General features: G+C 40.4%; 5 protein-coding genes and 1 long non-coding RNA gene across 15 annotated transcripts in view; 4 read left to right on the top strand and 2 right to left on the bottom strand.

Annotated features, from left to right (window-relative positions):
* Window positions 1-7528, top strand: part of LOC111269329 (endoribonuclease Dicer) — a 10313-nt gene extending 2785 nt beyond the window's left edge. The window contains exons 4-8 of the mRNA XM_022848823.2: window positions 7-872; window positions 1141-4527; window positions 4645-4900; window positions 5517-5802; window positions 6235-7528. Coding sequence (XP_022704558.1) covers window positions 7-872; window positions 1141-4527; window positions 4645-4900; window positions 5517-5802; window positions 6235-6859 — 5420 coding nt within the window. The 3' untranslated portion in view covers window positions 6860-7528. The remainder of the gene's footprint in view (window positions 1-6; window positions 873-1140; window positions 4528-4644; window positions 4901-5516; window positions 5803-6234) is intronic.
* Window positions 7529-16375: 8847 nt separating this feature from the next.
* On the top strand, window positions 16376-19813 carry LOC111269333 (elongation factor 1-alpha 1). Its single transcript, XM_022848833.2, has 3 exons — window positions 16376-16512; window positions 17257-18276; window positions 18541-19813. Exons 1-3 carry the CDS (start codon window positions 16504-16506, stop codon window positions 18898-18900), a joined length of 1389 nt encoding a protein of 462 aa, XP_022704568.1. The 5' UTR covers window positions 16376-16503; the 3' UTR covers window positions 18901-19813.
* A 3766-nt stretch (window positions 19814-23579) lies between these two features.
* LOC111269334 (developmentally-regulated GTP-binding protein 2) lies at window positions 23580-28256 on the bottom strand. The gene is made up of 10 exons (XM_022848834.1): window positions 28002-28256; window positions 27139-27294; window positions 26768-26862; window positions 26385-26465; window positions 25659-25802; window positions 25193-25300; window positions 24933-25034; window positions 24505-24560; window positions 24156-24357; window positions 23580-23889 (listed from the first exon to the last, which is right to left on the bottom strand). The coding sequence occupies exons 1-10, from the start codon at window positions 28063-28065 to the stop codon at window positions 23803-23805; spliced, it is 1095 nt and encodes a 364-aa protein (XP_022704569.1). The 5' UTR covers window positions 28066-28256; the 3' UTR covers window positions 23580-23802.
* A 232-nt stretch (window positions 28257-28488) lies between these two features.
* On the top strand, window positions 28489-60201 carry LOC111269318 (carboxyl-terminal PDZ ligand of neuronal nitric oxide synthase protein). 7 transcript variants are annotated; one of them, XM_022848802.2, is made up of 12 exons: window positions 28489-28577; window positions 28857-28958; window positions 31734-31904; window positions 36893-37252; window positions 37597-37668; window positions 38204-38302; window positions 38509-38676; window positions 54704-54988; window positions 56392-56586; window positions 56811-56894; window positions 57369-57816; window positions 58008-60201. In XM_022848802.2, the coding sequence occupies exons 4-12, from the start codon at window positions 37145-37147 to the stop codon at window positions 58184-58186; spliced, it is 1638 nt and encodes a 545-aa protein (XP_022704537.1). In that variant the 5' UTR covers window positions 28489-28577; window positions 28857-28958; window positions 31734-31904; window positions 36893-37144; the 3' UTR covers window positions 58187-60201. The 7 variants fall into 7 exon arrangements, with proteins under 7 accessions (XP_022704537.1, XP_022704538.1, XP_022704534.1 ...); XM_022848799.2 differs by lacking the exons at window positions 28489-28577; window positions 28857-28958 and adding exons at window positions 30613-31149; window positions 31468-31591; XM_022848803.2 differs by lacking the exons at window positions 28489-28577; window positions 28857-28958 and adding an exon at window positions 30321-30602.
* A 1078-nt stretch (window positions 60202-61279) lies between these two features.
* Window positions 61280-66056, bottom strand: LOC111269321 (uncharacterized). Of its 2 annotated transcripts, none has more exons than XR_002685719.2 (3): window positions 65977-66056; window positions 62531-62694; window positions 61280-61640 (listed from the first exon to the last, which is right to left on the bottom strand). It is a non-coding gene; the product is annotated as an uncharacterized LOC111269321 (long non-coding RNA). The 2 variants fall into 2 exon arrangements; XR_015314548.1 differs by lacking the exon at window positions 65977-66056 and adding an exon at window positions 63016-63092.
* A 694-nt stretch (window positions 66057-66750) lies between these two features.
* LOC111269319 (uncharacterized) overlaps window positions 66751-71778 on the top strand; it is a 32798-nt gene continuing 27770 nt past the window's right edge. For 2 of the 3 annotated variants that reach the window (XM_022848805.2, XM_022848807.2), the window contains exon 1: window positions 66751-69415. In XM_022848805.2, the coding sequence (XP_022704540.1) occupies window positions 68692-69415 (724 nt within the window). In that variant the 5' untranslated portion in view covers window positions 66751-68691. The remainder of the gene's footprint in view (window positions 69416-71778) is intronic. The other variant, XM_022848806.2, reaches the window with a different exon arrangement.

The following is a 71778-nucleotide window of genomic DNA, read 5'->3' on the forward strand; positions in this document are numbered from 1 at the left end:
TTTCAGCAAAGAAGGTCCTAATTGTTTGTAAGAACTCTGAAGAATTGGGAACTACGCGCTTGTGGATTGAGGATTACACTGATCTGCCATGCTGTTTCTTAGAAAAAGAAAAAGACGTTAATACGATGACTACATCTTTACAAAGCTGTGGTGTTATTCTCACACTTGCCGCAGCAATTTGCTATTTACCAGCGTTTGTACAAATTTTAACTGTTGTACTAGACAAATGCGACGTTCTGTTGCAAGACGATACTGCAGAAGACCCGACGACAAAACAGACAAGATTTCCAGTTCAGAACCTTGACCCAATGAAGACGCTGGTCGATTTCGTTACCGATCGTAGGTTGCACGTTGTAGGGTTGACCAGCGCGTTGAGCGGTGTAGGAAGTGCCGATACGGCACGAGCTCGAATTCAACGTCTCGAAAAGACTTGGCAGGCTACAGCTACGGTTTGTAATGAACTAACTGTCCTATCGAAGTATGGACCAAAACCTATAGAAAAAGTATTAGAATATGGGATATACTATGAGAGTCATCCAGAGTATGATTTGGCATTGAAGTTAATTGAAGATAGCTTGGATTTCCTCGAACTGTTCATGAAAGCCAAAGGAAACCACTCGGAGGTCATCCAAGAGGCGATGCGTTACCCTATGGAACTAGCGTATATTTTCATCACGTTGGGACCCTGGTGTGCTGCTGAAGCAGCACAGGAATTTTTAGTTGAGGTGTCCCGCTCTATTGACAACATCGAATGGCTACAAGATATCCAGATATCGATGACCACCTTACAAATTGTGCACACGTTTCTACAGCAACTTCATGCACTGTGCCGGAACCTTGTTACGAAGACGAAATTCGATCCTTTGAATCCGGTATCGTACTGATCCTTTATTTATTCTAGAGTTTACTGATAAGCTACGCATAGAATGATTTAATGAAGTCATCTGTATTTTGCATGACGAATACTTTGAACAAATTCTTATCTTTCGTATTGAGGTGTTTAAATATCATACCTTTAATCGCATAACTCCTCTAACGTTCCTTTAGACCAGTATCAAATACAATGATCACGTTTAGGTATATTTTTTTGTCGTATACATTAATCAATAATTAGTTTCTGTTGTTCTTTTACTGTTTCAGGGTGCTAGGCACCCTGACAAATTGGTGACGTTCCTTGAAGCGGTTGGGCTGTATACGGAGCCGAAAATGCTGCCGACGCAGCCCTCAGAAGACCGTGAAGGAAAGAAGACACGTCCTCACTATGTGCCCTGGCACGAGGACCCTACCGCCCTTTGTGGACTGGTCATAGTACGGCACCGAATCACTGCGCTTGTGGTCAACAAATGGTTACAAGCTATAGCTAAAACAATGCCCAAACTTGCTTTCGTCAAGTCCAACTTCATCATCGGCCAAACAACGCTTGACGGCGACGATCCAAAACTTGTCGCCGCTGGCCTCACTCGACAGGAAGAAGTGTTGCAAAAGTTCCGTTTTCGGGAGTACAACCTGTTGATCACGACGACGGCTACTGAAGACACCCTCGAGCTGCCTCACTGTAACCTCGTAGTTCGATTTGATCCGCCGGAAAGTTACAAAAGTTACATTGTGTGCAAAGCGAAAGCTAAAGCGTCGTCGAAATGCGCTCGATATTTTATCATGTTATCACAGTATGAAACGGCCAAATTCACTCATTTGTTTAGTGACTATAGAAAAATGGAGCAACTCATGCTGGAACGAAGTCATCGTGATGACATCACGATCGAGGGAGACGAAGGCGCGTCGCCAGCCGATAAGGAGCGGTTCTATCAACCGTCGAAGAAGGGCGAGTGTCTTATGGCAACTCTGTCGAATGCAATCCCTATAGTGAATCGCTACTGTGCGCGCCTGCCGTCGGATTCGTTAACAAAGTTGGCCCCCATATTTAGTATCAGTCAATTGGACGGTAATAGATTCCAGTGTACTTTGCGATTGCCGGTCAACTGTCCGCTGAAAGAGCTGATCGTTGGGGAAGCAATGTCATCACCCGTTCTGGCGAAACAGGCAGTGGCCTTAAAAGCCGTCGAGATGCTTCACAAAGCAAAAGACATCGACGATCACCTGGCACCGTTAGGCAAAGACTCGCTCAAGGCACAATTAGAGGATCAAGTGGCGCCACTTAACGAAATCGTCCCACAGGGTGCGCCGAGACCAGGCACAACTAAACGTAGGCAATATTACTATAAAGAGGTGGCTGACACATTTAAAGGTGATGTGACAACGAACCGATTTTATTTGTATAAGATGTCGATGAAACTAGTATGCGCAATTCCCGATGAGCAGAATGCCAGAGCCAGAGAAATATATGATCCGGCAGAAACTCCTCGCGGGTTTGGCTTAGTATCCAGCACGAGATTACCGGCCTTATGCCCCTTTCCGATCTATACACGCTCAGGTGAGGTGCTGGTAGAAATTGAGGAAATCTGTGATACTGTTAAAACATCAAACGAGCAGCGGAAAATGGCTGAGTTTTTTCATCTGTATGTATTCCGTGATGTTCTTCGGCTGGAAAAGTTCCCCATGAAGTTCGACCTTAAAAATGCAGAGTGTGGCTTCCTTGTCGTACCTATAACTGGTCAATCGGTTGAATGGGACTTTGTAAAAGAAATTTACTTGCAAAGGGATTTTAAACCTCAAAAAATTGAAGAGGAATTGAGAAAAAAATTCGTATTTAACAGGGAGCTGTTTGCTGATGCAGTGGTGATGCCATGGTACCGAAACATTGACAAACCACAGTTTTTTTACGTGGCTCAAATTTGCGATGATTTAAGTCCGATGAGTGGTTTTCCGGACAGCACAATTGCAACATTTGACGAATATTATCGTTACAAGTATAACATCAATGTCTGTAACAAAACACAGCCGCTTCTCGACGTTGACCACACATCTGCTAGACTAAATCTTCTCACTCCGCGGTACGTCAACAGAAAAGGAATAACTTTACCCGCCAGTAGCGAAGAAACCCGAAAAGCAAAAAGGGAAAATCTTCAACAAAAGCAGATACTTATTCCGGAGCTGTGTCTGGTACACCCATTCCCTGCATCACTCTGGAAAAAGGTGGTATGTCTGCCATGTATTCTGTACAGAATGAACTATCTCCTTTTGTCGAACGAGATACGGCTACGAATTGTTCGAGAGGTTAATATTGGAACGGCAGAGTTACCCGCTGGTTTTAAATGGGAAGCTCTCAATTTTGGTTGGACTTTATCCGAAGTATTGGAAGACGCAGCGAACAAAGAAATCGCAGCTGCTGCTCAAAAACCAGCCCGAGAGCCAGTTAGCGAAGAAAAGATTGCTGAGATTCGAAAACCATTCATCGGAGGGCTTCGTAAAGAAGGCGTTGAACTAACTCCCGCAGGAGAGCTTGTAATAGATACTTTCGACCCGTCAAAAGTCAATATCCCCAATGACGAAGAACTTCTTGAGGCCGAACTGCGGGACGTTGAGTTTACTCGACCAAATTTTGATTGGAAACCGATTCCAGGTGTAGATGAAACTAGAGTTAGGGTGGGGTCACCATCCCAATTCGAGACCGAACAAGAATGGCACATGGACTATGAAACCGAGTTTGTTAGCATAGACGGTTTGCCTGGTCTGGGTTACATTTCGGCACCTGGAATGTTCAACATTAATGGACTTTCCGAGGCGCTTGTTCGTCAACGGGATGAGGATATTTACGATAGTGCGGACGAAGAGAGTTTGCTTGAAGATATGCAAAATCCTGATGATGTACCATTACCAGATAAACAGGGAGGCGGCAAAGAGGATGTCGAGTACAACTCGTTATGGCTTTCACCGTGCAGCAACCTCCAGCAGACAAAGCCCCTTGAAGGTATGCACACAGATGCTGCTGACGTTTGCGAGGACCTACTAGGACTGCAGATTCAGGTCTGCAAGGGAGGAAAAATGGGGATAAATTTTTCAACATTGCCGCTTATTAAACGCGCCCTAAACTATATGGAGGCGCCGTCTGAATTCGATATAAACGATGACTCGAACGGCCTTATCGAAGATCACTATGTGAGCAATGAAGTCGTTTTTGGAGAATTACTTCAAGGTCGTGATGAAATGGAGGAAGCTCCATCTGAACTACGCCCAATCCATTTTGACGAAGATGTCGAAACCGTCGGTCCAAGCCCTGCTATTATCTTGCAAGCTCTAACAATGTCTAATGCCAATGATGGGGTAAATCTTGAGCGGCTCGAGACCGTGGGAGACTCGTTTCTAAAGTATGCCGTTACTAATTATATGTACTGTGCGTATCCAGGGGTACACGAAGGCAAGCTAAGCTTCCTTCGCTCTAAACAGATCTCTAATGTAAACCTATACAGATTAGGACGTGACAAAGGTTTTGCCGGACGGATGGTCGCTACCAAATTTGACCCATCCGATAATTGGCTACCGCCTGGATTCTGCATTCCGGAAGGACTTGAGAAGGCTGTTCTGGACGCAGGCATGCCGAACAACCACTGCAACTTGGGACAGTTTAAGGCAAGTAAAACTCACGTTTTTTGGTTTCCAAAAAAAGGAGTTATGTCACATTCGAATAACCGTCATCATATAGCAAAGAACAGTTCCTAAGTGTACTATAAATCTAACTCGTTTTAGGAGGGAGCAAACGCTGATGGGAACGGAGTTACTACAGACGAGTTCGTTCCGTACTCACTGTTGACCCACCATTCGATTCCCGACAAAAGCATAGCTGACTGCGTTGAAGCCTTAATTGGGGCCTACCTGGTGTCTTGCGGAAGGCGACGCACCCTTGAGTTCATGACCTGGATGGGCCTTAGGGTGCTACCCGTATCCAAAACACCGAATTCTAACGAAAGTGGAAATGAGGCAAACAGAGCACAAAATGGCCCCGGTAAGTGTCATATATTGGTGGAATACACAAGCCTTATGTATCAGTAGTACCGCCAATCCGCGGATATGTGAACGCTTTTCCATACTGCGGATGTGACCGGATTTCCTGTACTACAAATTACATGTAAATATGAAATGAGAAAAAGTTGTACCAGATAGAAAAAATAACTTCTTCGATTTTCCAATACTTTTTTTCGATTTTCTATCGATTTTCCAGATAAAAGAAACCTAACAATGGGATTCATGAAGCATACACATAACGTGGGGCTTATTTGCTAATATCGCCATTCTTCTAATGAACTATACTTGCTACAGTGACCAACGATTTATAAAATATTCTCCAACTTATATAAATTGAATTTTTTATAGTCTTATGGAGATCCTTTCAGCTACGTTGGTATACTTATAGGCAAACAAAGCCGTGCACATCGCTATGGATCGGTTTTACCTCCAGTTAAGAGAATTTACTTTTTGTTTATTACTATACCCTTGTTGAATCTAAACAATATAAATATGTTGGGTTATACGGAATTGATTAGGGAGTTTTAAAACCTGAATGGCATAGGATAGTAGTATATATTATGATAATAACGTTCTTTCTATATTTGACTATGCAGGGAATACACTGGAACACACTCTTCCAACTATGAGGCCATGCGATGAGATCCGTTCACAATTTGCTGAAGTCCCGTCACCGTTACCGTCTTCGTACGACGAACGTCTTCTTGATCGACTTCTGAATGGGCATCAATCATTCGAGGAGAAGATCGGTTACCGTTTTCGCAACAAGGGATTTCTCCTACAGGCTTTTACTCATGCCTCTTACCACTATAATACACTAACAGACTGCTATCAGCGGCTCGAGTTCCTAGGAGATGCAGTTCTAGACTACCTAATAACAAGGTAGATTTAGATTTACCCACATTTTTTAACTGTTACTTGTCTGGTATTTGAATGACAGTTAAAAAAAAAAATAGAAGCTATAGTATTTATACTATTCTCATTGGACTCAACACATCAGCGGAATTAATGCTTATTTCACTAGTTATCAAATTGAAGACTCAGCCGCCGTTTTTGATAGTGAGGCTTGACTTCCATGTTCGAGCCCACCTTATTCTGAGATGCTTTTCAAGTTCGATATTTTTGCAGAGGCGATTATTTCAGACAATTCAATAGCAGTTTTTAAATCGAATTAGCGCTACGTGTTTCTCCTCGTGTCTCGAAGACTGCATGTCAACTATCCACTCCATAAACGAAAAATGCGAAAATCAAGTCTGTAAAATCTCGTAGGATATTATTAGTAATAACAACAAATACATGTTTTGGCCGTTTCAGGTACTTATATGAGGATCCTTGTGCGCAACACAGCCCAGGTGCATTGACCGACCTGCGTTCAGCTCTAGTTAATAATACTTTCTTTGCGGCGCTGGCAGTCAAATACGAATTTCATAAATACTTTCTCAATCTTTCGCCCCGTCTTTTTAATCTTATTCATCGCTTTGTGAACACAAAGAAACATCTCAGCGGTGCTCAGTATTTTGAAAAGTATTACCTCGGTGAGGACGAATGTGAAGAAGCCGAAGAGATTGAGGTGCCGAAGGCTTTGGGAGACATTTTTGAGTCCGTTGCCGGAGCCATCTATCTTGATTCTGGCTTATCTCTTGACGCCGTCTGGAATGTCTACCTGAAAATGATGGCACCAGAGATCGCCTATTTCTCAAAGCACGTGCCTAAATCGCCGATCCGTGAACTTCTTGAACGCGAACCACAAACAGCGAAGTTCGAAAGGGCTGAACTAACTTTAAATGGAAAGATACGAGTTCGAGTTGAGGTATTCGGCAGGGGAAGTTTTATAGGCATTGGTCGTAATAAGCGGATTGCTAAGTGTACAGCAGCAAAGCGGGCTCTTAGAGTGCTTAAAGGTCCAGACGAAAGCAGTAGCTACACCAAAAACATATAGAAGTGAAGAAGGCAGGGGGTACAGATCGCTTGTGATACAGTTAATTTAAGTCAACTTTATGTTATTGTATGATTCTGCTGACGCCCTTATAAAGGAATCACTGAAGATAACAAAATCAATTGATCGATACGTTTTGTCGAGATCGAAAACCGGTTTGGTAGAGTTCAGATAGCTTAACTCCAGAGGTTTTCATGAGAAGAGATCTTGCCGCAGAGATTGAGCAGTATTGATCACACCTAAAGACATCGTTTTTGGGGATTATAGATGTTTAACAATGATGGGTGATAATAGCATGTCCATGTAAGGTTTTGTATACCGCGAGTTTTACGTGACGGATATATAGTGGAATGATGAATCGCTAACCAGTCATGCATGACCAGATATAGAGAAATGTGGTAGCATGCCATTTGGGTACGTAAAACACTGGACCGCGTTTGAGCGTAATAATGTATCATCATCAGTAGAATTAAATATAATCCAAGGCAACTCGCAGCTTGAAAAAGGATTCCTGTGAACAAATGATTATGCTGTAAATATTGACGATATCGGATATAGGTGAAGGATGTATTGACCTCTATGCAGAATAGACCGGTTAAACATGAGTTCACAGGGACTTACTGATGAAACAATAATTGACTCTAATAATAAAGAGACACAATTTACATCATAGTCATTGGCATGTTCGTTATTTATTGTGCAGGGATGGGTTCCCACAAATATGACTTACAGAGTTCAGTAGAGACATACCTAAGGCCCAGTAATTTCTAAAAGGTGTAAACTTCTTATATTGCCACAGCGTGCAGTTTGCCCACCATAAATATAGTTACGGTCTCCACGTACAGCTTTACGAATGTTTGAACACGAAATTGCCGTGAAAACAGATCATCAATTACTGAATAGTGATGGTACTTATAAAAATACGCCCGGTGCTCAGTATAATACGTAGTATTTATCGAACAGAATAGTATAACTAAAAGCTTATTGAAAATAATAACATAGGAGAAGGGAGCAAAAGTGTTTCACAACCGACTTTCATTTTCTTTGGAAACCATATATGTATATATATATTATACGGTCCGATTTCCCTATTTAAACGAAGCAAATGTTCGAAAGAGTCGACAGTGAAACATATATATATATATATATAGTAATGTAACTCTGGGATGCAAAGCCAATTTTGTCCGTAGGGACTAAAAATTGAATTAGGAATGGACGCTTAATGCTGCGCGGTAAGGACTTTGGATTTCCTCAAAGCTGTACGCTGCGACCTGCCAGTACGTTTACTTGGAAACCCAGTTTGCTTGAACTGTTAAAATCTTTCACATAATGATCAATTTATAACAACACGCATAATCCTTCCTGTATATAATTCGCTATTGTTTTCTTATGTAAATAAGAAATATATATATATATTTTATATAAATATATAAAGCATGCACTCATAAATGAGTCAATTAAATATAACACTACACGTGTTAGTACATAGTGCTTATGTAAATAGTTCAACTAATAGAGCTGTGCTCTGCGTATGTGCCGGGGGGGGGGGGGGATATGAGAAGAAACGATAGAAGAAACCGCTTCGACATGAAGCTTGTAAGACCTGCCGTGGCTGCGCCCGAAACCTTTAAAACAAAGGAAAACCAGTCGACGGATTCGATTGCCGACGAGTTACAGATATGGATTCCGTGATATTATTATCATCGAATAATTGCACCTTCTGTTATTGAGTTTGAAATTACTGGATTAAGCTTAGCTATGTGTTACCTACAGTTTAAGAGTCCTGCTTGTAATGACAATGTTGGGCTGGGCTGACATGACATCGGCCGTGTTTGGGCAGAACGAGCATGAGTTAAGGATCCCAACCAACATTCTTTTTACGCATTGATCACAAGTCGAATTCCTTGGTTATTCTACTGGTAAAACAATTCCCAAGAAACAGAATTATTATTGTTATTATTATTATTATATGTACTTTGCAAGTGAGTATCGTGTAGCTAATACTACATAACTTTAAGAAAATACTCATGTATTACTTTTGGGAGAAGCATAAAACCTTTACGCCCATATTTATTCAAAATGCCGGATCCAGGCTAGTGTGGCCATGTACAGTTTTGTGGAGAACACGGAGTTTCTGGTTCATGTATGAAAACCTTCTTCAAAATGCGCGTCTTTCTTGTTCAGATACATGCCGTGGCTTTCGAATATAGGGCCAGCGACCTGAAGGCTTGTTTAAAATGAGAATAATTTTTTTTTAATAAATAATGTTATGTACGAGATTTACTGCCCAAATTTAACCTTACGACAAGGAACAATAATAAATTCTATTTTAAATATTCCATTCAAATGCTTAAGCAACATCTGACTTTTTCGCATGATGTTTTGCCATTACGTTCATTAAATATGAATGCTGAAATTTCACAAATTGTGGTATAGGGTTGAACCCAGACATAGGCACACGTGGTTTCGTGCTAGAAGCGAGGCGTCTAATAAAATGCTTAGCGGCGATACCGGACTTAAAAGTCGAAACATAGAGAATGAATTACGGCTTGTACATCTTAGGAACGCCCTAAAAAAAGTCTGCTTTATGTTTCTTGGCAATTAAATTGCGATAAAAATTAAGTGGATGGACTCCAAGACGGCTGAGCAAATGGCCATGTCAGTTTAAGTCTATAGGTGGCTAACGAAAGCCGATAATAGAGTTGAACATTGGTTGGCGCTTTTTTGTGAACGAATCTATCACAACTGAATCGGTTTTTCTCGTCAAAGTAAAAACTAAATTAATGAACCTTTTGTTATGAAGTTATAGGCTATGCACCATAAAGCTTCCTCTACCGATTAAGAAATTCGTTGACTATAGCTTTAACATACTGCAAAGGTTTCATTCGCCAACAGTCAATTTCTATTTTATTTACACTTTAATTAAAGTTAAAAATATAGATATTTGCGAAATTAGTGCGAATAAGCATACGTATATTTCACTATCATGATATTCTTTTTTCGTTTATTAGAAAATGTAACACTTTTGACTCGTTTTGTCTTCGGTACAAAAAGAACTATCTAGTGACCAACAAAGTGTTATACTGGTTATAATTTTCGGGCATCCTGGGCAGCAACTGATCAACGTTAAGGCGATGACCATTGCAGACAATTCACAGGCAGTTGTTTTAGGTAGATCACTGGTAATTGGACTTTGGTGGTAGTGCCAATAATTATATGTTGGGTGTTTGAATGACTTCGATAGATCTACTTCGCGGTCTCCACAATTAATTTTGATAGAACTCACATCTAACTGCGACGTGCCTGTTCTTAGCGAACTGACTGAATTTGGTGAAAAGTAACTACGCATTGGGCTTCTATTGATCTTAAGCCTGGCAAGGAATTTTCATGTAACCAATGGGTTTTGCTCAAACAAAGTTAAATGAACCTTGAAACGTATTCACCATTCATACATATGAGGTGCTCGGAAATACAAAAATTACGATCTTTTTTGTTTGTGCATCGTAAAGAGTACATTGTGTTGTATATGTGTTACCTATTTCTTTGGAATATATTGTCAGTTGCAAAATCAAGGCCTTTGAACATTATAGTTTCCTTATGGATATCATTCCCGAACAGTTTAGTTTCAGTTAGTAACTGACGTTGTCTAAGCCAGACACTGCCATAAAATCCGGACTACTATTTCACGTACATAGTGAGATACATTTTTGAATTTTGAAAACTGATTGCGAGATCTTCACGCAAAAATCTGGTAGCACAGTTACGACATTGTGCGAACAACTCCGACTTTCACCAGGTATAATTAAGGTCATTGTCTGTTTCGTCGTTAGAATTGTAACTTCGCTATGTTATGCAAAAATACGAAGATGCCAAGATAGAAATTTGAAGTTACTAGAATCGGCTCAAATGATAACTAGCACACATTCACGTTGATGCTGAACTTTAATTGCGGTGCATTATCCGGAAAAAAGGTTAGGGTTTTAATCATGCTGAGCTCTTTAATAGAACATTTGCAAGACATGCTTCTGAAGAACTATATAATTAATTGCTATTTTTAATGCTTAATTGAATGCTTACTCATTGAGAAAACACATTAGCGAACTACCATATCCATTCTCTTCACGAATGCAATGGGCCTCTCACCAAAAGCCTTTCGTTTTATAACAACTACAATTTCAACTAATTAACTATAAGATACGTTTTAATAGTTTTAGTACTTTAAGCTGTTGGAACAGTTGTGGTGACAGAAATAACGGCAAAGGTAGTGTTCTTTACAATTCTTTAAAAGCGTTCCAATGAGGGCAAAGAACGGCGCCTGCAGTTAACGGTATATTTGCTGATAGACTCCATCGAATTGCAGGAAAATAAGCAGAACCATCCCAATGAGAGAACAACAAATCTGGTTGTACGTCCGCTATACATTGTGTATGCGATACATAGCTACACAGCATTGCTCGTTGCCCTCTGACCTTATTCTGACTGGGATGCGTTAATGTTACGAAGTTAGTGACCAACCGCTCACTGACGGCCAGCGGATGGTAAAGGTTAGTATGGATGCTGTACCTGCTTCATAAATCGTGCTTATTGGCGAGTTATTCGTCCGGGAGATGGATAACCAAGTACATGTCATGTAAACACGCCCGAATATAGTAGATTCAGTCGTTCCTAAATATTGAGTTAAGATCAATGTATCAGATAGAACTTATATGTATTGCTATCTGACGCTATCGCTAGAGTATCGCTACTCTCGCGAGATGGTGCGCGAAACCTACACGAGTCTTTTGGTAGCGCCATTAGTACCATGTATAGTGCATTTTTACGCATTGTCGTTTCTAACAGAAATTACTAAAGCGTGGTACCTTTAGACCACATCGCTACGAATCTTTCTGCTTAACATCGTGTAGCAGTTTACTACATATGGTGTTATTGGAAGTCACGTGGTCATGTCCAACATCCAAGCATCGGCAAAGCTTTAAAGTTGTAATGAAGTTGTAATTTCTTTCTCAGTATGGTTTCAAAAATGCAAGATGGTAACGAAAGCAAGCGCGCTACAATTGATAAACTGAAAAAATTATACACTCAATAAAATGTTTTTTTTTTACAATTTTTAAGGTTATACTTCTGGACTAGACTTATGGAATGCTTCCGAACACGGAAGCTGTAGCATGAAAAAAGCGTACTGATAGTCATACTGGTCGGGCCGCAGTGTGGTGTGATATAGATTTTGAAAAGATTTGACATTTTGATTCAGTGGTACTGGGAAATTGAAGGTAGCTTCCATCATATAAGTCAAAGGCAAAATAGGCACAATACATGTAATACTTATTTCGTTTGCCAACGACTTACAGTCTTGAGGGCGAAGTGAGCCACAGATTTAAAAAGTGCTTCGGCCGAAACCTCATCTTAGAAGACGACTTGGAAAACCTAACTGCGTTAAAGAAATTGATGTGAAAATGTCTTGGTACACATTGTCTTTTGGTAGACGAGACTAAGGACAACGTAGAATATAAGTGAGAGAATAGCAAATGCCTAACAAAATGCGGAAAATTTAACTTTTGTTTGTTATTGAAATATATGACTTTTTACGTACTTAAACGTCGCTTTAAATCGCTTTAAACGTATTTACTTTTTTTTTTTTTGGCTCGTAGGTGATTTTTCATTAATGCGAATGTTGAGTGTTTTTACTGATCGGTAATTCTCACTAAACGATTATTACCGATCTCTTAGATGTATTTATAACAGAAATGAGCCATTTGTCCAGCAAAGCCCAACGAATTCACTTTATGGTTGTCATTTGTGGGTAGCGGTGACCCAACCTGTCGAGGTAACAAGAGGCATATAGAAAATTGCTTTGCAAATCACCAGCAGCTTATTAATTAATACAGATAAAAGTTTGATGAAAGTTTTGCTGAAAGCACACGGCTTCTAATAGCAGCGAAATTAAAGATCAAAAGTTGAAAGATATTAAGCACATAGCTGAAAAAATTGTAAACTACAAAAACAATACACATATCTCAAACACTTTTGGATGCGGCGAGCAGCCATTCGGCTTACGTGTTAGCAACAACCCTAATATAATCTAGCGTAGTTGCGCCCTTAGGCCAATCCACAATAGTAACAAAGTCTTATCGAAATTTACTTTTTAGAACGACAATAATCAACTCATCATTCATTAGAATCTCAATGAAGCATCTAGGACGTCTACACTATGACAATCAATAGTCGACCAATAGAGTTTTAGGATGGATTTTATTGTCGGAATAGTTAATGATGATTAGTCTTAAGCTCCAACGACATCTCAATCTAGCAGCCAATATCACACACTTCGCTCTCTAATACGAATTCAGTCAACTACAAAAAGTCAAATCTCTCAGAATGAAGTGCTTGGTATTCGGCAAAGACCTGCCTCAAGAACTTGGACACAACAGTTACATAAATCGCGATTTAATGCAGTTCAATAACTTTTAGTTCCTTTGTTTATTACCCCACACAAGGATAATGGATTAACTAAGCGTTTTTCTTTATTTTTGACAACGTTATCGCTGGGCTGAAAAACCGTATTACACGTTTTGTTGCCTAGCCAGAGACTGCCAAATAATAACCTTTTTGTTCTACTGCCCACACAAAGCGTTTTCACATACGTTGTCCAGGACGGCGTTCTTCAGTGACTCATCCATGCAGTAGGTGAACCGCTAGCGAAACCGTACACAATTACCGTAAGCCGCTAAAAGCCACAATGTGTTCTCTACAGTGTGATCCCATCCCCACAAACGCCGAAGGATCATTATAGTTCAATAGTAAGCCGTTTTTCTGAAAATAACACGTTAAGTGTAGCATTCACAGAAACATACAAAACATGGATTCCTTATACATATTATCAAATATTTTGAAGTATATTTTTCTAATAAATGTTACAAGCTTTCACGTTTTTTTTATAATAAGTTAACTGGAAAATACCCTTTCCTGGGTTACATTATCAATTTTCTTTGATATCTGTTGCGACTATAATATTTTCAGAGGTCGTTATTAATCTGTACCGCTCTACAACTCACTTGACCATATTAATAGTATTCTAGGTAGGCAGTGGTAGTGCTATTGACCACTTGTGATCACGAAACTACGAAAACTAACACTGACGTGCGATGTTATAGAGCATACACATATTTAATCTCAAAATAATCGTTATCCATCCTAGTTTACTACGAATATATATGATCGTTTGTGTCCAGATTAGTCGATAATTTGTTGTTCTAAAATGTGTACTCAGCGAAAAAAGAAATTCTGCAAACAGGATTTTAGAGTAGATCATGAACCTTGCGTTGGTTGTCTCCAATGACGCGAGCAGGGTATTAAAAAAGCCAGGTTCTCTAGTGTATCCGTGGAACGTCCCAAATCGGGATAGCATACTTGCTAAATATTTATAATAGGGTTATAGGAAAGGATCACGAAACATGCGTTCGACAAACCTTTACCACTATGTCTAATATAGTTCACATTTAGAATGAAGGGACTAATTCTCAACCGCTTGTATTTCATGCTGTATGCGCACGTTTGTTTTTAGTATAAACACGTTCCATGGCAAATTTAAAAGCCCTATTTTTAGGCACAACACTTTAACCGATGATGATAATAAGTTGAAAGAATATATTACCCGGTAAGACTGTTCAAGCTATCTTTACTTAGAATTGAATATAAATAAATAAAAAAAAAGTCCAGTGTCTCCACCGGATCATCGACTTGGACCTGAATTAATTAATTGGCGACAAAACAGCGATCCCCAATTTAGGGAACTGATGCCTTGTTAGCAGTTGACCGTTGGAGAATTTGAGTATTGGCTAAAAGCCAGCATACTGAAACATATCTGCAAAATCCATTTTTTGTATGAATGGGACGGTCTTTCGGAAATACATGCGATGTAGGTTGAAATCTAGTCGTTACGCATCATATCCTCTTATTACCTCAGTCTATAAAACGTTATAGGCAAACGTCCTTAGACCTCTTATACTTGAAACTCAATGAAAAACAGCGAATTCCTCAATTGGAAATTCATCCTACCAGTAAAAAAACGAAACTGAACTTTAATCTGGATAATACATAAGACACTGCACATGACATAAGATGGTAATATTATTTTACTCATCCTCAATGGATTTGATACGAAATTATATTTTTTCTGTATGTTTTACTGTAGTCAACAAACAAAGCACTTTTTCAGCACGATTGAAACCGAATGACTGCTTTAATATCTAATATTCATTGAACGAACTCCTTTATAGGAATTTAATTATTTTTGTATAACCAATAATGGTGTAGGGATTTATAACTATACTTAGATAGGAGTAAAATCAAACTAACCATAACATTTTAACATGGCATATACACAACAGCTTGTTGCTCAATATTAAAAAGTAGAAAAATGTGCCGAGAATATAAGAAGCCCTGCGACCCTGTGTTTCAGTTGTTTTTTTTAAATATTTTTTCGTTTAAAAGGTCATTAGAGCAATCCACAGAACAGACAACCTAAAAACAGAAACAATGTGAGTTTAGCTCTAATTACCGGAGACAATATACGTCCCTAATGAACAAAAGTCTGTCTTGACAGTCCGACTCGCTGTTTCGCCAAAAATATATCAAGAACGTTGAGTCTTAGAGGTAAAGATACATGCATGTCACGCTCCGATAAAGAGAATCATCAACAAGTTTCATTCAGCAGTGACAGTGTTCTACATAAATTGTGTACAGCTGGATGGCCCACACGTGCCCGAACTGGGGCCTTCAAGAATTCAAACACTCATCGACGCTCCCTATAATATCCTTCATCCATAAGTGCCTCGCTGCCCTGCATTTATCTGTCTCTAGTGTCTGAGTCTGAACCCTTAGCCAGGCCGCTCGGTGTACGCGACAACCAGCACATTAGGTAGGTAGGTCTAGCCATGCCGAGCCAGCATGCAATAAATCAAGGAAGGTTTTGAGCCTCTCTGTATGCGTGAACCGGCTTGACCCGAGCTGTTGGTGACTGTAGTTTCCTGGATGACATCACCCAAAAACCCGCTCGGTCGGCCGGCTGTTCCTGTAAGATGTCATTGTTGCCCAAGCTCAGGCAGGAGTCGGAGACGAAGGGAGGTTCAACGCAGAGCGGCCCAAAAGGCGGCCGCACTGCTGCTATCATAGGCGTAGCCAGCGCCGTTCTCCTCTGAACATCGCGCATCGACTCTTTCAGTCCTCACTAAGCAATGAAAAGGGTGTACGCCGTGTTACTGCAGGTTGCAATCAGAAGTCTAACTAAAATAACCAGATCTGAGCTGTGTGAGATGTAGTCGGGACTAAAACCAGTCTCTCTACTACCCTGCTAGTCGTGGTTTATGTGGTTTGGGTTCGAGAATTTTAGGGAGAAGTTGTTGGTTCTTGGCGAACACCGACTAGCGAGGGAGGGAGTGCCAACACAAAGGGGAGCACAGAATGTTCGAGCGAGAGGGCAGCGCGCTGGGGGGCGCTACTGTCGCCGAGCTAGACCTCGACGGAGGGCCAGTGGGACGACCTTTTTCTCATAGGCTTCGTTTGCGTGCACCAGCTACTCGGCTTCGTCGCCTCAATCAGCCAACCTTTATTAACCTGCGACAGAGGATCCCCGGCTTGAAGCCAGCAAGATGGGCAAGGCAAGTCAACACACAGTGCTTTACAATTGTAATAAAACGCCCGTTCACATGAAATTTGCGACAAAATGATATCCTTCTCTTATTAGCTTTGAAGATGGCGATATTTTTCGTCGGCGCGGCTGTAGCCGGCAAATACAATGGGACTTCAGGATGGTCATTGGCTTCAAGATGGCGGGGTAGTCAGGACACAAATTGATGTCAGATCTTGTTTATACATGAATACAGTCTATAGAATTGCTTTGTTACAGAAATGCTAGTGAATCGGTTTATGTTCCTCGAAAAGCCTTCATTTTGATTTATCGAATTGTGGGTACAATTAGCTGTAAAATGTGCCGGCCACGTGGAGGACGTGACGTAAATCAAAATTCCCTACCATATCTTTTAATAGCTCTAATATAACAATATTATTATGGCCAGTGGTGTAATTCGCAAAGATTTATGTTGAAAAGCATGCTAACTACCCGAAAAATTTTAAGTGAATCGCCGTAATACCATTATAGACCGATGACCCTACTGCAGCCCTCCACGATCTCACAATGGCGGCGTCGTCTTCGTAATAAGGTTTCAACCGGCCAACGGACCAATACATTAAGCCGATTTAGCTAACCCTCGTTAGTAATAACACGCCAATTAGAATCTGGTTATCTTAAAAAAAATCGCTATAGGGAGTACGGCCTTACGGTATACGATGTGTGCGAGTGTTAGAATAAATTTTTCATTGATGTGACTGGCTGTGATCAACAGGAAAAGGTTCACATTAACATCGTGGTGATCGGCCATGTCGACTCTGGGAAGTCGACAACAACTGGACATCTTATCTACAAGTGCGGTGGCATCGATAAGCGTACAATAGAGAAGTTCGAAAAAGAAGCCCAGGAGATGGGTAAAGGATCTTTCAAGTATGCCTGGGTATTGGATAAGCTGAAAGCCGAACGGGAGCGTGGTATTACCATTGACATCACACTGTGGAAATTTGAAACACCTAAATACTACGTGACTGTAATTGACGCCCCTGGCCATCGTGATTTCATTAAGAACATGATCACGGGTACTTCGCAGGCAGACTGCGCTATCCTCATATGTCCGGCTGGCACCGGTGAATTCGAGGCCGGAATCTCAAAGAACGGCCAAACTCGTGAGCATGCCCTACTTGCTTACACGCTCGGAGTCAAGCAATTGATTGTCGGCGTGAACAAGATGGACACATCTGAACCCCCCTACTCAGAAGCTCGCTTCGAGGAGATCAAGAAAGAGGTGTCCCTGTACATTAAGAAGATTGGCTACAACCCTGCTACTGTGCCGTTTGTCCCCATCTCAGGTTGGTGTGGTGACAATATGCTTGAAAGCTCGCCCAATATGCCCTGGTACAAAGGGTGGTCGATTGAGCGCAAGGGTGCCACGTTTGAGGGCAAAACCCTTCTTCAGGCGCTCGACGTCATGGAGCCACCCACTAGGCCCACAGATAAACCCCTGCGTCTTCCCTTGCAGGATGTCTATAAGATTGGAGGTATTGGTACAGTGCCTGTAGGCAGAGTCGAGACCGGCATAATCAAGCCTGGGATGGTGGTCACCTTTGCCCCGGCCAACATAACCACTGAAGTGAAGTCCGTCGAGATGCACCATGAATCGTTACCCGAGGCTGTGCCCGGTGATAACGTAGGCTTCAACGTGAAGAACGTCTCCGTTAAGGAACTGAAAAGAGGCTATGTATGCGGTGACTCCAAGGACCACCCCCCCAAGGAAACAGAGGAGTTTGCTGCTCAGGTAACTTCTCTACGTATGAATCTGCCTCAATACTTTACGCAAGCTGATATTCTCAGCTGCTGGCAAGATGTTCACGTTCAGTTTAGTTCCAAAGCATTTATGTTATACAATATGCCCACTTATGAACTACACTCGTAGAACTCGTAGAACACTACATGTGCATAGGTGTATACATGTGCATAGAAAATCCTAACAGCAACATCGCTGCTCTTTCGTACGCAAGTAATTTGTTTCTGTTCTATGTATGTCTTATTTCTTATCTAGGTTATCGTCCTGAATCACCCCGGTCAGATCCAAAACGGTTACTCGCCTGTTCTCGACTGCCACACTGCCCATATCGCCTGTCGCTTCAAGGAGATTAAAGAGAAGATTGACCGTCGTTCTGGCAAAAAGCTTGAGGATAATCCTAAGTTCGTCAAGTCGGGTGATGCCGCCATTGTCGATCTTGTTCCTCAGAAGCCAATGTGCGTTGAGACTTTCACGGAGTTCCCACCTTTGGGTCGCTTTGCCGTTCGTGATATGCGACAGACCGTGGCAGTCGGTGTAATCAAATCCGTGAAGACCAAAGAGGTAACCCACGGTAAAGTGACTAAGGCTGCTGAGAAAGCCGCCAAGAAGAAGTAACTAGCACGTCGGGTCACCGCCGCTAAACGCCGTCACAATGAAACGACGACGAAAAAGCGGATTTCAAAGGGGTGGGGTCGGCTGCAGCAAAAGTTTGGTCTGCGCCGAAGCCGTCCGGGCTTTGCGCCCGTCATAAACAACAGCGTGCACATCAACAATAGTAGATCGACCATTAACAAGACGACGCACATCATCGGCCGTCCTACGAAATTCATCAATCCAGCAAAAGATGTTTTTATTATCGTTTGCGACGACAGTGCGCTGAGATGCGCCCGGTGGCCAAGTCAGAGATTGCAATGTCTGTATTTGTATCTGTATCATGTTTTAACTACTCGTCAGGTATCCACTGGTTCGACGGCAGCTGCTCGGTGTGAAGTCGAGCAGCAGCAAGGGGCCGGGGAGTCGGGAGGCAAGCTCATCGGGCTGTGGCTGAGGGCACGATTCGTGCGACGCTCCCGTTCTAGTCACCGAAAGGAACACCAGCGGATAGGACAGCAAAAGCAGCGGACAAGGCCCAAAGCAACAGAGCTAGCATCATAACTACAACAGAGAATATCGTTATCATTCATTAAGAACAATAATCCTTCGCTTTGGAGGCAAAAGCAGACGTTAATTAAAAAAGGCCGGGTAAACAGCGGCTGGCGGATGAATGCTTTCCCTGGTAGCGAGAATCCCAAGAGTGGCCTGCTACGGCGCGTAGGCATGTCGGCCCGACTCCGATCTGCCCACCAAAATATTCCAACCTATTTGTTTGTAAGAAACCATGACAACATTAATAATTATGATTAAAAAACGTAATGATGAAATGACATATACATAAACAGCAGTAAGTAATATATGGCAGAGCAAACAACAAAACTATAGTCGATCAATAAATCATCAACAAATTGTAACACTACCGATACCCAACGTATATCGGGTTCTCTTTATTATTATGGTAATCTATTACAGCCACATCGACCATAATCGTGCTCGAAATAACATGTGCAAGTGGACATTTATATTCATATATATTTAGCGTATCCTTTAAATAAAGTTGCAGGTAAGATACTAGTTCTACTACAGTTATTCAACTACATACGTATATTGACATATATGGGTGATAGATAATATATATATATATATTGTCGCGCTCATTCATTAGTTAAAAAAATAGCATTTTGTTAATGCGAAATTTTTTTGCGTAAGGAAATTGTTGTACACAAAATCAAACCGTAACTACATAAATTTCCAAAAATCTAATCTATTTTAAGAAATTGTCTTAGAAACAGTTTTTGCACCTTTTACCAATCCAGTCATACGTAACTGAATAAGGTCCACTTAATTTTTATTTCTAAATATTATATCAAACCGGGTGTCATGCACGAGCAGCTAGAATGCTGATTGACATGGCGTATAATTCCACTTAAACGTCGATGAAGGAATGTCAAAACTAAAATGAATTGGTAGTTCTCTGAAAACAGATAAAGATGCAAAATAAAGTGAGGTCTCGATCGCTGCTGCAAAGCCACAACACGCACATAGAGGCTTTCGAAACGCTGCGGGCATATACTACATATTTACACACTTTTCCCGTAAACAAAACTACGGTTTACTATATCTTAGTTTGATAGATATGGCTAAGTCTGATAGTTAATTGGTCGATACGAGTCAGTGATGCCGGACATGCTTGTTGATTCCGGGCAGATGGGTACTCAACTGGCTTCAGCAAGAAGATGCCAACGGAGACGATCGGGCTGTACGCAGTAGTTAGGTAACCAGAAAAAAGCTGAGCTTTAAACAGAATCCACTGACCGCTTAAACATACTCAAAATCATACATGACGCTTGCGTGACCGATAGAAAAGCATTCGTAGTTTGTTGATACTGGTGTTTGAGAATAGAAATTACCTGCTAATTTAAAGAAAAAGGGTGACCTCATATAGCTAAAATAATAATATTTCAAGTACGAAATTGCGAAAACCTACGTTGTAAGTGAGTTTCTTCCGACAGGTAAAATTACTATTAAAAGCAATATATTCCGCAAAAAGCTCCTTTGCATTTCTATTATTATCTCACGATAATAATAGAAATCTGCTCCATCATTCTGTTTCTGCAATGAAGGAAGTAAATGTTTTAAAAACTACTCTGTACACAATTTAGAATTCTAGCCTCTGGCTTACACTTTTCAGATTTTCACATAATGTTTACAATAGGATAAGGTGTAGCAGGCGTGGTAGCTTTAGATTGTGACCATCTAACTTAGATAAAAAAATTAGTTTTGTTGTTTAGGGAGATGATAATACTCACTGGATACCTATAGCGCTGATGAAAGGATTAGCAAAAAGATCACGGAACCTTATGTGGGTTTTTTTTTATCTGAATGCATTTATTAATTATTATGATTATTTTTTCTTTTGATATGTCTGTGAAAAGCACGCAGTGCAAGTAATGTAATACTTGACTGAGAGACAGAGGAATTAAGCCCTCACTTCTGGTTCCTTATGATCGGTTGCAATTAAGGGAGAGCGGTAAGAGATATATTTCTTTTCTAAAATTTAAAAAAGGATATTTTGAGCTAGTGCCTTCAGAAATCTTCAAACAGGAATTTCTACATAACTTTAGATTTCGTATGTATATTGCCTTTTATCTGTAAACATCGTTCGACTTCAAAGCTTCATATACAATGCGCTTCATAAAGAATTCTATGAAGGAAATGCAGTTTTTTCCTCTAGGGGACTAACAATTTCTTATTATTAATACAGAACATATATATGATTCCGTAGAAACGCCGTTGTTGATACGCTAATGAGCTTGTGCGATACATTGTGGTAATCCTCGTGTTGAAGTTATATCAGAAACAGACGGTGAATATGATTCAAAACGTTATTCATGAGCTTACGGGTTTACATCCCTTCCAATTTTCTCTGACGAATATTTGCCAGCACAACGCAGTCATGCTGAGAACTTCCGGTTCCCTTGATGTTTGAATGCTGGCAGATATAATACCCACGTTGGATTTAACCAACAATTTTTACGTTTTTCAAATTCTCTTACGATTCTATTGTCTTCAAGGCATGTCAATAAGGCGCCATAAACTGATGGAGGGTATCTGTCTATAAGCATTTACAGCAGAAAAAGATAACTTTCGATTCCCGCTCAAATTATCATACTTATGTAAATCTTTATTTTTTTTTAAATTTTTTAATAGGGTCGAATGGCCTAAACAAACAACTAATGAAAACTATTTCCGACGAATGTGTTACAGAAGAAAGCAAGTGTTGATGGATAACGGTATTATATTGCCATTGCTCAAAGCTTAATGGATACCACATACACTTCCCGACTGGATATTTACGATAATATATAAGAAACATCTAAACCAAGAATAAGTCAACATAAGTAGCTTCATATGGTGTGAGACCAAAAATGTTTGCTTATATTTTAGCGTTAATCACCACACGCGCATGATCAGCTTAGCGCGCTAACTTTTTTTTCATTCGTATGCCAGGTTTCAATAAAATGAGGGAGTTCTTAAACTGCAATGATTAATTTGATTTGCTTGATTCCCAGACAACGTTCGCTATTTCCTTATTCAAATTCACTTATAGGACGAGATAATTTATAATGCGGATTTTGAAACGAGCGTCCTAGAGTCCGCGTGAAGTAAATGGCGAGGCTACTTATTATAAATTATGAAAGAGGCTCGTTGGTCTCATAGACGTTTGGATTTTGGCGCGTCGCGCCTCTAATTGTTTTGAGTTAGAAATTATCTTGCATTTGATATCCTACACTGATAATGCCTTACGTTAACATCAATGTTCTGATTGCCATCGGGTATATTAAATAATGAATTTTTGTGCTAACTGATTATGAGAATTTTACAGTTTTAGTCCTTCGATACATATGAAGATTTTGTTTGAATTATTCATAAACCAGAAACAAAATGAAACACCTATGCTTACGGGCTCCAACGATTGGACATCTATTTACCTGACAATGTAAAAAAAGTACACGTTTTATGCGAATCTTTTCACCTTATCTTGCGCTTTCCTAATGGTTTAGAGATTTGCTACGTAAATATACAAACAATTAATCAACGTGATAATTGATTAAATTGATGTGAAGGGCGATGGTACACATGGAATTGCTATCGATGGCACTAAAAGATCCATCCTGGCAAACCTCTATTTGGTTTCTTGTCAATAGGTACTTTTTCTGAAAGATATTTAACTTCTTAACATTGCATTGTCTTGGTATTGCCTTTTAATGGTGAAGATTCACTTAAGCTTTTGCATAAAATTTTTTTTGAAAATCTTGAGAACTTTCATTGAAATTTTTCAATAAAAATATACATTTGTTGACACTCTAGACTAATCTAGTCTGATTATTTCTAGCAATACCCTTAATTTAACGCAGCTAGTTCCATCTTATAATACAAAAGACAAGTTTCAACCAAGCTAACTTATTAATGCTTATATCACATACATTTTAAAGGTTATGTCCAGAAAACAGTCCGAATACCCAAGCAAGTTGTATTTCGACATAACCAGAAGTGCATCCGAGCAACTAGAAGTGCCTCAAAATTGTATGTCAATGCCTAAATACACGACCACATAGTGGCTGCCTATGGTGGCCATCACTTGAGTAGTGAAATAACTTCAAACAAACAGCACGATCACAAAATCAATACAGAATAAATAAAGTTAGGTCTTTAACCTGTTTTTTTTTTATTTACGACTCGGAGTAAATTGCTAGAACATTCTGCTTATTATTTATATATGTAACATAGTTCAGCTGTGTATTGTCGCAAGCGTATGAGCATGTGTTCTAATAGACTCTTTCCTTCGATGTTTTACCTTAGTAGCTATGGATAACACATTGAGTTTATTATTCGAGAATACTTGCAACTGTAGACAGCATTTTATTTCTTGACTAGTTGAACCACATCTTCATTATGTACAATATGGTTCAGTCCCACTCGTTGCGGTGAATACTTCGTACTTGTACCCTGGAATAATAGGTATGTATTTATGCTTGGTTCAACCATTCAGTATGATACTGGCAATCCATATGCTACTCAAATATATAACTGCCTAAAAACGATAGCCGCATAAGAATGCTGATCATTTCATCAAAGCTATTCATAGATACATTGTTTTAGATGTTTTTCTAGCTTGTAAATAAATGAAACACTCTAACAGGCTATTGAAATCGAGCCAGAAGAGCCTTCTGTAAGATTTTCTGCTTTTTGTAGATGAAAATATATATACTTACCCAGACTAGTGCGTATTTAAATTCGTTGACAAAGTTCCTGTGCACAGAGTGACATACATGTTCGATAGATGCGTTTCGACGTAAAATAATGCCATCATTCAAATCCGGGGGTGTGCCGCGTTTTTTTGTGTAAATACTAATCAGCGCCAACTTTTCCCAGATGCGCTCCTTTAAATAGTCCAAATTGAGCTTCCAGTGACAACTGCGGGTTGTTTGGACACAGAGTTAGTTTAGCTCCAAAGAAAACTTTATCTTATGCTTCTTAATAAAAACGTATTGAAATTAGGGTTTTATTTATACAAGACGATGATCAAAATGCCTACTAAAGCTGATATAAAATGTTTCTCACCTCACTACCACCGAATCAGGTTGCCGCGCTAACCGATCGACCTCTTCAAGCGATACCTGAAGTCAAGAAATATTATTTTGCTTTCTGTATGAATGTCTGCGGGATCAAACAGCTAATACTCGTTTTTTAAAATCTGAAAAATCCTTTATTACACCCTCTATTTACAGATGAATGGCATGTCATATGAAGTTCCTAATATTATATATTCTCTATTTCTCTGATCCTATTCGGCGGGAGCATTCTCAAGTAACATGATGTGACAATTAAAATACGCAGCTATCTGTGATTTTCAAAAAAAGTAAATGTAAAATTCGTTTAAGCAGACCCATAAATCAAAGCTCCATCAAGTTTTAGTAGGATTCAGTAGGCACCCTGATGCAATAGTCCTTCTTCCAAGTACAGATCTGACACCAAAAAATATAGCGGACCTGATCAATTTTGTTGTACACGTAGAGGCAAGGAAGATAGACACGGTTTCCTTGGATCACGTCAATCAAGTCGTCGGCTGTTGCATCTTCGCGAAAAAGGACCTACAAAATATAAAAGGCAAATGTACATTTTATCAGTCATTATACGGAAGTCTGAATGGATAAATTGTACATCTGTAAAGTAATACCATCTATGTATAATTATATATAGATAAATTAATAAAGATGCTCTATAAACGAATTGTTCCTCAAAAATATACCTCAGCATTGAAGATTTTGTACTCATGCAAAATGGTCTGCACAAGCTTATCATCACATTTAGTCAGCGTACACGTCGAATTGATCGAGAGGCCACCGCCTTTCTTTTCCTATAAGAACTCACATCAGGAACACCGCACAAGCTTTGCATTAATAATTCTATACTATAATTAAATCAACAATTACCAATATGTCTTCTGGGCCTAATATTGGACGGCATAAGATATCGCGTTAGTGTTTTACTGGTATCGACTCCAGCTTAACTTGACCTACTATAAGTAAAGACAAAAGATCCGAATAAGCAATCCAAATTATTTTTAACGGCATTCAAAAGAAACAATTTATACCTGTTGTGCCAGAAGACTGATATAATTTCAACAAAGTGCATACATCAGTATATTCCGCATTGAAGCCGTGTAGCGAATAGGAGAGTAACCGCTTTTGTTGTGACCGAGTGAGTCTACGTACCTTGAAATAGATGTTGGGTTTTTGCTTGTTGAGACGAATGCCAACTGCTTCGAGTTCAGCCTCTAGAAGTTGCCGATGTATCTCTGCCTTGGTAGCATCGAGCATAATAATAACCAAATCCGCTGTGCGAGCCACCGCAATCACCTTATTTTATCATTAGTGTATTTTAATAAAACAAATTCCTCTAACATTGGTATATTTGTGTAGATATACCTTTGTAAAAATAGGATTCTATAAGTAAAAGTTGTAAAGAGCTTGTGTGTTCGTGGCAACAGCCAAAGGGTATGGCCGCTCTGGAAAGACTATGGAAAGCCAACTTCAACAGCGAAATAAAAATGCTGTATATATATCTTCTAATTAAAGACATTTGGGGGAAGGAAATTTAACAAAAATTAGAATATTGGTGAAATCGTTTAAAATCACATAAATTTATTTCCTGTACCTAAGGCATTAGGCTATATATCAGATCGCCCTTGCTAGACTGAACTGAGTTTTTCTCTAACATACCTATAAAAAGCATATGAATATGTATATATATATATATATATAGCACAATCTTTCATCTCCATTTGCATTTTTGTTATTCACCGAGGTAGTGTCGCATGAAGGATTAATAGACCGAACTTTGTCGTGAATCTCTCTTCTGGGGCTTAATGGATAAAGCCCCTTCCGTTCAAGGCGTCATATAATGAAAATCTTACATGAATCAATCAGCATCTGCCTCACCTGTCGACCTCTCCCTTTTCCCTGAGAGGCTCCTTCGATAATACCAGGAAGATCAAGCAGTTGAATTTCGGCATCGTTGTACTGTCACAGATTAAAATAGACGTATCATGGAGACAAAAACAAAGTTAAGAACAAATTATAGTAGGCCCACAGTCCGGTAATAATTGTTTCACTTTTATCATGTTACACTGATAGAGTTGACGTTCGCTATCTTGTACTCATGGTTACTACAAACTAGTAGATATAGTTCGTATTTCCGTCGGTAACAAGCTCTAAATTACTAATATAATCAATTTAATTTATTGACTCTACGCGAGAAATATGGCATATGACTAAACGTATATCAGAGTATGCAATAACACATTTGTAGCCGATGCAAATACCTTTATAACGCCAGGGATGCAGGTCAAGGTTGTGAACTCGTAACTGGCACATTCACTCTTTGTCTCGGTGATTGTAGACAGAAGTGTTGATTTGCCTAGAACCGTTACAGAATTAAAGATGGATCACTTTAAAAAGTTCCTCGAAAAAATGGAAAATGTCTTGGAAAGGCCCACTAGATACTTCGAAATTAGCAGTAATACGTATACTTATATGTATCTCTCCGCGTGATCAAAATGAAATCTCCACATTTACATCCTAGCTGAACTACGATACTTTTAATAGTTACATATTTTAAATCGTACATATATTTCTATCAAGCATTATATTTTAAAACGAGGTTTTTATATGACGAGAAGTTTTGTCGACTCACCAACGGACGGAAATCCAATGAGAGCAACGCGCGCATCGCCACTTTTCATCACGTCGAAGCCTTCACCTTTTTCGCTCTTGGTCTTGTTTCCTTCAATGAGCTGCGTCCGATATTTTGCCAATTTCGCCTTCAGAAGACCCAAGTGATACTCGGTAGCTGTAATCCATTCAATATTAGTAAGCCAATCTATGAAGCTCAACCCAAAGTAATGAATCTTCGAAATTAGCACCGTATTTAACGGCAAAAAGGTCGATGACAAATTTGTCTTGCCAAACGAATATTCCTTATTGCTGTATGTTTTAATAAACCAATATTAGCAATTCTATAGAATTCAGTAACTAAATACTAAGAATATCATGCTTGCAATGCTTCTGTGCACAATAAAAACAGTATTACAAAATCATCTACAACTAAGTGCAGTCGCCAACAATATCGATTTTCTGAATACATCTGTGAATTTTAAATATATATGCTACACAAACATTGCCCCTTCTAGAAACAACTACCCCTTTATATAAATGAAAGTGTTATTTAAGTCAACCCATTATTAATTATAACTTGGATTCATGTTTGTTCCAAGATAATACGACATTTTTCATAACCGCTCAAGACCCAAACGTGTATTTCGTTGCTATTGAAATTAAATTTGCTATTTGTGTTCCATGGAAGCTACATGGCAGGTAAAAACTGTCTTCATTTTTTGATTTCCTAGGAAAAATCAGGTGAGATTCCTTTCGCGACTGCCCGTGTCATGTATGCCATATGCTGACATACATCACCATACTTGTTATCCGAAAGCAACATGTCTTTTTCATCTCCCCATTATGCTGTGACAAATTAATATTATTGCTTTGGTAATCTACCTTTGTTCTTCTGGGTTCGTGCAACCTCACGCTCAATTTCGGCGATTTTCTCCAAGATTCCCATTCCGGAGGAATCTAGCACTTACGCCGCTACACGTTAAAAAAATCGTGGAATTGTAAATGTAATTTAAAAGTATTTCAGCACAGCTGTGACAGATACGCACGATCACAAAGATACATAGATAATTAGATCACAAATGGGACTCGCAGTCAACGGGCTGATTCTAAGGCTTCCGAGCGTGGCGATGTTTTGAGCACTAGATACAGAATCTGTTCCAAACGTCCGTGAGTAAAAGCCTGTCACAGATCAAGCAAAACCGGCTCGACAGTGAAAAGCGGGCAATTTTATAGATTTCGATGTCAATAATTTAAAAAATTTCAAAATGTTCATTTAATGATTTATAAAGTAGATTATTTTGTTTGAGTAAAAACTATTGGTGATTAAGTTCACTAGAAGCTCTCTAAAGATATACAACATGAGTTGCTTCTTAGTACAAGGAAAACCCGAAAGAATAAATATAATTATCTTTGAACCTATTTAATCGTTGTATAAAATTTTATGTCTGTGTAACATAGGTAAAAAAAAAGTCATTCAACGAAAAAAGTGAAAACATATGATTAAGCTCGCTATAGCATTTTTAGTTCAACACATCTTTTTGGGAGGGTTTCGGCGTACAAGTACTTTAGGTCATATTGTGAAGACATGCAGGCAAATACACAATGACACTTCTTAGCTAACTAATATATTAATAGATAAATTTATTTGGATATTAATGTTACGACGCACGGACGTAAAAGCTCTCAGTCTATTGTACTGATTTGCCAAAGAGGTGATGTATTTGATTTGCACGTTAGGCACGATGGGTCTCAAATCGCTCCTGCTGGTAATTCACGAAAAAGTGTATCGCGCAGACCCCACCGGACCTCAGTGTTACAGTGATGTTAACATTATTACGCGTAAGTTCTTCTTCTTAGTTTCTCATTTTTTTCCTAGATCATACCTTTAATGATAGTTATAATGGGCTATTGCATGTATTACATGACTGTAAATTAGCTTATCAATTTAAAAAACTGCGAAAAAGTACGAAAAATTGCGCTAACTACTTCCCTGGTTTGAGTGCTGGGTTTATGAATATATATATACACCTTTTGAAACATCGGATCAATATATGTCTGAAACTCTTTTCCAGACATATATTGATCTATTGCTGACGGTTTTTGACAAATTTGCCAGAAAGCTTCGAATCACGTGGTACTATGAAGTAAAAACCTAGTCTTACATTGTTTTCTCGCGACGCATTTAAAAGAGTTTACATGGTATATTCATCCTAAGTCTTTTCGTAGATTCCCGCTGACGCCAGAGACTAATACAGATACAGTGATCAGTTCTCAAAGATATTTAATAAGCTGACATTAAAGAAGGAGACCGAAGTGTACCACAAAAGGCACTTATGCTCATTTTAAACATTTTTACGTACTCATTACTAAACCAACAAATAGGCGGAGCCAGTTTTTGAATATTTTGCATTTCATATTAGTCATTTGATCAAATATTCCAGTAAAAAAGGCTTGGGTATTGACTAGGTAGGAATAGCGCCAGTGGCAAGAAGTCCAGATTTGGTTTAATATGAGAATTTAAATGCCTCATAAGGCTGCATTCAACCACTTGCACGGTACTCTCATTTAGATATCATAAACGAAAACTCTTTTCGTATCATGCTTGTGCAGACCTTTTTTGTGGGCGCTATCGGCAAGAGGGTGAAAAACCAAAAACTTTCTTCCTCGGTTTCAATATACTTAATGCGAAGCAATTTACGACATTTGCTTTAACAGAGAGTAATTAAATTATAGTGGCAATTGTCTTATGACAGTAACTTCAATTTTTTTTTTGTTTTAGCATCCATTAGTTAATCCATTAATTAATAATTCCATCCAATTATAGTTATTTCTCTTCTGAAGCGAATGCTTGTCCACATTATTGTTATTAGTAGCGCATGCTTGCAAATTTAGATTAAGCGCATAAATGTGTAAATACTAGCTGCGTTGTATCTATTATAAACAGGAATAGGGCAAAAAATGTCAATGGACAAGTTTATTATTAATTCAATTTAATGCGTGTATTATTCAGATGGTCATCTATGCCGCATGTCGAACTATCCTGACTTCAAAGTACACGATGCGCCCGTCCTCTACCGAAAACTTTCTTGACTAAGTGTCATCAATGCAAATTGGCAAAATTAGTGGCAAAATGGAAAACTATTACTTTGGGACATATTGTAGTTGCCCGGAGCACCACTAGTAGGCGCCACAGTCGGAGTTTCAATCGTAGGCTAAGCGGTTAGACTAGCTAGGTTCTCGTTGCTTGAACCCGTTTTGCACGAACTACCACTGACCGTTTGTTGGGTTCCTGGTGTCTCTTTTCTCTACCGGCTGGGGCTAAATGCGAAACTAGAGGGGCGAGCTAGACTAAGCCCTGCAGTTCGCGCCTTAGCTACTACCCACTGTGTAAATTTGTTCACAAAGCCGCCTTTGTAACGAAGTGCCACAGAGGAACGAGCGTTTGTGCTAAGTGCGGGCAATAAGTATGGGCTCTATTAGACGGTAAGAAGAGTATACTATCTTGAACAAGTAAAATAACTCGAAATGCTTAGCAATATTACATTATTTCGCCTTGACAAAATGTGCATAGATGATGGGAACCTATGTGAGGTTTGATAAAAGTTCAGGGATGAAGTGAAGTTCTGTAATGCGCGGTTCATACAATAAACCGATCTGCCATTCCTGCCAAGCAGACTATCAACGTGACTGTGCCCCACGAAGTGGAAAGAGAGCATGCTGCTTAGTAGACAGTGGATAGCAGAATAACACACTGGTCCCTGTGTACACACGCGAAGCTGCAACGCAAACCCAAAAAATGCTGAAGACCGATTGCTTTGAGAAGTAGAGCAGCGAGCAGAACCCCAACAGTGGAAGTACACTGGCATAAGCAGAAGCCGCTGGTTGTAGTGTGCAGGCGTCGTCTGGTGTACATTTGCTACGAGGCTGAGTGTTATGCGTAGAGGCGAACGACAAAGTTGACTATATGGACCCTGCTCGCAATAAACAAAGTTGTTCCATCGACTCAAGATACGATAAGGCTCTTGACTAAGTATATCAAAGCTGATAAGTTGTGTGGGTTTTACTAAAGAACGTTACGGAACAAGAAATTTGTTTAATGTGCATCTACTGGATTTAGGATCGCTGTCGGTTCCTATCATCTTTGTTGACTGGATATGCTAGTAATCGACTTGCAGTGCTTTGAGCGAAAGCCGAGCATATATATCGGATTATACTGCGAACGACGTTTAATGCACACGTAAAAAACGCATTTTTTTTTATCTGTTTCACTGGATAGTACATATTGATTTGGGCATTTGTTTACGTTTATTGTTTGTATTTGTGGACTGGCGCCGCTGTCAATCGATAGGGTGGTATTTGCGCTTATTGGGACGTGAGTGCCGTTAAAAGTGACAGTAGTGAATTTGTTCGAACATGTGTTGTTACTGAAACCTGCGGAAGAGCAATAAGATTACTATTTCAGTGCAACTAAGGTATGTGAGACTTTTATGGTAGAATCTGTACGCACAATTAGTGTGCGTTGATGTTTTGGCTCCGTGCCTGCTTCCTAGAAATGAAAGTTTAACTGCCTCTTCAGACTTTACGTAATGTTTTGACGTTTGTTTTATCTTACAGGGAAAAGAAGAAAAAAAAAAGACTTCACCTGTCCTAGGACAGCGTTCTACCAAAATCACAAGTTAAATGATGTGAGGACTGGAGGGTGTGCAATAATTGCTAATCGTCAACTGCCTTCCCTCAACCCCGCCCAGTTTTGCTCGAGCGTGTTTCAGACGGGTTCTCCCTGAGGTATCACTGGTGATTTCGCATCGATTTCTCTTATTAAAAGCTGGAGTGGACCGTATTTAAAAAAGTAGCACATTTTTACGTATCGTGACTCAACTTGAAGTTAATTGTTGGACCAAGCATTTAAGGGGACAGTGAGATATTCAAAGCGAATGATTCGTTACAAATATGATGGAATGCTACGTACACGTGTTGTAGGTGTAAGCGACAGTATGCCTTGTTTGGCAATAACTGATTATACGTATACAATATAATAATTCAGCTTTTTCTTTCGAGTCGGCAACTCCCATCCGAACGTTGATATGGCAAATTATTTTCTAACATTGAACATTTATCGATAGGAAATTGGTGTTGTCCTATTACATTTTAGCTACTTAGGTCGCTTGAGCACGTCTCAGCACAAGATCATAGTTGAATATCGTTCATTGATTTGCTCATAGACAGTCAGTTCGTAGTGCAGCATATCGATACGTCCGCGAAAAAATCAAGGTGTTTTTAAGCCCACTGAGTAGAGATTCAGGTGTTTTCAGATCGCATAAAGTGCAGCAGCTTTGCACAAGGTGATTACTCTTTTACTGAATAGAAGCCCGCCCTGAATTAACGTCTATGGTTGTAACTGTGATTGTCTATGTGGCGCTATTGTATTCGCGGCCAATAGTTGAGTTCGTAGTTGTTGCCTATGCAGCTGCGACAAAAGCCACGATGGTCAGCGGTGTAACAGCTGGGCAAGCGGACGGCAAATTGGCCAGTGGGTCGCCTGCTTTTTAGACTCTTGGGACTGAACATTACCAGTAGCCTGTCTGTGCTGTGTGTAGGTACTGTCAGTGATGACGCCTAATGTTCATCGTCGTACGTGGAGTGCAAACAATGACGGCGGCGATGGCGGAATGATCAGCATATGGTTACTTTGCAGGTGGCGACAGAAATCAGTGGGTTGACGCAAGGATTCGATTTGTGTGCTACGTTTGTCTTGGGCATCGGTTAGTTCGCCACCGGTTTGCCAAGAAGCAGTGATTAGTTGCGACATTGGCCGCACGGCCATATCGTGTGGCTTCAGAGAAGACGGCTGTTGTACGAAAGCGGCGGCCGTGTCTCACGATTCTTCCCGCTTAAGAAATGACTGACACAAAGCAAACGCATTTAGATACAAGTTTTATGAGAGCACCGAATGAAGTAAAGGGCAAAGGATTTCTTTTGCTAAGAAAATTTTTTGCAAATATTATTTTCAGTCGTCCTTTTCGATGTTGGGGCGCTAGTTGGTTCTTTTTGATGACGCACCCATTTCATATTCACTTTATTCATCACTAATAAACACAATCGGCGCGTGTTTTTATTGCGCAACGATGTTTCAATTAAGTCATATTTAGCGAATGCTGGATTTTATAACAATAACGTATGTAGAATACACGTTCATGTTTGGCCAGAAATATTCGATCCGAATAATATTCTGTTGCGTCTATCTTGCCACTGGCGTAGTAGTACCTGTTGCCTCGATATCTACTTAAGAGTCTGGCAGTTTTTCTAGTGATCTGATAAAAAAATGATACAATTTTCCATTTTGACATAGATCATCTAAATTCTAAGGACGTGAACAGTGTAACTTGATTTGAAATAATAAAACTAGTCCCACGTATTGATTTATTATAGCGCGATACGTGCTTCATCATTATTTGATTAACTATGATAGTTACTGTAACTAAGTTTGGGTTATGCATTTGTAGACCTTGTTCGACTGTGTCGACCGAGACTGAGAGGTTCGGAGTCGCCCCGTTATCAGAGCCGTTTAGCTACGTAGACACGTAACCAGAAATTGATTCTAGTAACTAATTGGTCAGAAGTGTCATGTCATCGGTCGAAACACTTGCAGTAACTATTCGATCGGGCTGGACGTCTAAATCCGGACTATTCCTTAGCTGTTTCTAGATCTGTTATGTAAAGAAAAACAAACAATACTTCAACAAAACTCCTTACATGTACTACTTGTACCATTCCTGATGATTATATTTATGTCAAAGCCGCTATTTACCTTTATTACATAGTCTTCTATTAGAGACCTAAACCATTAACTAGCCACAAAGAATTTCTCCTTTGTTCTGCGAGTAGCTCTTTGTCAAGAGATTTTGGTAAGTGTAAACTCGTTAAAACGATGTTTTAGTAACTACGTACAAGAGATCCCAGTGAGGTTAAATTTTGGGCTGGAAGCGCTCCGAATAGCCCAAAATACAAAAGTCAAAAACCGTCGAAAAATTCAAAAAAAGGCGCAAAAAGTCACAACAAGGTTAATTGTCGGAGCTTATCCGGACGATCCAGTCGACAATTAATATTCTGTTGTCTTTTCAGACGATTGTTATTTTTTTTAATCATACTAAAAATGGCTCTTCAACCGTTTTAATAAATTTTTGAGCACTTTGCGACAATAACGAAGATCATCGATTTTAGGGTAAAGAAAGCAGTATGCGTGAAGATGATATAATAAGTAACATTCGAAAACTACGCACTGTTTTCCGCCATGATGAGTGCATCATAAACAAGAGATGGGTGCATACCTGCTACAACAAACATTCTGCCAAAATCTATGGGAATTTCAATGCTCCATCTTTTGTGCAGACAATGTTCTATGACTTCTCCCACAGCATGTATATGTTGGAACACCTAAAAGGTTTGCACAGAGGGGGGTAAAAACGCAGCTTTTCTTGCAAAAAGAACCATAGCAGTGTCTTGAGGTACAGAAGTACGTATGTATGCACACACATTGTATTTGGGGCCGATACATTGATTGAGCGTCATTGCGTGCATATTAAAGGCGTAGATATAATTTACAGAGTACGAAATTTAACACGGTGTGCTCAGGTCCTTAAACGTGGAACTTGTCGCCGGTTTAAGGAGCTAAGGGAAAGCGTTCGTCACTTGAAGCATCTGACTATTATTTCTGGTTATTGTGTTGTTGGAACAGACTTGCTGGATCGTGTTGCCTTTACCAAAGCAGGATCTAGAGTTGACTTGTTGTGATCCAGAGTGACCTAAAAAAGACTCAGATTTGAGATTTGACGCTGTGCGTCGGCTTGCGCAGGTCCTACAAACGGAATATCCATATTATGATTATCGATAGTGCAGCTTTTGTTAAGCTCTGTACTATACATTGTAAATAACGATTGTTTTAATAATAACGATCGCATATAATAGCCCAGTTAGCGAAATGTAATACTAAAAATTCAAGCGTCATAAACGAATACGCAGTAGCTATTTTATCACTGGTCAGTATAAAGGATTTATTCATTTCGGATACCTTCACAGCAGTTTTCAATATGACATAGAGCCTTGAACCAATGCTAAACGACCCCTTAGGATTGCCTTATTAGAATTAGTTTGCAAAGAGCTCGATATCATTATCTATGTCATGCTCGTACTGGAAATTATCTGCAATTATATAGAAGTATTATCGATACCACTAACTGTGCACACTGCGTCAATATTTTTCTGATCGTATTTTGTGCCAAGTTCGCCTACATTTTCAAACATGAACCATTTGATAAATTTATGAGTTACTCTTTATTCTGATGGCCATTTCAAGCTGTTTTCGTACATGTATTTTTAACTATTCATAATGGGTTCACGACTGAAAATTGACAATTCTAGTGCTGTGAATAATTTTGCTACAGTCTGAAGATACATAGTTCGTGTAAGCTAAAAGTGCCAGCTCTTACAGCAGAATGCTGCGGCTAAACCGTTTTGCTGTTACATAAGTCTCATTGTTGTATCTACATTGACTTTTTTTTTTTACATTTTTTTACATAAACGATACGCGTAGGCACTTCTGAAATATAAAAGGAAATCTTATAAAGCTTCTCTGTGAACTGCTTATCTATGGCAGATAGATGTATCAATCATAGCCAATTGACTCTTATAGGTATATTAATGGCCTGTAACGGCTCGTAGTTTGTGATGAAATTAGATTGAATCTCGATAAAATTAGCGCTTGGTGTAAACGTGCGAACGGTTGAATCAATTTCGAGGAAACTATGTAAGTAAAAATATCTTTTTATATTATTACTAGAATGAAACGTATACGTATTGTTCTACTCGATACGCGAGAGAAAACTTAAGGATTCTCTAAGCGGACGAGTTGGATTGTCCAAGATTGAGCGACGGAGGTCGTTGACCATAAATTCCTCTACATTGTTGTTGTTATAAAATGTCGCGATGAAGCTCAAATACAGGACTTCCTGTACCATAATAGTGGTGGAAACGTCTCAGTCGTAACGAGTTGCGTCTACTCACGGGTATCTTTCTATTGACGAAAATAGCAACGGAAAACTACGATCCATTTGACCATCCGAATGAAACAAAAAATAGAAGAGCATTTCACGATTGTTACGGTGTTCGGCTTTTACAGTGTTCTTCTTCCTCTTATTCTTATGCAATTTCTACTGAAATCTAGAAGTATATAGTTGAAGTATAAATAAGTGTGAACCGATTTATTTCGATTACATCGGGTTTCCTATTTAGAACTGCTTAGGCGTACACACACGAACAATACCTTCAGAAAGAAGTTCAGACTTAACTTAACGCTTTACCCGAATATAACCAATAAGTTTCACACTTCTAGTTACGTGGTAGATGTACGTTAAGGGCTGCTTCATTGGATCATGTAGATTGACGTATTTTCGTCTATCAAAGGGGTGCAGATGTGTGAAAATGGCTCGTGGCTTCAATGCTACGTCATGCGAAGTTTTGGCAGTTGATAAACACATAAATATGATGTGAGATTTCCAACAAACACGAGTGCAGGATTTGCTCTATATCTTCTTGCAGCTGCTCAGTGGTGGCAGTGGATTTCCACAGCTGACCAAAAGTCAGACTGTTATTAGGCCAACGTTGGGAAGATAAGTTGCCAGAAACGCAACTTCAATCAAGCTAAAAAGCTTCTTTAGAAGTTTTTGTTTTAGCTTGATTGACACTACTGATCTTGCATGGTGTTGCTTTCCGAGCAGGTTGCCCATAGTGCGTGTTGTCGTGGAGCTATCGAAAGCTGTTGGCACCCGACGCTGTGAGGCCTTGGGGCGGCGCCCCGTGGCTGGGGGTAGCAGAGATGTTGGAGGCCTGCGGGGTTTGGCATCCCGCGCTCCGGTCCTTGTCTTTGCTGAGACCTGCAACGGGCCGTCGCAAGTCTGTGGAGCGAAGCTCTCTCGGGATCCGTCGGTTAGCCGGTCGGGTCCTATCGAGTCTGATAGCTCACACGAGCCATGCCCTCCCGCAAGCAGTACAATCTAGTCGCCGATGAAGTCTTCGACACACGAGTTCCTTTACACTCTGACGACTTATTCCAACATGGCATTTCATTCAACGTCAAGGTACATCTTAGCATTTCGCTTATACTGCTTTATCAATCGATATCTGTAATGGTTGTAAAACATCACAAAAACGCGGCATATGCATAATAACTTCTTTTAAACGGTTTTGTATTTAACGCTTCTTGAAAGAGAAAGAATGATAAACAAATATTGGGCAAACAGTAGCTGTCCGATTTTAAAACGCAGTGATGCCGTTTTACGTTCTCTTTTTTTCAAAGCTTATTTGCTTTGGTCGAATCATTCGATAGAGGCTTTGTTCTAGAAAAACGAACCGAAATATTTTGCACAGCTACAAACTTTCCCCCGTTGAATATGATATCAGACAAATGTTTTTCTAATTGCAGTTTATTGGTAGCCTGGACGTGCCCCGACCAACCAGCAGAGTGGAGATTGTGGCGGCTATGCGTCGAATCCGAGTGAGTAAACGAAATTTTTCCAGACGTCAAAAACACAGTGTTATAACAGTTAAGAATAACAGCGCCATGCAGAAGACTATAACGTCAAATGTCTTTCAAATATAAAGTTTCGCGCGACTCTAGATTACGCCAAGCTATGGATTGTGTAACATTTAGTCGAGTTGTTTGTACGTCTGTAAAGCTCATAACATTTTTAGGTCTAGGGGATTCCATTTAGTGTCGGCATGAAAGGGGGAACTTCAGTTGGAGTGCATACATCAAAAACTAGCAGCACAAGTATACGACATAAATAGCTAGGTTGATGCAACAAACAAGAAACAACTTATCCTAAACTTTGGCGACAAAACTTTAAAATCTGTACTATTACCATGACTTCAATTTCTACTTGCGCATCTTGCACTCGGTCCTATAATAAAGAGCTGACTAAAGTCGCACGTACGTGCAAATAACAAGATCGAAATTATTCTTCCAGCATGGACATCAGTCTCTCAGTGACAGTAATTGAACCTAACATATTCATCATGACCGATTTCAGTTCGAGTTTAAGGCCCGGGCGACTAAAAAAAAAAAGGTGACATTAACAGTATCGGTAGACGGAATCAAGGTTGTCGTTAGAAGAAACAGAAATAGTCAGGTGAGTGGTCGCCATATGCAAGACATTTGGGGAAGTGTTTGTGAATAGGGAGTCAATTTTTCATCTTAGAAGCAAAATTTTTTCAACCACCCTCAGCGTAAAATTCACAAATCCAGTGTCAGCTGTTGTTTACTTCCAGGAAAGGATTTCTTTCCAGGAAACCTCCAGTTACTAATGGTTTTCGTTGTGTTGGCTTATTTTTGCAGAAAGATTTTTGGGAATGGAATGAGAATGCAAATACGCTGCTCAATCACCCCATATATCGAATATTTTACGTGTCGCACGACTCGGCCGATCTCAAAATTTTTTCTTTCATTTCACGTGAAGGCGGTACCTCCGTGTTCAAGTGCAATGTCTTCAAAGCGATTAAAAAGGTTAGTGAATAGCTTCATTTTTTAAGCGGTAATTATTTTAAGCGGTGACATTAGAATGCTTCAAATATGCTTTTCTAAGGAGAAAAAGTCGCCAGAACATAGTTCCTTAACACTACGTCTATTACAAAGAATGTTTATGCCATACAAAAAATTTAAATCTAAATCTCAACTGTTTTTGACTTTAATGGTATCAGAAGATGAGATACAAATTTAGTGATGTACTTAATATTTTTACTAATATTGGCGTTCATTATATATTATTTTGCTTTCTGATTTCGAAACTATAAATTTAATTTTATTTCTTATAGGCTTCACTTATCATCATGAAAGCTCATGTTGAAAACCCCATTGCTTTAACATGAACTTGGAGCCGTTCGAATTACTTTGACGTTTAATGTCACCTTCTGATGAACAGCCCCACTAATGATCTGTTACCGAGGGCAGAACCTCACGGAGCTCGTTCGAACGTTCGCGTGGGTGATCTAATATGCTAGGATAAGAAATGATCGGGATAATACAATGGCAAGCTTCTTGGTGTCGCACGCATGTATTATACCATAAATAATTTGGTAGAAAAGTTTTATTACTACGATCAGGCGCTCTGTCAAGTGTTTCTTCAGATGGTTGAAAGCCTTCTACTAAATATCTCTCGAAGCGTTTGACTCGCATGAGCTACATTAAAGAAAAAAACTACTGCGCACCATTGTTTGTATGAGGTTTTTACGAAATTCGGTCGTCAGGACATCCGAGAAGCCAACGGACGTCAGAAAAAAGCGGGTAGCGACTAAACACAGAAAGTGAAGAGGAGCAAACGGCTGCGCGTTATTTAATACAATCTCTGCCTTCTATAGATTCTCCTTAATAGGGCACTATAATGGTCACTTGTGGTAAATGGCCCAGTCCGTCAGCTAGGAGGTCAGTACTACCACTGACGTTTGTTAAGGTTATCTGGAAGTCGTGTAACGCTTACTATTTCTATTTTATTTCGATCTGTATCGACGCCTAGCAGCCTTCTTTCAGGCTCTTCTATATAATTTTGTTCTCCGTTAGTTATCTCTGCTTCCCTAGCTCACTTTCAAGTCTGTTACTCACAAATGACGCTTATGCGCGAGTACATTTGTTTTCAATTTGCATCTGAAACGGCGAAAGTAAAATTCGTAGGAGCGAAAAGACATCGCATGGTGCGTAAAATAAATATCGCATACATCTCTCTTTTAATTAGTGTTGCCAAACTTTTAGCAAAGGACAAAGGAGACTTTTTTTTTCTTGTTATCAAATATGAGCTTAAAAAATTTTTGGCTGATCACTTCACACCTTTCAGTGCTTGCTTATATAGAAATTATGCAAAATAAGGTTAGACAATATGAACATAATTCGGCTTTGAATACGACAGAGTTTGAAGATTTACTGAGAAAATTAAAGTTTAACAACTAAATATGAATACATTTGTGTGACGAGGTCGTTGGTGCCATTGCGAACTGCTTTATATGTTGCAGGGAAAATATACTTTGCCGAGATAAATGTCCTGAGGGTAAAGTAGCTTTCTCATAAGAAATTCAGCTGTATAAACTGACCACTATTTGGTGACACTCGTAGTAGAAAAATTCAGCACAACGCTTCAAGGAGACGTCATTATCTACTGCATGGTCCGCATGAGCGGCGTTATATAGACAAAAAAAACTGTAGGAAAACATTGTCTACTTTAATCGAAAAGAAAGCAGATAGATGGCATTTTGCCCAATCGCGTTCCCCTATAACTCTACAATGACAAAAACAGAGAACAAAGGCAGCTAAAAGAAGAGACAATAACCACCAATCAAATACAAATACACATAAAGACGAGAGCAATATTAAGTAAAACGTAACTTCAAGGAAGGCTGGCACTATTACATTGGCTACATGAAGTTGCCTTCAGACGGCGGGTTTTCTTTTGTAAGCCTTTACATAGCAAAAAAACGACGGAAAGTATAAAAACAGTGACATTTATGTATGCTGAGTGATCATATCTGTCAAATATTAGAAATGGTGGTTTCTAGGCTTCGATTTAGTTTAACGGTTCGGAATAGCATGTCAACTCCACCTACTTCAACGATTATTTTTAGTTAGATTGCTCGCATAGGTAACGGGTAGACTATTCCTAGGCAAGCAAACGTTGCTTCCAGCCTGACTCCTAACTAACACACATATCCCTGAACACGAAAGAACACCTACGTAGGCGACACACTGCTCTGGTCGGAAACTGTGTCTTATGGGGTTGAACTAGTGGAAAGCTCTGGAGAAGGAAAGAAAGACGAGAATGAAAGGGAGAGCAAGAAATGATTTTGGATGATGAATTTGCTCGTTTGTTGTTTTTTATGCGTAGTTTAGCCATCAGGGTCATCGGTGGTCTTTCAGGCTTTGGTGTCGTTGTTGCTGTTGCGGATGTTTTGTCGTGGCCGTCCCGGTAGCCTGTCGGCTGTCGTTCAGTACAGTGGGACTGCCTATAAGGTTTTGGCAGTTCCATAAGCGCCATGAGACTTTAGATAACGTAGTTTCGCAGTCCTCCTCAATGCAAGCAAGCAGTGCGCGTCCGTCTATCCGGGTGTCTATGTACCTGTGATGCTATCCACAAGAAGTAGTAGTAGCGACTAAAATAGCAATTTAGCGGGTGTCACAAGCTCGCGTAGTGACGTCTTTTTCGGCCTCGAGCGCCGTTGGCCATTGTTGAGGATATACTGTCGTTGGCTTTGCTTCTATATACGGAATGTTAGTTTACTGGGTTGCAGTAACAAGAAAGAGATTGTACGAAAACAGGCGCAGATTGCATAGCACTCTAGTATTTAGGTACGTTGTCACCGGGCAGGGGACCAGTGGCTTTTGACAGTTTTGTCAGTGCCGTAAAGGTTAATACCTATGATGAAAATGTCATCTTGACGGTTTGTGTATGTGTGAACCGGCTTAAGTCTGTTCTTACAATCATCCGTTTTCTGATACACTTTACGTATGTAATTGACAGGAAATAAAAGACTACTTCACGGCGCATCATGGTTGCAACTGTGTCGCTTATTGCGAAGCGATGGACCGGCTTCCGTTTCGGTCTCTCAAAGCCTAACCTCAATAGGTCCAATCTGCGCTTGATTGTCGTAATCATATCGTTATCAAGTATCGATACGCTATACAAATAATACATTTAAAAAAGCATGGCCGCGTACAATATAGCTACTGGAAAAAAATAGACATGTCTAAGCGAAGTATTAGAGTTTTTCTGAAAAAAGGGACTGAGCCTGCAACTGTTTGACAAAGGTTTCTAATTATTCTGTTATCTGATGTTTGTTCGCCCGGAAATGCGTCAAGCAGAATGATCGAAACAATCAAGTCCCAGAGGAAAAATGTATTAGCTTGGATACACGACCTCATGCTTAAAGCAGTACTAATATCACGCACATATTCAACTGCACACAAATTGCGTCAGATAGATCAGAAAATGTTTCCCTAAAAGGCTGCAATGGCTATTATTGATCGTACATTTGCAGTAAATATCTCTGCGGTATCGATAATATACCCTAAAATAATCGTATTGCAAAGTATAATAGCTTTCGTTCCTTCGGGAGAGGTGTGAAGAATCTGCATGGTTGTTTTACAAATTGGAAGATACCAGTCTACAACAACAGACAGACTGAGCTTTTTAGCGATGTTTAAGTCGACATAACCGCGCAGGTTCACATGGTCCCGAGATGTCCTAGTCATGTTTTTGGAATGGTGCAGATTTTTTTTAAAATTTGCTACTTGTGTGCGACGTTTAGTGACTTAAAGAGGGAATTCGCAATTTGGCAAGTCACTTCCGTTCAAGACTATAATTTTTCTCTTTTAACATCATCAAATACTACAAGTTGTACTATTTTTTCACAGCGGAAAAACGCAGTACGAAGTCGAAGAGACAAAGATGCATAGTTGTGTCGAAGCAGGCGTCAGTGTTTTTAGATGTCTTTGTACGAATTGCAATCGAGCTATACGGCCGTTATATGCTCTTTTTGTTTCGTAATGCTAGGCGGCTAGATCTCTTCAAGAAGGACTATGCGCCCGCAGAGAAGTCTTCGAAACAGCTGTTGCTCAATCAGGTACTTGTTTTGAGTATCTAAGGGCAAAGTTTTGCGTGTATAACAGCCAAGTCGCCCCGGCAAGTCTGTCAATACAGGAAATAGTTAGTAACAGGATCGCTTCTGGTGAGCCAGGCTCACGCAAAGTTTTCGTGATAGTGCAATGAATAACGCATTTGCCTATGAAAATTGGGGACACGTGAGGTGGTTTAGGTTATAGTTCGGACACCATAGAAACACTTTGCCTTGTGAAGAAAAAAGCTACTTACCTGTAGTGATACATTTAGACTTACAGAAAAAGAATCGAAAACGATTGGCCCGTCCAGATGAACCGGCCTCTCAAATCCAAGCATTATATTAAAGTATAACAAACGAGTTAGCTGTACGACATTCTATGTATGGTTACCTGTGGCGTTTTAATAAGATCTCACAAATTATTCATCTCTGTTTCAGTGGACAACGACAAAATAAATTTATAAACAAAAACCCGCTCCAAGTAACATTATGAAAGTGTTTGTAAAATTTTCATTGTTGATCTTTAATCAAAAAAATTATTATATATATATACATCATTGTCGCAGCTGATGGCTTAAGGGCGCGTTAGTAGAGAAATTTTTTGTCGGCGTCAAGCTTGTCGTTTTAGATATAAGAACTTGTTGTTACGGTATTTGATATGTAACTAGAAAGTTAGGTGCGAGGTTTTTCTTATTAATGCGTTCTATTTTACTCGTGTAAAAGTAACAGGCCCATTATACTAATATTTTAGATATTAAACTGTAATCGAATGTTGTTTTGCACTGCATAGTTGTTCATTGATCGTACGTTGAGCATACCTGTTGAGGCAAAATATACACCTGAAAGCTTGATGTGTATCAGCACGAACGTTGATGATTACCATTTTGCTACTCTTCAACGGTGGTATGGAATTGCTCTCCAACGTGAAAAGTCGGAAAGCAGATACTGCATTCCTACAGCGGAAAACAAACGTATTTTCAGCGTATACGTTTTCAGGAAGAAGCTGAAAAACATCAGGGAATCATTTAGGAAAAACTGGCCCATTTTATGTCATATGGGAGGTCGCATTGAGTCGCACAAGCGGATCTAAAGTTTCATTATAATGAATCAGATAGAGCTAAGCCAGAAGCTCGAGTGTCCTTTTGACGGGCCCGTATACTAATGTTTTTGCGGTAGCCCTTCTATTTAGTTGGCTGTATCTATGATTCGTCATTGGATAGTATTACTTTAATTACATGCAAAATGTTGTTCACACAGATTAACTATATTTTCACGAACATCAGGCAACTAAAATAATTGTGCACTTAGTATTAACCCATCCGCTTTTTTTAGACCCATTTTTAAAGAATTTACGAATACACGGTGGGGGCAAGCTCGCGCTACCGAACTGCAAAGCAATAAAAGCAGCGATTAATTGCCTCGTTTTCGAGCCGTGTAAGTTTCGAGCTCCAATACAATATATCGTAGCGAGCCTAATAATAACTTAAAATTGCAGAAGTATGTATTCCGCTAAAGGTCAACATACTCAATCAAGTCATTAACTGTAACAACTGCATAATTTTGTAGATATTAGCAAGAGTTTTTGCTTCTTTAGGGACCTAATGAGCAGTTTCGAGTGTTACATTAATGCTCGGAGTTATTCATAACACTTTTAAAGGAAACAGTTTTTGCACATGTGGGTGTATCCATAATATAATATCAGAGAAACCGTACTATAGAAATGTACAATATTTTAATACATACGATAGATGGTCAGAGTGGGGAAGGTCACGTATATATATATATATATATATGGCCTTGTTCATTGATCTTCATTAGTGAAAACAAAAATAGCTCTGAGTAAAAAATGGGCCCGCTGGGCGCCTTCTTCTTTGTCTCCTTCTATCCACTATCATTGAAGGTCCTTTGTCGAAATTGATCCGCGACTATTGGTGATCATAGTTGTGATGGTCGCATTAAAAGAACAAAAAATGATCGTGTGTTCATCACAGTTTCTATAGCTGACGGCGAAACGCGAGGGTGTCTGAGCTTTTCTACGATCACTGTTCCTACCGCCGCATCATCATCATCGCGAGATGATTAGGTTGTTCTAGTAGCAGTTGTGTGCCGTGCTCTATTCCTACGATGTAACTTATTGTGCCGCCATTGATCGTCTAAGGGTATCAACAGCCCTAAAACTTAAGCACGTTGTTCGTGGGGCAGCAAGTGGCCGTAAATAACACAATAGAAATATATTCAAAATAGTGGTCTTCACTTCTAATCTAAGCCGGTACTTGATCGTAGTCAAGTATTAGTATTGCTTTAATTGCAGATTTCTCCTCATGAGATGGTTTACTCATCATTGTGGTCGAACAGAGGCTACGGCATTAGATCCTTTAGACCGGAACTTTAAGTGGTCATTTATTTGTTTTTTGCGTCTTTTTCGAATGTATTTTTTTTTTCACACCTTTAGTCAGTCATTAGCTTATACGGCGTTTATTCAAGTTTTTATTTAGCCTTTTCCTATATGGTCCGTTAACAATTGTTTCAATTTTACGTTCTTGTTATTCGAATGATCCGTAAGATATAAGCTTATATCGTCTCTCGCAATGAACATCATCCGGCTATACTAGTATCGCTGTGGGTCTCTGCTGGATTATCTGTCACAGTGACACAGGTTAGGTAGTCAAATGTGGTTCTAGGCTACGCTAGGTCGGCCAATTGGCCTGATTACTGTAATACTCTTGTTCATTTGAACGCTGAGCGCACAGAGAGAGGGAAGAAGGGAAGGGGTGGAAGAGAGAGAAGAATGCGTTGTGTAACTAAACGTTTCTCTCTGATTAAATGACAGAATGGTCAAGGAAGCGAGTAATTGGTAGAGGGGTGTGGCGCATGCTTCCTCGAGCTGTCGACATGTTCCGCACGTTTATTGAACTCCATTCCACATATAACACATTTGGCGCACATTGCAATAGCGAAAAGCAGCCAGCCATGTTCTCGCAGTGATCGAAATCGTGCTTGCAATAGTAATGGCTAGCACACTGACAGGTGTGCTTGCCTTTAACAATGACGATGATGATGATTTTACTATCGCTGTAAGTAAGCACCGTCATCACCGAACGGTCAACGCGACGACCACTGAGCCGATACCGTTAATGCGACGGGTGCTGCTGTTGTTGATTCTGCTACTCCTGGTGACGCTTCTGTTAGGAGGTTATTTTTAGCAAAACTCAGTCGTCGTTGTAAGCAGACAGGCAGGTCGGTCGGTCGGTCGGTCGGTCGATCGGCTGCGGTGGTCGCCTCCTAAAGAGCGAACGTATAAAAAACGAAAGAAGAATTACTAGTAGTGGAAGAGGACGATAGAAAACCTAACGCGCGCAGTTCCCACACTAGACGCGCGCTCAGTGGTTCGAAGCGATGAAAACACGCGCGCACACGTGCAGCATACAAACACATACATGCACTCAAATACACACACACAGATAGGAGTACCCAGCGGCAGACGGAAACTAACTCAAACAGAACAAATCCGTTCCGATAAAAGTATAATGCAGGGTGTAGCATTAACCAGCCGCATAGACCGTAATATATATGTCTTTTGTCTACAAAACAACACAGGCAGCTGGTGTGGAACAATGTCGAATGAAAACGGTTAGACTGCTCGGCTAAATTGGCGCACATAAGCAGAACCGCTGGTTCTGGCAGTCAGCAACCGGCCAGCCAGCTAAACAGACAAGCAGGCCATTGCTGTTTGCTGGCGAAGTAACCGATGAGTGTGCCGGGAAGGCGGCCCCGCGACTAACGATTCGGGCCGCTCTTTCTCTACATAGGAGCTTTGAACGAGTCATGCCGACTGTGTGCATGTGGAGATAGGGAAAAGCGCTATATGTGTCTGTCTGCTGGCAAGACCGCTCTGCATTGCTGTGGTTAGCATCTGATGCAGATGCCAACGGCAATGCATCTTGAACGGCCGCGTGCATCGATAGCATCCTTTGCACGTCTTCTTCATCCGCACTGCTTCTCGGGTTCGTCGTCTTCTCTTTTCATGCAAACAAAAGCAGCCGTTAAAGCCTTGTGCCAAGCCGCAGCAGCTCTGACCCTGCAGACAGCAAATACGTAGAACCAACAGCACAGGATGAGAAAGCGACCTGTATAGAGCTCTGTCGTATTGTTTAGCATGAAAAGGTCCTTGGACCCTCGTCCAGTGGCAAATGTCAAGCCAGCATTCGTTTTGCGGCTGTTGCAATGGCAACTGCAACAGACGAAGCCTGCCAGTGGCGGTGGTAACTGCTAGACGCTGCCCAGAAGTTTGATGCATGCTGTCCACCGTAATCTTCATCACGGTCACAGCCGATGCTGTCTGTGTTAGGGTTGTTGCTGAGGTTTAAGCTGCTGTCATTGTGCTGTGTCTAATGTAAATGGCCGTTGGTGGTGACTACTCAGTAGATGACACACAATACGGTCCTAATTCGCCCGAAACCTCTAGCCCCACTCGAATTCAAGCTATAGACGACGGTTGTAGCACTGCTGCTTGCGGCGGTGGGAATGGAACCTGCGTCACGTTGATACCGAGTTGTTACGCTATAGCGGAAGAAAAAGAATACAGAGAGGAAAAAAAAGGCCCTGCTCACTCACGGCAAAGAAAATGACGAAGTATGGTAGGAAGGAGAGGGTTCCCTGTGCATATATCTTATTATTATTATTTTTTTCGCAAAGAAACAGACACTCAACAGAATAAACTACTGGTCTAAATCTATTGGCTGCCATATTTTCATTGTACTCGAACAGGCTGATTCACGGACTGACGTCAGGCCCATTTATTGTCGACCCAACGACAAACCATACATGGGAGTTCATTGTTCACTCCAATTTTGTTATAACTATGATGTCTTCTCATATTAAATAGGTCCACGCGTTGTAACAACGGCAAAAAATCATATCGGTCGAACACTTTTGCCGCACCTCGGCCATAAAGACGAGCAGTCATCGCCTAAAAACCCATAGGAAAGGGAAGAACTCGCTGTCGCCCTGAACGCAGCGTGGTACTGAAATGGCACTAGAATAGGTCTGAGGAGCGCTTCCCGAGATCAGTTTCTACCCTCCCGCTATACTTGAAGAAAGCACAGACACATGTCTTGTTTAAACGTATCGACGCTGCTACTGCTGCTGCTGTTTGAGCAGAAAGGTCTGTTGCAAAATGCAACAGAGTGCTAATACGTTGCCCTGTTAAGTAGTTTGTATGTACTAGTTAGTCGATTATCATCGCCAGCATCAGCCGCGATAAGAACCCGAGTTTTCTCTGTTGTGTCTGGACCCATAGACTCCGTCTATGTCCCTGATGGAGGTCCGCTGCTACCTGGCTGCTGACTTCGTTTCAATGCACCAGTGGTTTGCTACTTCGTCATCAAGTAAAATGGGAGAGAGGAAAAGTAAGGACAAGTGCCTCGGGTGTGCCTTACGGCGTTACTGTTGCTTCTATTGCAATCATTAATAGCAGAACTGCAGCTCGCTAACGTCGACCAGTACTAATACCCTCTTAGTGGCGTTGCCTCTGTGGGTTAAACTGGTGAAACTGCTGGTCATCGTAGTGCGACTGTGGCAGTCGCTGCGGTAGCCGCGGCGAGACGGGCTGCTGCTCTCCGGTCTGTTGTACGTTTCAGTTGCCCCTGGATGAGTAAGAGTGTGATAGACGACAGTGCGGGGACCCCTAATGATATCGGAGCGTTTCTCCCATGTACCTGCAACAGTAATAGCCACACCAATAGATGCGACAGTCCAAAATCAGTGCGAACTGATGTGGCCCCTAATATCGCTAGCGACTGCACTGGGGTGATCGGATTAGGGGACCTCCGGAAGGGATCCCTGCGCTGTAGCAGGTCCACAACTAGGTCAAAATGGCAATAACCGACTCGTTAATGAAAAGGTTCATCCTCAGACGAAAGAAATCAGAGGTTACCCCCACGTCATATTTTGCACCAACGCCTGCGAAGCCACCTCCGAAAGCACCCCAGAGTCCAAGTAAGGTGCAAACTGTTCTTCGACATACCGTCTCCACTGGGTACCTGCAAGGTCCTCTGCCTGAGCGGCAATCAAGTTTACGCCGAGCAGTGCCCCCTGGCAGTGAGCGACCACCAAAGAAGCAGCTTTCGTTTAGGGAGCCCGAGAAAAACACTGAGCGCGCACGGAAGATTTTCTCAAGCCGCTCTGGTTACGACAAAGACCGTTGTAAATGCCGGGAATATGAACGATCTATGAAAAAGTTATCAGGATCTCAGAGTGACTCAGAGTCTTCGAACAGTTCGACGAACCTCGGTTTTGACCTCGAGAAAATCAACTCTGTGAAAGAGACAACAATAGACTCATGGTCTAGTGATGAAGACGAGAAAGCATCGGTGCGAAAAAGCGTTAGTTCCGAAGTACTTTTCATGCCGACCAGGAATAGGGAACAGGTTCGTGTGTAAATTTGTCTGTGCGCATGAGATGTACAAGTGTGTTCACGGTGTCCACATTATGTGATCAAGGGATTACTTGTGAAAACGCGAAATCTATGCATGCGCCAAGTCCATGTTCTCTGATACGCTTCTGATTAATCCGTAGTAGTAAAGCCGACGCATAATGTAGTAAATAAAGCTGATATAGTTGCATAGTTATTTTTCTAGTCAATAACAAAATGAGTTGGCGCTATTTACACACCCACTGAAACTTATCGATAGTGCAGAAATGTTGGCCTTTAACCAGGATTATCAGAACTGAGAGGCTATCAGTATATTGTAAATAATTGCAAAATAGGGAAAACATAATTCAAAGCCAAGTCGCCTATATACAGTACTGACCAGATTCAACCTACTATAGAAATTAGATTCTACGCAAAAGGAAATAGGTATTGATTAAGGGACGCGGTTATGGTTGCCTGCTCGTTGTTGTAGAATGCACAAAATCACGTCTGCCTGTAACGAATGCTAAAACCCAAAAACAGATATTTCAAAGCCTCGCTGCTCCCGCCTGTGCTAAGTCGTTTTGTACATGTCGCTTTATCATTGTCAACCCGTTACCCTCTCGCTCGTTTTCGTCTGTCACCCTGCGACTGTTTGACTGACAAACTGGCGGACTTTGTGATAGACATTGTCGAATAAATAATCCGACCAGCGAGCGTGAATGTCGTGCATATTGCTTCTACAATTCAGCTTTTCCCGAATAGAACATTCGTAAAACGGTACGTGGCAAAGCCACCATATCCAGCCAGTGTTTCTTGTTGTTACACTTATTTTGCATATTCACACCTGCCCATCGTCGTTCCGGAACCCACTGGTGCTTGAAAAAGATCTCACCGAGACAAATGGAAACAATGAATGGGATTATAGCGATGGGCAAAACTTTAGAACCAATATATTCTACAACAAAGTTGATAGCAATAATCATTTAACGGAATAACGCAGTGCTAGCCGAAAATAAAGCTTAATAACGTCACGTAGAAATCAAAGCGTAATTTCCATGTACCCAGGCAATGATTTAATCAAACTTCATGCATGGTAGATGTTAACTGTTTATGACGCTTGATTATTATGGAATACGCCTAGACGAAGTGCCTCTGACGGCTTGGCGAATATCTTAGACAGAAAAGCTATCACAGAGAGCTTACTATAATCCCCACGTTGTAGCTCAAATCTGTTTTTAATAGTCATGAGATGGTTTCTTGTGTATCCTATGCTGTCAAACAAAAATCACCACAGCTTTGCCTATCTTATTAAATCGTAAAACACTCGATTAAACGTCCGGCTAACGCATACGCGGGATCAGACAGCATTTCCCAAAAAGTAACTTGAAGGGAAATAGGAAAAGTTCTTAAAGTTTAACAATGGCTAAATCAAATAATGTCTATTTAATTCATTTGCGTTTCTGGATGTAGTCATTTTGCTGACGTCAAATCATCACTTCAGCAGAAATCGTCACGAAAATTACATGAAGCGGCTTCACTGGTGTTCTTAATGGTTATTTTAAAGAAAAGACTAAATAGCCGCTCATAGAAGGCCTCGTTTTCTTTTTCCTTCTATATATATATATATATATATATATATATATATATATATTATATGGCACAATTATGCTGGTCCGCAGATTTATGTTTTGTTGTACTTTGTAAATCTTAGGCCTCGACTAGCCATCAAGCAATACGAGTTGCTGCAGCAGTGAAGCCCGAAGGGGTTGACTCTAACAGGAAGCAGTGACGTAGATGATGGAATAAGCGAGACGTCTTAATATTGGCTGCCACCCACGATACTTCTTTCGGTTATAATCACCATGTTCGTACCGTGCGACCGAAGTGAAAATGAGGTCAGCATCTTTAGAGTCGAACTCATTCATCGAATTACTATTAAAAACACCACAACACGCCTGTGAGTGCCGGTAGCGTATAAAAACAAAGTACTAGCACGCAACTGGATTTAGAAACGAAACGCTTTAAAGTAGTGTTTTTTTCTTAAACTTTTGAGAAAGTTAATATGTTGTGAAGACTATTGCCGAAGTATTCATCAGGTATTGTGGGACTTTCACTTATAGAATTCTGGATCCTGCATACTTGTACCTCGGTTTGGCACTAATTCCGTTTCCTGGCGAAAGTTACACCTAACGAAATTGAAAAACATAGTGAAGTGGTTAAAAAAAAAAAACAAAAAAGCTCTATTCTTTCATTTCCGAATGAAATTTCACGTCAAAGAAGATTCGTTGCTACTGTACTCCAGGGCTAACCGGTCTTTGGCTAAAATGACGTTGACTACAAATCAGCGGCACAGTGCACATTTAAGGCTGTTGTCTGGATAGGCTAATGTAGTACGAACCAGCAACTTGTCCTTCAATGGTCTCCCGAGGCAGGCCTTTCAGCAGTTCAAGCAGGTAACATCAGTTGAAGGATTTTGAAATTATATATTTCAAAAGCACCTTTAACTCGTGTCAGAAAGAACAAAGGCTATAAGGTTTTGATCTTTTATTGTCAAGTTGAATATTCGAAAGGTTACTGTTACCACACTGCTTCGTGCTATAAAAAAAATTACAAGAATTATTTGCAAGAAGCAAACATTAGGAGGAACATTTGTCACTATATCGCCATCGCCTGTCATTCGCCCGATCTTTTTTATTGAACCACTTACCATTCCCAAGGGTTTGTCACGCCGTGCGCGTTACGAATTGACTTAATAATTCTGCTCGTCGTTTACATTAGTTTTATTTAAATGTAATATATACTTAAAAGGTTTGTATTTGTATTCCAGCGATTTTTTTTCACAGCAGCACTTACTTGAAATTCTTGATGAGGTTATTCTTGCAAGTCCAACACTTCTGTATTTGTTGGTAAAAGAACCGAACGTAAATCTTCTCAATATGCTTACCTATGAATAATATATAGGATATTTTTCAGAGACTACTATTACGTTATTAACAAGGTTAGTGGCCCGTCTTCGAAGGCTTGTGCTAGCAATGCGGCTGTGACAAATTGTGACAGACTTCCATATACGCCCTCTGCGGTTTAGTATGTACCGCTTTTTTCTGACCATTGCCCTGTCATTGTTATGCTGGGGGAAAATCCCTTTTTTATTTTCACTTTCGAGCAAATCTTCTAAAGGACCAATTCCCACCCGGCTATACGACAGGCCTCCTATAAACATATTCATAGATCAGGTGCAGAACATTCACTGTCTATAGTGCAATTTGACTCAGCTTTTAAAGCATTTTGTAACCAGTTTTATTATGAGTGTGGTAGACGTTTTGATGTGGTTGAGGCTGAGAAGTCATGAGTTTTGCAAATGCTCTTATAGCAGTCCGAGCAAGCCTGCTACAGTCATTGCTAAAGGTATAGAATGGATCTGGTGCTTGCTAGCAATACGCTGAAGACTCTAAAAAGCGATATTCCAAATTATGGAAAGTTATCGAACACTCTTCTGGTAGAAGGAAAGGAATCCTATCATCTGTGCTCTGGGCACATAAACCTCAAAACCCTTAAACTATTGCTGATGACCACAAAAAACATTTCGTCACTTGTTGGCTCCGCCACTGTTACTTCCGTGCAGATCCGTTCTGACGTTCAGGCAGAGATATTACCGATTTGACGGATTAACGGAGCGTTGTTCGGGTTGAATTATGTCAATGCGCTTAGGGTGCAAATGGTTTTAGAAAGTATGAAAACTGGACGAAAATGCGGAACTCCTGATATCTTAGGAGGACGTTCTGGCCAGCAGTTGCTCGCCATTTAAAATTACAGTGAACCTATACAGCGATACGCATTTCCTTAGATAGAAGATCGTGGGAATTCAAAGGCAGAGGGAGTTTTCGAAAAACCAATGATTAGCAGGCTTGACAAACACCTTGCACGTGCCAGAGTTTTCTCATCTACTCAAATGATTTTCTGAAAATTTCGGTCAGCGAAACTAGTATTGGTACACCTTTGAAAGGAAGTTATCAACCCTATTGAGAATGCGGCCTGCTTCGGAGAGCGTCGAAGGGCGAGTTTTCAATAGAAACCTTCGGAACTTTTTTTTTGCTGTTGATACCAATAAGATAGGTCTCGCACTGTTTTATTGGCCTCGACATAGAACACGTTAGAATCAAGCATTTATTGTCCTAGACTATTGAGCGCTTGGGGATACACCTTCGCGCACACACTATAGCTCAGGCGCCTAAACGTTGCGCTTTTATTGCGGCAATGAGAAGACGCAAGAATATCGGTATTCCCAAACTACTATTCCCAAACAAACTATTCCCAAAGAATATCGGTATTGGTTTTCGTTCACAAGGCGCTTTTGTTGCCAGTGTCGTGCCATGCGCTTTCCATGTGGGGAGGTGGCCATATTTGAGAACATGTGGTAGGTCTAAGTCCTCCAGAACGATGGTACGGAGGTAATATTTGGCACAGTCGGCAAGCACTCTGTGAATGGCCTCTTTTTCTCGAACAGACTGCTTTCTGTTGATTACTTTTAAGATGTTAAAAGGCCATATTCCATTGGTTACTTTTTTTCCCACTTGCCTCCGCCGTCAGCTGCTCTAACCGTCATGCTATTATTCGAAATTCCCTTCATTAGTAACGAATCTAGCAGACATCCTTTTGACTGCCACTTATTTCCCTCACTCTCGATGTCTCTTCCTCGTGAAATTTGGCCAGGAATTTATTTTGAGGCAATATGTAAATGAAATGATTGTACGAAAAAAGTGTTTTATTGGTAATTGTGACGATGTATATAATTACACAATAATTATAATGTAAAATGTTTCCTATAATGTGGTATTTTTTGTCAAAAGCTTTTTTGCGAGGGCCTAAGCATTGCCAAAACTGCTGTTCCGTAAACAAACCAAAAATGTCTATTGTCTTTTGAAGTAACCCTAAAAACAACCAATCTAAATGATTAAATAGATACAGCAATGGCCGGAATGATAAAAAAAAAACATAAATGGACGTCGAAGTGGAAAACACTAGACCAGAGCGTCTATAACACAGCTTAGTTATAAAAAAAAAGTGTAACATTGTGCAGTACTTTAGACAAAAGCCTTCCAAGTCATCATTGATTTAAGGTCAATATATGCACTGAAGGAAGAAAAAGAATGGACATCGATTGAGATAGCGTGTGACAATTGACAACATATGAATGTTTTCGAACTTTTATGTAAATCTGACATTGTCTATTATGCGCACTTTTCACATGATATGTCCTATGTATCGGATATGATGAATCATTGATGCCTTAAAGCTAATTTACCAATAGTAGTGAGCAGCGCGGTTGTTCAGGCTATGACGACAAAGCCAGAGGTTGATAGCTCGAGCGCCGCGCGTGACACATAGCTCTCTCTAAACTTCATAGGCTTCAATGTGATAATAAAAATAACGGAAGCGGCGCAATTTTCAGTAGATATGAAAGCGTAAATTAGGCAATCAAAATACGCATGAAGTATCTGCTATATCTGACCGGATTTTGCAGAGTCAAGCGGCGGAAGTTGTTCGAACCATTGGTCAAGCTTTTGAAGTATGCCACAAACTTAATCAACAACAAGGAGCTCTTGGAACCACAGACAATGGTGGGTTAGCTCTGACCGGAACAAATGCGAGCTCACTTAATGGGGCGAGCGCCGAGATTCTCGAGCACAAAGAACTGCTTGAAGAAGATAAGAAGGATACGTGTGAGGGTGCCACCCAAGACCTTGGACCACCACAGGCTATTATCAACGGCCAGGCCAAACAGCCTCAGACACCATCGGTGAGTTCGGTGAGCAACCCCTGATTTTTCTCCTTATATTATTACATGAAATCCTTCTTGCCTATGCTTTTGCTCCGTAACTTTCTACAGAAACTGCAACGAAATAAGTAGCCAAGGCGTATATTCGAAGTTAGTAAGCTCAAAAATGCGTTTTAATATTTTATTAGTTTTTACAGCGACACGAAGCCAGCGACATAGCCACTAAACATAACTCTTTAGAACCTACGCCGCAACGCACAACGATGTACCCTTAACCATTTGTTGAAATGAAAATTAAACTATCGTTCGCGCTGAATTAACGACCACAATTATCAGAAGATATCGTCCAGAACGTAGATACTATTCGTCATTTTAAGACATTAAATATAACAGTTTTCTGACCACCTAACTTGACGCCCGATCCAGTAATTTATCCACAGATATCTGGCAGATCCATTGCAGTGACTAGCTTTTGTATAGTGTATAGGCTGCAGGCATGTGTCTTGGTTTTTTCGGCAGTTAAAGGCTGTTAAATCGTATTAGGAGATACCGGGCGAATTTAACTATAGAAAAATTAAACAGTCTATACAAAAATGTATGTAGCGATTAAGTCTGATCAGAAGCTTTGCCTCGCAGGTATTATCTGAGTGACATTGCTTTTCATGATCTTAATACGCCCTTAGAAATGCTTAAAAGATTTCCATATCAGTTCTATAGGTGTTATCTATTTTTTCATACAGCAGGGCCTTGATTATAACAGACCATCATTGACCTTGTTCTTCCGTTCTGTTTGGTGAAATACAAATCGTCTGAGATTGCGCCTCCGTTCGAACCTATTTTATTTTTAGTAGCGAACGCTCTACACCCCTTGTACTACTTATAACATACAACTTGTATAACTTATAACTAAAAATATAAAATATTTCTAGTATAACAGTGCATTGGGACAAGACGATCCTCTGCTCAGATACTTCTCCCGCATATTGCTCCGCTTTATGTATATCCGCGTTATGTATATGTATATCTATACACACGGTGAACACGCAGGTACGGTTTGCAAACTAATGAGCCACCTATTCGTTATAGTGCTATATTGACTTTCTATCCGCCCGTACTGCGCTCGAATCGGATCCTAGTGCGTCGATCTTGTAACTAGACAAGTTGAATTTTAAACTTGGAAGGCATCATGTGTTTTGTGTTCTCCCGTTGCTTATTACCCGTTCTTTATTGTGTTAAAGACTATCTTTTATGGAACTCATCAAATGTTTACAAACTTTGAAACTTAGCAGTTTTAGTAAATGACTAAATTAGAATATTTAGCTCTGCTTTAAAGATTCCATAAACTTTAAGCGCACAACACATCCATAAGTTTAATAGAAACGGTTTTTCTATTCTATGTATGTTATGTTTATCAAATACCACATTATTTTCAGGTTTCTGAAGCTCCACCTCCTTTTGGAGCCACTGACGTCGACTCCAGCCCCGCCTCGTTGGCAACGTTGCATCAGTTGCAGTTGCTCCGCGCACAAATGGATTACCAAAGTCAAGCAGCATATCAGGCATTGTCTCAAGTGAAGCTGCTCCGTGAACAACTGACAGCTGAAAATGCTGCACGGATCGATGCCATGGTGAGTACGTACGTCCTTCATTTTTACTGCTAGCAACAAGGGTCACCACAATTTTCTCGCTCTGGGCGCATTTAGTTATAAATCTGTTGCCGATGTTATGGGATGTTGACTTCACTGACGCAGATTATCATTTCGGAGTCAACAATTTGAAATGAATGTTAAAAAAAAAGATGCTTAGATCTAATTATTTCCATATCAAAATTCTCTAACCTGCATTTCTACAGAGTCAAAACCAGCTACTGACGCAGCAGAATCGGGAGCTGATTCAACATATTCAAATTTTGGTAAAGCAGATCCAAGAGTTAGAGGTGAGTCTGGTTTAACGGATAGAAACAAATTAACGCATGTGACTGTATAGATGGTTTTCATCATCGGAATTGAGACCTTTTAAATAGTGATTCAGTAAAAATCTGAATTACACGTACTATAAAGTATTATAATTTCAATAAATTGAGTGGACTTTTAAAACAATATTTCAAAAATGTTTTGCCTTCAGGTTTCCAGGTTCTGTTATATGTTAGATGCAGAAAGAGAAACTAAGGTTATCTACGCTGTACAACTAATCTGTGCAGCTAAAGCATGTAATGGAACGTAAATCATACTCGTTTTTTTAACTCGTCTATCAATTTTTGTCAGATTATATTACAATAATCTGACCGAGCGCATGGTAGGCGCTATCTCTATACTTCATTGATATGAGACAAGATCCTTCACTTTTATAGCGACCATTTCGGTGATCGATAGGTTGACGTATACACAATTGTGGTAACATCTTTAAATAGGTGTCGGCTCGTTGTCAGCCGCCAGTCCTGCAAGAAACGTCGTTGAGTCCAATCAGGGCTTCGAATACTCCATCGGTCTTTGATTTTCCCGCCGGGGCAACTTCATCGTCTGGACAATCGACAGGTGGTCACTGGTTACAGGTGGGCAGCACAGGCGGACCACCGAGCGGAGGCTCGAGTCCTCGGCTTCCAGCATCACCCAGCGTCGGCCCATCGCTGCTTTCCGACCTTAACAAATATCGGCTGGATGAAAGGCTCTGTCCATTACAAGGAAACATAGGCATCGGTCAATGTACACAACAGCAAGGCTCCTGGTCGGCTGGTGCAACCCCGTTAACGCCTCTGCCTCCGCTTATCAACGGCTATGGAACTCTACCATCACTGAGTGCTGCGGGACCTTCACCATTCATGCGCCAATATAGCTTGCCATTACCCGGATCTAAATCTAGTAAGTTTTGGTAGACTTTTTTTTGAACTGGAACTTGTGTTGAATTCTAATCTGGATCGCATCCAAGTGCGTGCTTACGCCAAGTTCAATATTTCTTCGCCTAACTTATAACATATATTTAATAAATAAACATTTACAAGTACCCTTCACGATAGTAATAATACAAATAATAATTGTTATTATTGTTATAGATTTTCCAAGTCATCTGCCTAAAATGGAAATGAATAAACTCACCATTAGTGAATCAGTCTCGACAGCTAATGATATAGGAACACTTCCACCAACTATCAGCACTTCGATGGGAGCGCAGTTCCGAGGACGCCAGGTAGATCAGGCTTCGCCGGGAAGTGGATCGTTTTTCCTTCCCTAAAATAAGAACTCGTCGTACCAGGATCAGAGTTGATTGTTGAATGTACAACGTTTCTACGGAAAATCGACACGCATATATACCTCATATATATATATATATACACGTAAAAATGAGAAGTCCACTTTTCATATAAACAATAGTATGCCAGACAAAAGAGAAAGAACGAATCGTAGAAAAGACCACAGCACACAAAACGTTGTAGGAATTCCGAACACATTATATATATATATATATATATATATACTTACAGTCGTTATCAGTAATGGCAATGGCCATGATGCATAGGTAAGTGGTGAAGTAGGCATAACTTGTGAATCAGTCGAGTAAAAAGTGCTGCTATATCTTGATATAAAGGCTGCTAGAGGCAGCCTTGGTTAAAGAAACGAATTTTCAAAGAATCGCCAAAGAGGCCGGCTATTTTAACTTTTTGGGATAGTATCAGATTAAGTTATATATGAAATGTAAGCAGTAGCGCTAGCGATATTCTTTGATTAAATTGATTCTGACATGGAAGGACATGCGTAGCGCGGGAATTGTTACAAATACAGTGGATCGTATAATGGGAATAATCTTCCGCTGTACAATCAATTATTCTTTGAGGATAATATCACTTTTATCTGCCCCAGTTTCCAATGGGACAGCAGTTTACTTGTTACGCCCTGAACCGTTGTTCTTCGAGTCTCTTTGTACTTAAGCCCGTGTTACGAACGCCTTCTGGAATAAGTATTTTTAACGACCACCATCATCATCAGCTTGTTCTGCCTGTTACACCTTATAGAATTATGATGTTGGTAAAGGCTGACTCACAGGATTTATAAAGACAGACTATACAGCAAGTTCAATTATCAAGTACTGCAAATAACGGCAAGATATTAAAGTGTAAACAATGAAAAACTGAATATTTCTGCTGCTCAAATACAGATACACTATTGTGCTCGTAGCGCACCTCGGAGGGTCCCCTACATTCCCTAACGTTGACTAAGGCAAAGATTAAGTTTCATGCTTACTATGCATTAGAGATGAACTCTGAGTACTTTTATGCGTACCCCCATAAGTCAGACAAAATCCGAGTGGGTATGCGACACTTCATGTTGTTTGTAATACTTCGTAGGTATGACATGTTGGATGGGCATAACAAACAAGCGTAGAACCATAATGACGCGTAGGCATTAGAAATCCTCCGCTACATTGTCGAACACCAGATTGTCTGTGAAGATCTTATTACCCGAACGCTGCATGTGAACGTAGTCACAGCAAACCGAGTTTTTCATCTACAAATAGGACACAACGCTAGTTTTTTTTTATTGAGAGCCTGTGCGCCTGTGTGTGAGTTAAACATTTTGTGAGTGCGGGACTTTTATCCGCTATGTCGAATCAAGTTATCATCGTAAATATCCAGAAAATACTCATTATTCCGTTTTTGTCCAACATATAAGCGGAAATAGTCCAACGAGTAAACTGAACGAGCTGACCTAATATTTTTAGTCAGTTGAATCTAATTTGTCATACGTTTACAAAGAGAAAATAGTTTTTCTTCGAACATCCAACTTCAGACTTAGAATTGTGATTCTTTTAACACAGTTTGGTCGTAAACATGAGCTCGAGTAGGCGTAAGTAAGGCTGATAAAGTTGAAACCCCAGAGTAAATTCCAATAAGTGCCATTATCGAATCTCTTTGATAGAGTTCAATAAATTTGACTACAAAGTAGGATCTCGATGAGAGCCAAAACCATCAATACATTTATATTGTACGGACAATTTTTAGTTTCGAGCTTACTGCCTCCATATTTTTATATCGACGGCGAGGTCGAGCCGATCGCTTCGTCGAGAACGCGTAAACTACGGCACGTTTCTTGTACAGACTCTCCCGCCTGTTGTTAGAAGAATAAGGGCCAGCTACACGAATAGTTATTACCATGTTACTACTATTTGATATGTGTAAAAGCAGTAGAAACGAGCTGTGAATGATTTCCGAGAACAAATGAAATAAACGAATCTAAAATATCGGTCTGCTACGAGCAATTTGTATTATTATACGTTGTTTGGAAGTTAACAAAGTTGAGACGATATCGCTCTGAGCCACCTAGAAAAGTCATTGAACACTGATGTATGGCCGGAGCGTCCCTGACGGTAAGTTAGGCATACGCTTTTGGGAAATGTCGAATATGTGGGGTGTCAAAGCAACCTTCCGAACAACAACTACAACTTGGGATCGAGCAGGGAGACCTGTGGTACAATTTCTAGCCTGAAGTTGATCTATAATACTTCGGAGATATCTAGCTTCGAGCCTTCGACGTGATGCTTTGGTCTTGAGGGCACTTTTATTGAGATAAATATGTGTACAATGACTATAGCTATCCTACTGCATGTAGCATGTTTATTGATACTGTCATTACTATCGCCATAATGAATTGTTGTAAGAATACTCCTCTAATGTAACAATAATGATATATAAAAAATGAGGTTTATAGATATGACTTTTATTTATGTTAGAAATATCGAGTGCCACAATTTAGACATTGTCAACAAAGTGGTATGTACATATGACAAATAATACATAAGCAAACAAACTATTACTACTACTGTGATTCATCAATATTGTTTTTCCATAAATGAAACTGTTTCTATGATTTAATTTGCCATCTATAACTTACGATTAAGTTAAAGATATCTTTAGCGCCAAAAATGGCATCGCGTTTTCTTATTATTAATTGATTGGTATATTAATCTATGGATATTATCTATATGTCGTCTTTTTGTATCAAGGGGGATATTGTTGAAGAGACAAACACCCACTCGAAGGTGCGCCAATGAAAGCTCCGTTTCATCGAAGCCAAGCGCAAGCGACTACCAGCAACTTATTTAAGGAGATTAATAATTTCATAGGCAAAGATAAAAATTAATAAATTAAAAATTGTGTTTGTATAATAAAACATTGTCTTCTATGGCTTCCACTTTCGTGGACGCATATGATCATGTGTCATGTTTTCAATAGACCTTCGTTTTCAAAGAGAGTAACCTTCCAATTTAAATCGGCCAGCTTCGATAAGCTCTCCTTCGGCTATGTCATAAAATATACGTTGACCGTAGATTTGTGAAAATGTCCCAGTTTTAGAACGTATTTTTCTCGCTTTAAATATTTATATATTTTTTTCTATTTATATGTTTTTGATAAGGTGCTCTTATTGGTTTGTGGTCGTATATATAGTAATTTTGCTTATTCAACTAGTGGCCATCCTCAAGAAAGATGTATTTGGCAAGCTTCAAATAATCCAAATAATAAACTTTGATTGAGACTCACTCGTTCGAGCCACCGAGTCGCAGATAGACGCTGCTACGTAAATGCAAGCCAACTTGCAGGTTGCTTTTAAGCATACTCACTTTTTAGCTATCAAGGAAGGAGGTAGTTTCCAGAACAGACTTGAAATAATGTAGTACACACGTCATGTTGAAGCTTCACCCGGATCAGGATCCACGCAGGCCAGGACGATTGGAAAGTTTGACAAAAGACATATTAGTCAGGTCGCCTATTCACTCGGTCCGTAGGACGCTCATATAGTGGGCGAGAACAACAGGATTCCTTTCCCAAAGTGCCAATAAAAACACATAGAAAAGTAGATCCCGACTGGAAGAATCCTGTCACCCAAGCGCTTCAGATTGGAGCCAGTTCTGATTGCAATGTTCCATAAATCTTAGGACGTTGACTTATTTTTCGCCTCTACCGGTTAACTGACTGGTTTTTTTTACCATGACTTTTTTACTGCAAGGGGGAAATAAGTAGTGTTAAAAGTGAGAAAAAGTAGAATTTATTTTGAGAAAAGATAAAGCAAGCTCATCTTATACTAAAGTTACTCTAGTTCCGTAATGGAGTGACAATTGTCGTTTGGCCAGTCGGTCACACATTATGGCCTGACGCATGGCCTGAAGGAAATCCTAGCTTACAACACTCACAACCTAGTAAGGCGGCCCTTTAAAAAACCAGGCGGTATTGCAATAGGATAGTTTTGAACGTTCTGGGGTTACAATAAGTTTTATTTTTATTTATAAATAGAAAGGTTTATACAAGATTTAAGAAAAATTAAGATTGATGTAGTAGAACACTGAAATCTGAACAGATGCTAGATACAGGAACAACGGTGAAACACCTGGCAATATTATGTTCATGTACCTCCTCTTTGAAACGCATTGTTTTATTGGTTATTTAACTCCGTGTGAGTTGCAGGTAATTTTGCGAAAGTGCCCTGACGTTTTGGTTGACTTAATGGAGGGCTGCATGACTGATACGACATTGCTGATCTCTAGGGCGATGCATTAGATCTGTGATTTTCATTTAGTCTACATTACCTTCGGGTCATGAAAGTGACGAGAAGTCTATGTTTGAAAGGAGGACCACCAGTGAGAATCTGTTGGATGGTTTCGGAAAACGTGAATTCGTGTGTTGACATCATCGTTTGGGGACCTTAAATTTCGGGCAGTTTTGGCAGTTTTTTTTTCTCTCCTAGCTTACCCTTTGACAAGACAAAAAATACAATACAAAAACAGAGATGAAATTTTCAATCGGTATCAGGTTAAACTTGTGTATAGCGTACGCTCTAAAAGATTTTGTGTACGCGTTCGAGATATGCTTAGTTCGTCTTAACAAGACTGGAGATTACCCCACTAGTGGCTCTATTGTTGTTCAGTTGATTTATGCCGGACACACCCACTTTTTCAAAGCCTGGAGAGAGCTCCGGGCTTTGAAACGATGACACTCCGGCGAAGAGAAAAAACTATATAGATAAGTGAACAAGAGTAAACAGTTTTTCCTCACAGCGACACCTAAAACGAACCTCCTAGAAGTTACTTCTACTAAAAGCCAGATGTTTGTTTTATTGTGTTAATGGTGGTCCCATCTGTGGCGAGTCTCCTGAAAGAAATAAATATTTCCATATTTGTTGACACTATGCTATTTGGGAATTATTTGCGTTAGGTTCTGTAAGTATAGGACACATCGTAAAAACCATGTACGCGAATCGTGATGGCTGTAAGGCAGATTGCATCACACTCTGAATGGGATGTTAGGGGGAAGCTAGGCAAGTCTATAATATTTATAGGATAAATAGCCCCGTTGAAAAATCCCTTTGCGCCTCCCACCAAAAAAAGCTTTTCAAGCTAACAGGGAGGGCGTCAGGTCTTCCGATACTCTTATAAATTCATTAAGCTTTCTATTCTCTACAGATTTATATACATGATCAGAATTGTCGGACTTATAGATATCTCTTTAAAATGCTAGCTATGCTTAGATAGATGGAGGTCCTATCACGTTTAAGGACAGTATGCGCTTATTACGGCTAGGTAGTTGGCCCATTGTAAGGCGACGCTGTGGGTGGACCCAGGCGGGTTCACCTGAGCTCTTGTTCTCAAAAGCCTGACAAGGGCTTGACACCATCCTTCGACACCGCGCTCTAGGCCTTTATGCGATTAAATGAGTTCCCTATGGGGCTCCAGGAATCAGTTCGGTTTGTAGGCTAATCAAGTATTTTGCTATCGCAATAGTCGCTAAAAACGGCTCGCAAAAAGGCTAGCATGTTACGCGTTCTGGCGTATAGATAAACGTTTTTCTTTTTTCTTCCCAATGTTCTGCCATTGGTTGCCGCGGAACTGACACTCATCGACCTATGGTTAACCAAGTTCGTACAACGGCCCCTTTATGGAATGTCGTTGTACTCTAACATTTTTAAGCAGCACTATTACGGTTGTTGGGAATAAAAAAACATTTCTCAAATGTTAGATCAGTCAGTTAAATGCAACAGGAAAGCCAGTTCATCTAGTATGAACTCCCACGCGGTTATACTATTGAGTGATAGGCAGATCAGCGAGCAAAAGATGTTTGACAGTCACGGCTCAAGGGAAGAATCATGAATCGACTTTCAGGTCAGTTAACAGAGAACCTTAATGTAAAGCGTGTACACCTTTAATTTCAAACTTTAGCAAGATAAAAGCTCTGGATTGATTTATGCAATATTCGGAAAGTTTATCTTGTGCCCTCTCTTTGGTGTATGGGTCGGTATTGATGACCTCGTCTTGAGGTTGTGGTCGGTGCACCTGTCCTGGTAATACGATGTTTTCTGTGGTCTACCTGCTAGAAGAATGTTCACGGAAACGTAGCTTGCTGTAAGCACCTGTCTATCAAGTTCGGGGCTCATCGGTCACCTTAGAAAGTATCTTTCTTTGGGAGCACCTAGGAATATCTCGTTAGGATAGGTTTAACATGCGGTACAGACTATTTGTTAGTTTTGGGGGGCTCTTTATTTAAATAAGGCGCCGGTTTCACTGTCGGTGGGCTTTTGATGTGCGCGCTTTCCGGTTCCAAGTGCGTCGTTTTGGTTTAGAGTTCAATGTATACATAAAATGCTAATATTACAACTTTGTCAAACGATAGGCATGTTTATAGTTGACGTTCATGGCTAGCATGTTTACTTATGTCATGGGCTTGATTTATTTTTTGTCATTTAATTTTGGTATCCTCTTTTTATTTGATGTGGGCTATCACACCCTCGGGTAAGTTAAACAAAGCACTTTGGCTAGTAGCTGTATATTTTGAATGAAAAGGCCTACGCTCACTTGCTATGCTTGGCACAGCTACCTGTTTTTTTTCTAAAGTAAGGCCATAAACTCATCGTGACAAAGGCATTGTATTGCTGATGAGCGAAGATATTGTTAATTGCCTCAATTAACGGAGCCGTTAAAGCTTTTCGTGCGACTTCAAAATATTCCGGGGAAGATTTCTTTGACCCAAGCGGGAGCTTCCAGAAAGACCCAAAAGGCTAAAAGAACTTGATCATTCATTAGAAGTGGGCTAATAAGCCATTTTTGATAATCAAAAAAATCTTGATGAAAAAGTAGATGGTGTTTTCGGTACAGGAGCATCGATTACCAACGGAGTTAGGCAAGCCAACGAAGTCTTGCCTGCTAGCTAGAAATTGCAGATTGCATATGCGTCAGTAATATATCGTAGTAATACACCGATTTTTCTCTGCCTATAAATCATGCTCGTAATAAACATGTTTATAATAATATAGGCCGTTCCAGCTTACACACCAGAAGAGTGATTAAACTTAATATTGTTTGAAATCTTAGTAGTTCTAAGGCGATTCGATCTGTAACAATAATATTAACTTGCGCGCGTTATTAAATACATATACTAAGATCTGAATATAAAATAAGTAGATTCTTATGATAAGTTTTTCATTCTTGCAGAACTTGTTCATAAGTACCATAGATGCATGTTTATGATATGTTTCTTGCAGCATGTGCTATGATTACTCAAAGAGCCAAGATCTCTGAAGAAGAACATATGTGAGCAGAAAATTTTCGGCCCAACGAGAGCATACGTCTTAATTACTTGAGTAATATTTAGTTCGACGTAAATAGATTCCTGATTTTAGAGACCTGTGCAAAAAATCTGCTCAGGTAAAAAAAAAATGCTGGATAAGAAGTCCCGGAATCTCAGTAAGCCCAAAAAAAGGTCTTGATGTTAGACGTAGTTTGGTCATAACAGAAGTCTGAGGTGGCGTTTTAACCCAACAAAGAAAGAATCAGAGGCTGCATGATGATTGATAAGTGTTTCCAGTTTCCCTTATATCATTTTTTCTTATCGTTTTAATCTCTTTTATATTAGACTGGTTTGAACTGTCCAGAGAAAAACACTATTTATAAATATGTAAATGAGAAAATAAAAGAACGGAACCAGCGGAAAATACTAAGGCAGTGTGGTACCTAGCTTGATCGGAGCTACTGTGAACGCTTACGGAAAATTGGTGTATTTTTAGCATGGACGTTTTCCCAGAGATGGTTTTCAACGGTGACCTCATCGACAGCGCCCCCCTACGAACGGAACTTGGGCAGATGGTGACCGTGTAGCTGTCTGGCAGATTATTAGGGAAAGGCCGGATGCAGAAGCACTCCGTTTCGTGTTGGGAACCAGCCATCTGAAGTAACTCTCAACAGTTTATGTACCAGACGTAAGACACTAATGGCATTTGTTATAGGAAAACTCCATTTGTAGGGTTTGCAAAAAACACATTTTTTAAATTTAAAAGATTTCGTGCTGTAACGCATAATACTGAAAGTAGCTATCTCAGATATGACAAGTTCCAATTTAATCAGGAAGTGTTACCGTTAGGCACAGCCATAAGCACATTGTTACTGGCTCAGAGAGGGGAAAAGAACCAGAGAGAATGTCTCAGACGGCCTCATACGTTTACCATTTTACAACTGTTACACAAGCAAACTTCCTGGAAGGCGGAGATACACACTTGACGGCTTCTGGTCACGTTCATTTGTTGGTCAAGACCATCATGGGACGGGCATCAGTGACATCAGCACGATATCAGCAAGACCTAGAGTGTGTATCCTACGCTTCTGGTTCAACGTGTCATCAACGGCTGGTTCGAAGCCAGCACACGGTATCTGCGGTCTTGATCGTATTGGTATGATGCCGCGTGTGAACGCAGCGGTGAGGGCCGGAGAGGGTAGCTGCTGGTGGTCTCTCTATTACCACCAGCATAGCCAGCATCGCCAGCACCATCAACGATCACAGCCGGACCTACTGGACAGCGTTGAGCCGCGACGAAGCCGTGGCTGGCTTTCTACTAAATTGACTACTTCTACTTCTTGAGCGAGTAGTCGATGAACAAAAGGACGGTGTTAGTGAAGGAGAGGATACCGACAGCAGCAGCTTTAAGAGAATGGGAGGACCCGCGCTGGCAGAAGCGACCCGCCGGTGGACATTGGACATAAGTACCTGGCCGACGAACCGGTACCAATACTAGGCCCAGAGAGGGTATACGGCAGGCTCAGAGGGCGACGGCAAGCAGCAGCAACAGCATCAATGTGTTCGAGTGTTGGGTGACGCGTGTAGTACGATTATATGCATCGGCGCCAGTAGCAACAGTGGCGACGCGCTGGTAGTTACGGCTGTGCCGAATAGGCAAGCGTATAGATAGAGTAGGAGGCAGAGCGACAAATAACTAGAGATACGACCACCACTGTTATTAGCACCATAGAACAGATTAGAGTTGAACTGGAGGACTCTGAAGAGGATAAGGAAGAGACAACGGCGACAGCACGAGACTGAGCGCACCCCAGTTAGGCACAGCGCTGCGCGGTCTCTACGCGCTACATTGGCTGACACCCGCGGAGTGCACAGAACTACAGTTGGAGAGTAACAGCCACAGGGAATGAAAAAGATGCATAGAGAGAGAGACGGCCTGACTGAGGAGTAGTTCGACCGGCCAGAGCTTTGGCCTTTGGCCGTCGTCGTTGTCGTTGTCACCGTGTCTCCTTCCCGCGGCGGCAGCGGTAACGGCGACAGGCTGCAGGCGTCATCGCCAGGACAGAGCGGAAGACTGGACAAGACCGAACTGAGCTGGACAGATAAGTAGCGATCGGCAGCAGAGACAGACAAGCACGGGTGGATAGAGAAACTGTTGCTGCATCGGCTAGCGACACAGCCATTGCTTTCGCTACCGCTCTTACTAAGACAAAGTTCTCTCGTCCTGGTAGCAGCGGCGGCGGTGGCGACGGCGGCCCACCGTGCGCCATAGCCGTGTTGGACCGTCGTCGCGTGACGACGGCATGGTGGCGCCCACCAGAACTGAGGAAGAAGGGAAACCACTAACAATCGTCTCTGTAGAAATATAGGCAGACATTTAGGTTCACACGAAAAGGCACGCAGACACATACGCCTGTACAAGCTGCGTGAACACGCGCGACTACCTAAGTACGAATCCAGGTAGCCTTTGTCGTGTCATCTGTTTATTGTGGTACTCGTGCAACGAAGGTGGAGACGATTTCGAACGAGTGCTGTGGAATCGAAAAACGACAACCGTATCTGAGAGACTCAGTGGTCCAGCACCTGTGCACCAAACCGAACCCCCAAGCAATACCTTAACAGTCTGTTGATCAACTTTATTTTGTTTGATTTGCCTAGGAACAGTAGGCGTGTAGCGCGAAATTTGTATTCTGCAAGAGGCGATCTTTGAACTACTTCAATCAAGGAATCGGCTATTTTGCGTAGTGACTAGCATATGGGCACACTTCAATTAGATCTAAAAAGCATTGCGTGACACACAGAACCTGCGCCATGTCGAACACAATCTGACAGAAGCTGACCCTATGGCGTAGTTCATTAATGCTTTCGAACGAGTGACGTATATGGACGTTCTCTTAGTGTTTAGCGTAGATTCTTGAAGCTACCCCATTCGGTTCATTCGTGTCGTTGCTGAAATATTGTATTTTCATAGAGGCTCTGATAAATCTGTGACATTGTGTGTGGTGGCATGGAAGACAAGGTGCTACCACAATAGCCGAATGGATAATGTGCGCCAAATATCGTCGTCTACTTTTGTTTTTGGTTACTACTATACCTATAGCCATCATTGTCGTTACCTCAGTGTCGGGAAATTGTCACCTCGATCGCAACTGTCTCTTAGGCAAAAACGACCGTCTGGTATAATTCCAGTATGCTGTTCATTCCTTGGAGGCTAGACCCCTCTCACGAGTGCCGCTGGACGTCGTCGTGGTGCTGGCTTGTCCTTGCGCTGGCTGCGACTGCAGAAGTGACTATCGCACACCGATTCACGCCGATGACAAGTGAAGAACGGGAAGATGAAACCAATACGACGTTCGCAATGGGCGACATACGCCTACTTCTTGGTGAATGTCCATCAACCGACCAGCATCTTTTGTTGAATCCAGCAAACAAAGCTATGTTAGCTCCGTTTGTGTTCTATGGCCGTCTTATTGGCAAGTGGCAGGATGAAAGCCGTAATCTACTCATCAAGTTACGTGTACAGAAAGTCCTCAAAGAAGGATACTCAACTAGCGTACTAGAAAAGGCGCGAAATCTCACAAACATGACAGCAGTGCACTTTCGACAAAAATTTTTATTTTATAGTGCAGCACAGATGCAGCTTGAGGCTCATAGTGACGTTGTGGTGGCATTTTTGCGAGACGACCGTTCGCCTACGCAACGAAGACGCCGACCTAGCCCTTGTCCAATAACGTTGGAGGGCAAGCCGACCGCATGGTTGGTCACTAATGGGCGTTATCTTGTTTACGCCGCCCCCCTTCTGGGACCATGGGCAACACGACTGCCCCGAGCGAATTTTTCCGCCGTTGCTCTGCCAGACCCGTTCAGCCGTCGCGCTAATCGGACAATCCACAAAGCTCTGTGTACTAAATGCGGTAAGATTCACTTTGTCGTTATTGCCGTTGTCGTCGTTTGGTACATATATATTTGTGAGAGTCATGAAACAATAGTTATATTCTCCGTAAATACGTTACAGAAACATCTCAGTGGTCGCGTTACGACACTTAATTGGATTTCATAGCTTCTTATAACAAGCAAACGTTGCTAAAGAGTATCCTTTATTATTATTCGCTATCTAAGACAATGTCACAAGTCGTGCCCCACTTGTCTTGTCCCTCCATTCACTGTGAACTGATAAACATGACCATCTCTTTACGAGTAACCAGCTTTGTGCCTATCGTAAGTACACAACCCACGAACAGACATATTGTTTTAATGGCTGTACGTGATTGAGGCAAAAAAATCCTTAGCTCCAATTACCATCAGCATTCCCTAGTGAGCTCAGAGTCTTGGTTGAACAGTATAATTGTGTATACAAAATCCTACGCGGATGGAACAGCTGTTGTGCACAGATGTTAATAGTAGTTACTGTAGCTGCAAAGTTGGTCGATTCTCGTCACCGTACCGACAGACCAATTAATCTAAAGATAACGAAGTAGAACCACACGGTATTCAAACTGAACAAGTGTCGTATCATTGTATCTCAGGGGGTCTCCTGAGCATTTCGCGGTCTACCGGAAGGGCCCGACACAGAAACGATACTGCAGGGCTAAAACGGACTGCGCTATCTATAGCAATGACGCTCTCTTTCAAACAGCTGATAGCGCTAGTATCTCTACTCGTCGTAGATTGTAGTCGGAACCTGAATTGAAGCTCCTTTGAGTTGTCGTTCATTAATAATAATAATAATAATAGTAATGAGATGAACAAGCACATTGTACTTCGTTTAACTACACTGTAACATTGTTATAGGCGGGATCGAAAAACACAATGTCTTCACCCCTATAATTTCGTTTTCAAAGCTCAGAAACTGTAAATCACGAGGAGACATCTCTGATTAGACGTGCATGACTAAAACGCCTGACGACCTATTATAACAAAAGACAGTTTATCAACGGCTGCTTCAGAAACAGCATTTGTCCGCCACGAAGGAAAATGTTTATACATTGAGAATCATCGATAGTAAGGGCTTAACTAAAAATACCCTTCTTTTTTTCATGCACGTTGTTTTGTTCGCTCGTGCACTAGTTTTGTGTTTCTGAAATGATTTCTATAGGATGAGTTAGGTGTTTGAATCCTACGTATCTCTAGCCTATTTGTAGCTGAGAGACAAATCCAATCATAAATGGCATGGCTAGCACGATTTAGCGTGAATAAATCTGTAAGTTGCTCATTATTAATTGACCGAATTACTCGTGTTGAGATCAACAGATATGAACTCAGCATGTGGCCGTATTTACCCCCGTATGGCCTAGGTCATTCCTGCCGAAAGATAGATGAGCCTTATATTCTTAGTGAGTAGGAAATTCTTATCAGTTTTCCAATAAAAATTGATAAATTATTTTTTTTTTTGTATTATGAAGCAAGCAAACATAAGGATTGCTTTACATCGACAAATAAATGAAGCGGTCACCACTTGAAATGACACCTTCATGTAGCCTTCTATTACTTTCTTAGCAAATAAAATTTTATTTGGTATATGGACTTAGCAATGGTTGCTTTAAAAACTGCCGTCGATACCTTCTATAAATTGATACGACATACAATCATTGCTTCACTCTATGTATGCTAATGGGTGTGATAATCCATCCCTCTGAAAACCTCTAAAAAAATCCGTCCAAAATAAATTAATTAGGTGCACCACTTTGTTTTCACGTATTCCATTTATAGATACAGTACCACGTTGCGATGTTATATTTTTTTGAAATTAAAAATTACTTAATCAGATAGCCATAGTTATGATCGATAACTGTAATCAGAAGGCAACCGGTTGCCGGAGTACAGACTCAATTTAATTTTATTTTTCTTGAATTTTTTCATACTCTGATGTAGTTTACGCTGTAAACAGAGGTACCAAATGAGAGATAATCGACGCTTGATGAAATTTTAACATAGAAGTCCAGAGAGGCAGGACAATACGAATGAGTTTTTTTTTTTTAATTTATTTATTTTTTTTCTGAAAGTATTAAAGCAGTGCTAAGAGGAAGCAATAGATTCAATTTTATGCTGCAGCTAAGCCTTTGAAATATAAGAGAAAACATACTGAACTTGCCAAGTACACCAGTTTCAAGTGACGAATGACGACATCTATATTTCATCGAACAAATATCTATTCCATGAGAAAGTAGAACTGACGAACCCACGTCGGGACGTCTACTTCCGCGTCAGTGGATATGAATCGTTGTTAGATAATGTTATTAGATGGACGGAAAACACTTGGTTACCTTGAGTGCAAAAC

This window comes from Varroa jacobsoni, unplaced genomic scaffold (assembly GCF_002532875.2).
Source record: "Varroa jacobsoni isolate VJ856 unplaced genomic scaffold, vjacob_1.0 scaffold_1378, whole genome shotgun sequence".
NCBI lineage: Eukaryota > Metazoa > Arthropoda > Arachnida > Mesostigmata > Varroidae > Varroa > Varroa jacobsoni.

Excerpts from the sequence above, each read along its gene's own strand:
- LOC111269333 (XM_022848833.2), top strand. Across the intron at positions 18,277-18,540 it reads CAGAGGAGTTTGCTGCTCAG|GTTATCGTCCTGAATCACCC; the intron begins GTAACTTCTCTA and ends TTTCTTATCTAG.
- LOC111269334 (XM_022848834.1), bottom strand. The coding sequence starts at position 28,065 with ATGGGAATCTTGGAGAAAATCGCCGAAATTGAGCGTGAGGTTGCACGA. Across the intron at positions 24,561-24,932 it reads TGTACAACAAAATTGATCAG|GTATCGCTTGAAGAGGTCGA; the intron begins GTCCGCTATATT and ends TCTTGACTTCAG. Across the intron at positions 23,890-24,155 it reads TTAAATACGCACTAGTCTGG|GGTACAAGTACGAAGTATTC; the intron begins GTAAGTATATAT and ends CTATTATTCCAG.
- LOC111269318 (XM_022848797.2), top strand. The coding sequence starts at position 48,641 with ATGGCAATAACCGACTCGTTAATGAAAAGGTTCATCCTCAGACGAAAG. Across the intron at positions 54,989-56,391 it reads AGACACCATCGGTGAGTTCG|GTTTCTGAAGCTCCACCTCC; the intron begins GTGAGCAACCCC and ends CATTATTTTCAG. Across the intron at positions 56,895-57,368 it reads AGCAGATCCAAGAGTTAGAG|GTGTCGGCTCGTTGTCAGCC; the intron begins GTGAGTCTGGTT and ends ATCTTTAAATAG.